General features: G+C 38.4%; 1 protein-coding gene across 2 annotated transcripts; it reads right to left on the bottom strand.

Annotated features, from left to right (window-relative positions):
* Positions 1–210: 210 nt before the first annotated feature.
* Plscr4 (phospholipid scramblase 4) lies at positions 211–32,263 on the bottom strand. 2 transcript variants are annotated; one of them, XM_057767946.1, is made up of 9 exons: positions 32,150–32,263; positions 22,157–22,184; positions 20,816–20,926; positions 12,003–12,233; positions 9,918–9,960; positions 8,491–8,717; positions 3,394–3,555; positions 1,846–2,004; positions 211–1,214 (listed from the first exon to the last, which is right to left on the bottom strand). In XM_057767946.1, the coding sequence occupies exons 3-9, from the start codon at positions 20,849–20,851 to the stop codon at positions 1,167–1,169; spliced, it is 906 nt and encodes a 301-aa protein (XP_057623929.1). In that variant the 5' UTR covers positions 20,852–20,926; positions 22,157–22,184; positions 32,150–32,263; the 3' UTR covers positions 211–1,166. The 2 variants fall into 2 exon arrangements, with proteins under 2 accessions (XP_057623929.1, XP_057623928.1); XM_057767945.1 differs by having other exon boundaries at positions 12,003–12,226.
* Positions 32,264–60,948: the final 28,685 nt, after the last annotated feature.

The raw sequence follows: 60,948 nt of genomic DNA, 5'->3' as shown, positions 1-60,948 counted from the left end.
ATCACAAACACTAAAATAAGAAACACAGAGATAGCCGGGCGGTGGTGGCGCACGCCTTTAATCCCAGCACTTGGGAGGCAGAGGCAGGCGGATCTCTGTGAGTTCGAGACCAGCCTGGTCTACAGAGCTAGTTCCAGGACAGGCTCCAAAACCACAGAGAAACCCTGTCTTGAAAAACCAAAAAAAAAAAAAAAAAAAAAGAAACAGAGATATAAAGTATCCTGACTTGCACTATCAACGTAAGGTAAGTGTGGGAATACAGGGCTGTGGGTGGGTAAAATGACAAGTTCATACACAAGCTCTAAACAGTATGTGCAAAATCTGGTGTATGTGCAAAATATAAGATAGCACTACAAAAATGCATACGTCTAGTCAAAATTAGAGTTGAATTTAAAATATAAAGTATTGAGTTTTTAGAAAACAATCCATATATCATATTTTTATAAAAAATGGATAGCAGCAAGTAACAATCTGTTACAAATAACCGAATAAACCAAACTTTATCATAAAAAGATTACTGTAATTGAAAGTGAAGCACCTGTTTCAAAAAGAGTGGTGGGCTAAGCCTCTTCTCTTAATCTTCATTTAATAACCTCTAAAAGGAAACATCCATGAAAGAACACAGTCCACATGTAGACAGGAAGCCAGAGTGAGAGACTCACTAGTCGGTGTATACATACATACACCGACTGTACTTAGTACGACCTGCCGGTCCTCCATAGTCTTCACTGATAATCGACAGAATGTGGAGGCAACATATTTAATGTGTTTTCTGGTTGTTTGTGTGTAAAAAATTGTTTAACGTAGAAATCAGGTCAAGTACTGTTGAACAATGATATGACTTATACATTCAGTGTTTATAAACTGTTTGTCATTAGGACACCCTGGTCATTAGACTGATTTTGAAAACATGTCAAATGAGATACAATATGCAATCCTCGACTTCAGGATAAACATTCAGATATAAGGTGTGTGTGAATGTTAAATGTGCATGTAAGAAAATGTACAAGGTACTGGGACACATATCCTGACTTTATTCTTGAACTTATACCAGTGAAAACAATGTTCAAGCCAGAGAAATATACTTGTGAATAACTGAAGGTTGGCTTTGAGTCCAATGTACATTTCTCTAATTTTGTTTTCAACTGATGCTTGGCTTGATCCCTCTATACTGATGAACGCCGTGAAGGAGTCCTTTCAAAGTACATGAAGTCCTGAAATGGGAAAAGGATTATAATATTTAGATTGAGAAATGAATGGCAGATAGATAGAAATAATTATACCAAGGCATTTTGTAATTTATCACAGGAACATCCTATTCCAGTAAAAGTAAACAATCTAATGAAATATTTATGAGTATGGCTAACTTGTGAGAATGCAGATGGATAATAAAGCTTTTCATATTCAGCACCGAATAATTTTTAGCATTAACTGAAGGAAAACCTAGGAGTAAAACAGAGCGATATAACACTGACCAGCATGATTACAGTTGACACACAAGAGGAAAAGGGCAGCTGCTTCGTAGTTACTTTATTATACTAATTATCACCGGACAGCTGTTTGGAAGTAGTGAGAAAGATAATAGGAAACAATGACTACCCTATCCTCTGTCTGACGCCCTCCAGGTATACCCCAGCAGCCTTTACTTAGCTCAGATCGATCACTCTGTAAAGACAGTATTTTTCTCCCTGCTACAAACCTGTAAACCCCATCACCCAGTGCCAAACCTGCGCCTAGAAGTGGCACAGACAGAAGCTGGCCTAGCTTCAAAATGAATTTTCTCCTATAGAACACTGCTTCTCATCAGACGAAATGATGCTCTCAAGCCCACAGCAAAAGGCTTACAATGAGGAAGCAAGCGCCAAAAATCATCGCTTTCATCTTCACGTCCAGATCCAAAGGGAAGCGAATCTCGAAGTGGTCAGCGTTTCCCATTGTTGATAAAAAGCCATTCCACTTCCGGATGATACTGCCGATGTTAGAGGCTCCATCTAGAGAGCTGACCTGCAATGCCAAGAGTGGGACTTTATGATGGCTGAAAAGTATCGAGGGACATGCCTCTGTCCTCTTCGTAGAAGCAGTTTGTGGTAGGATAATATAAAAGAAACTCACTAATGACATCATTTCAAGTGCGGAATCCTAGGATGAAGTGTCCTGAAACTGTTAATTACTGACCTGGGAATTATTGTAAACCCCCAATCGAGTGACTTTTCCTCCTCCTTAAATATATCTTTCGGGGATTTTTTTTCAGAAGGCATGATTTTAATAGATGATTAAATTGTTTTCTGTAGTAGAGGGTGAGAATTTGGGAATTGGAAGTCAAAAATCAAGGGAGCCTCTAAACAAAGCTAGGGGGCGTGTAATACACACTGCACAACACTCAATCTCCTGTGAACTAAGCCCAACCAGTTTCAGCAGTTTTAGGTATAAGAATGGGCTTCAGCCTCTAAAAAAGGGACCCCAACATTTAACAGTAAAAATACCTCTTACCCAGCTGTTAAAAATGTCACCTAGTAACAGAATGACCTCACACAACCTGCGCCGGAAACCTCGTTGTTGTCATTTTCTACAGTGTTCTTAATAAGTGAATGATGTTTACATGGTGATATAAAATAAAAACTAGAAGCTGGGCGGTGGTGGTGCACGCCTTTAATCCCTGCACTCGGGAGGCAGAGGCAGGCGGATCTCTGTGAGTTCGAGGCCAGCCTGGTCTACAAGAGCTAGTTCCAGGACAGGAACCAAAAGCTATGGAGAAACCCTGTCTCAAAAAAAAAAAAAAAAAAAAAAAAAAAAGAAAAAAGAAAAAAGAAAAACTAGAAAGCTTTTTTGTATCATATGAAGTAAAAGAAGGAATAAATAATAATAATAGTAATTTAGTGTGTTTCAAGCCTTATCTTCTTAAAAGGCTTTGAGAAAGTCTCCCAAACCTCAGGGCTTTTTTTTCCTAGCAATTTCTTTGCCAGTCCCTGGGAAAATGCAAACCAAAAAATTGCTCTTTTTTGAGAAAATGTTGCACTATAGCTCTGCCATTCATTATATCCATGCCCTTATGAATTCTCTAAGTGTTGTGATTTGCTAGATTTTGCAATTAAAACCTTCACTCCCATTCTAAAAATAACTAGGGAAAAAAGATGATACATATCAAGAACAGTTATTGATCTAATTATGATGTTTACTACCAAAACTTTTAATGTTCTAAGTGGGGAAAAAACTCATCTTTTAAAAAGGCAGTGCCATTCACATTTAGAAAATGTCAAGCAACCACGAGAAACCATACGAAAAGGATTTGTTGTCAACTTGTGATTAACTTTTTTTCATACCATTCACATAAATCTGAAGGCAAGAACATTATGAGGTTATAATGGACAAGGTAGAAGCAACATATATATTGACCTCGAAGACAGAATCTGAACCACAGCCGTAGGTTGCACACGGCCCACGCACTCTCATCACACTCTCTTTCTCCTGATTTTGGATGCTGTAAGAGGCTCTGCATAAGTTCCAGTGTTCTGCAACAAACCCAATGGTGGCACAGGGAGGACACTGCACTTCCAGCTGCAGAGGAAATAGGAACAGACATTATGATGTTGTATGTGCACAATGCACACCTGTACCATTCATGTGCACACACCTGGACATTTTCATGGTTGTTCTAGGGCAAGGGGAATTAATGCTGGGAGGGACTCATGTTCCCCCATGGCCATTTGCAGGGTTGTATTTCCAAAAGCACTCTAAAGGCATGAGCTCATGTTTTACTGTGGGGCAAAGGACAGGATTATTTACGACTGAGCTGCTTGATATAAGATTCCAGTTATCTAAGTCCAGCGTTCCTAACAGGACATACAGCATTGTCTGGCTAGATTTGCATCCTCTCCCAGTCAATTCTAAATGGTCTGAGGCAAAGAGGACCTGACATGAATCATTCATATTGCTGTGCCATAATAAAGACCATTGAGCAAGTGGTGGCCCACGTCTTTAATCCCAGCCATTGGGAGGCGAAGGCAGGTGAGTCTCATGAGTTTGAGGTCAACTTGGCCTACAGAGTGAGTTCCAGGACAGTCAGGATATACATAGAAACCCTATCTTAAAAAAAGAAAAAGAGAAACAACAATGTAGTAATGACTTTTGTTTCATCTAGGACGTTCATGTCTTTTCAACAAATACATTTAACATGACTAATTCACTTAAAAAATCATAAGCAGCAAAACTAAATCTCCTACATGACAACTACAGTGGGAAACAAAAGAGAAAGAAGCACCGGGGAAATTGTGTGAAAGTGCCCCCGTTTGATGGGAATGTGTTCCAAGACGTTAGTAGAGGTCTCACATAGCTCTGACCCCAATACATACCACCCTTTCCAATAAACACATGCTTATGGCCATACAACACATGTCTGTAGCAATGTTTAATTTATCAATTAGCCATAGTACAGCACTAACAATCAATACTCTGTCCTATAATAGAAATTATGTGAATGTAGTCTTTCAACTGCTACCGTGTTTATGGCAGGTGCACCTTGGATGTGCTGAACAAAAGAATAATTCATGATCCAGAATTTGCCATACTATTCAGCTTATGGATTTTTTATTTCTGGAAGTTAGTATTAATATTTCAGACTACATTTGTCTATAGTAACAAGAACCACAAAAAATAAACCTGCTGGCGGAAGTGGAGCAGCTGCTGTGCTGTAACAGTAAGAGCCTGTGTATAGGGACTGACCATAGCATTTTATTAAGGGCTTCAAAAATATTGTACACAATGCTGTTTTATTTAGTTACCTGTATGTTAAAGTTTTATAAAAAGCTGTCAGGATTTGAATTGCCAGAACCATTATTCTTATATACAAATTTGTGCCTATACAAAACATTAAATTTGATAGAACCAAAACGTTATGCCTATGAAATGAAAAAAACCTCAGAACTGTGTAAAATCAAATTATTTTAAAATCCTTTAAAAGTTAAGTTAATTCTATTTTAAATAATGCATAAAGGCATAAAAGGGTACATATTAGTGAAGAACTATGTCTTGATTAAATGACTAATGTATGCCTTGCTTATTATATAACATCTTTGAATAACAAACTGCAGAGATGCAGAACAAATTAGTGATTTCCAATAATTAATGATGGACATGAGAGAGAAAGAGCAGTGAAGTCATGAAGACTGTTTTTATAGTTATGGAATTGTTGGGACTTTGTTATGTGGTGATAGGTAAAGGAGTCTACATAGGTGATAAGGCTGTGTAAGGAACATACACAAAATGAGTATAAAACATTCTTAATTATGACAGACAAAAAGTAAGCTTACAAATTTGCAGTTCTGGTTTGCCTTAGTCTATATCTGATCTCCTTTATAGGAATATAAAGGCTTTGATTTGAAAATCAAATGCCATGTATGATTATAAATGCCTGCTGTATTGAGAAAAAAAACAAGGACTGGAGAAAGTCACCTCAGAAATAAAGCTCCTATTATGAAGATAATAACTGCAAAGGGGTATTAAGAATAACAGAAACACTGATGGGCTGCAACAGTACTATCTATAACCAGAAATTGAATTTAGAGACTGGTGTGTACTGAAAAATTTTCAGTCTTCAAAACAACCATTTTGCCAGAGAAGAACTGTTAATTATAATCTCAATTTTGCAAATAAATTGATAAATAGAGACTGTGATAAATAGATTAATGTTTAGGAACATAGCATATCATTTAAAATTCCTAGGTAGTCTAATTCCAGGAATAGACAAGAAAGTTTGCAAAGTGGTGAAATTGAGGAGAAATTACAAGACACATGGAGGAGAAAAAAATTCAGCAAGGAATTTGAGACTCTGAAAAACAATAAGAGAGAAATGATGAAAATGAAATTAGTCATCAGTTAAGTAAATAAAATACACAGTGGAAAGCATAATGACAAGCAAGACCAAGCAAGAGCATGAGTTTGAGGACTCAGGGCAATGGCAAGGCAACAACACATATCTGTCTGTCTATCTGTATGTATGTGTGTATGTATATATGTATGTATGTATATAAAGAGAGATATGTATGTATATGTACATTTATATATAATACTATTAAACAAAATATGTATATATAAATTAACACATATGAACAAAGCTTCCAAGATTTCTGGGGTATATACAAGATACCAGATCTAAGAATCTCTGGAGTAGAAGAAAGGTATGTGATAAAGTCTAAATTCCAAAAATTATGGCAAACCTAGAGAAGTTCATAGCAACAAATCAGAGGCATTTAGGACCACAACAGGAATGAGCAGAAGAGAACCTCTCTATGGCATACCATAATGAAGATGCAAAAAATACAAAAGTAAGAAACAATACTAAAGCTATAAGAGAAAAATGCCAAGTCACATACAAAGGAAAAGACATAAGAAAGAACAGCATCGGCCTCTTGCCATCAACTCCTAAACCAGGATATCATGAAATGAAAATAAATATCTGCCAAACAAGATGGAAACACCTAGCCAAGCTATATTTTAAATATGATAGAGAAACAAGACATTTAAAGAAAAGCACAGACTAAGACTATGAATGATAACCAAGGCAGCCCTGCAAAAAAAAAAAAAAAAAAAAAACTTAAATTTTAAGAGCTGCCCAACATGGGTGCTGGGAACCAAATGTGGCTTCTCTGGAATAGAAGAAGGTACTCTTTTCTCAACCGAAATTCCTTTTCCTCAAATGATTCTAGCTTGCGTGAAGTCAACAAAACCCTAGCCAGCACAACTATAAAATAATTGCAAACATTCTGGCATGAAATATTTAGTCTCTCAGTTTCATAAAACAAACAAAAGGGCAGAAGACGGTCAGACAGTGGAAGTGGAATAATGGTACAGGAGATCTCAGTACCCCATTACCATCTTCAGGATTTCTTCTGAACTGAAAACCACCTAAAATCCTAAGGAACTTTACAGCTAAACTATGCCATCATTCTTTTAGTGGCACATGGAACCTTTTATAAAAATTTTTTATTTATTCATTTTTTATTTTACATACCAACAGCAGTTCCCCCTCCCTCCCTTCCTCTCATTTGCCCTCTCTCTAGGCCTTCCTCCTACCCATTGCCCCATCTACTCCTCAGAAAGGGTAAAACCTCCATGGGGACTCAAAAAAGTCTGGCATATCAAGTTGAGGAAGTACAAAGCATCCTTCCACCTCTTATTAAGACTGAGCAATAACAGTGAGATTAAAGCAGTCATTACTGTATCTCCTTACTAAAAAAAAATCTAGGACATCCAGAGCTAAATTCAACTAAACTTTCAAGAATGAGTTAATATCTTAAACTATTTTTCAAATTGGAAGGTAAGAGAAACAAGCAAATTAATTGAGTAAAGGTAGTATTATCCTGGTACCAAAACGAAATAAAGGCAGAACAATAGCAACAACAACAAAAACCCACCACCATGAACACCACCACCAAAACCTACAGAGCAACTCTCCTGCTCAACAGCCAAAAACCTATCAGTAAAATATTGGAAACTGAATTCAAAAACACAGTAAGAAGATCATACTTTGTAATATGATGATATTTCTTGGTCCATTCCAGGGATCCAAATGGCCAAGAACATGAGATTAGATAGGCCATGGGCATGGAGGAAAATTTACCATTATTGTGCTAAAGGAATATATTGCTATAGCCACAGAGCACAGCCTCGATCCTCATCAGAGAAGCTTCTTGCAGTAGGTGAGAATTAACATAGAGACACACAACTGGCCAACATGCAGAGAGTGAGAGACTTTGGAGCACTCATTCATAAATGGAATGTCTTCATCAACACCCAGACCTCAAACCTTAGGATCTATTCTGAAGAGAGGGTGGAAAAAACCTGAGAACCAGAGGTGATGAATGACCAAGGAAATGGCATCTCCCAGGCACAAGGACTAACACACATGAACTCACAGAGACTGTGACACAGGCGTAGGTTATTTTTCAGGAATGCTTTCTTTCTCTGAACCTGTGTATATAAAAGGGGTCGGACCAACCATAATAAAGAGCATTTGCACTGTAGGCTAGCTCTGCCATCAGCAGGACACTCCAGTCTGGCATTTCATCTATTTTAGGACTGTTTTTTTTTTTTTTTTTTTTTTTTTTTTTTTTTTTTTTTTTTTTTTGCACAACGGTGTAGGTTATGATGGGTAGAGCAATCAAAAGCTCTTTCCAATTTGACACCTGGGAAATATGTGGGTACCAGTACATATCATATGACTACTGGAAGTCCCTGTAAGTACTTAATTGATCAGAAAGCAGTTATTCACAAAACAGCCTCAAGTTGTACTTGATCCCCATCTGTCACTTTAGAAGAAAAGGGAAAAGTGTGTGTTTCTGTCCTGTGAAATAACTCAGCTTCCTTCCTCCCCACTACTCAGCTTCAGTTTTATTCTTAATGGTAGGGTCAGAAATCTCCATCCCATGTAAAAGGCAGACACATTGTAAAGGGTAGGTCAGGAAGCAAGTGTCAATTCCGCTCCTGTTCTCTGACCTCTTGTCTCGCACAGGAGCAGCAGAAGCAACAGCAGGTGCATCGGAAAGGCCTCTGCATGGTCATGATCTCTCGGCCCAGGCAGTCAGTGACCCGGAGCACAAAGGGTCGTAGGTTCCGATAGGCATTCCTCGTGTAGTCATCTGTGTCTTCAGTTACAATGTAAACCATCTGTTCTATGTTGTTCTTGATGTCATACCTATTATTAGTTTCAAAACCTGTCATCACTAAAAGTTAGAATGGAGAAAGAATCTTAAATTAGAACCAGTCAAGACAGGTCTCAAGTTGCCTTTGCTATTAAAAGAAGAGAAAGGAAGGAAGGAAGACACGAAGAAAGGAAGGAAGGAAAGAAGAAAAGAAGCAAGAAAGGAAGAAGGAAGGAAGAAAGGAAGAAGTATGGTTAGGAGTTACGAAAGCCAAATCGCTTTTTAAAATTTCAGGTGGAATCCAACTATGTGAGCCATAAGGGTTAAACATTTTAAGACTTTTAAACAATTGTTAAGCTTAATAAGAAATTAAGTTTTCCCACATAAAGTAATGGCTAATTCAGTTTTCTTGGAATAAAGGAATTCAGAAAATTTTAGTAATAAAACCATTTTGAAGAATCAGACATCAGATCATGAATTGATCAGCATGTGGAACTGATGAAATGACTTGGGACATGCTCCCCGAAGATAAGAAAATAAATCCAGAAAAATCAGAGCCTTGTGTGGTGCCCAAAGGGGTGTGCCTGGCTCCTACCAGAGAGTGAGTAAGCAAACAGGTAACTGAGAAGAGCACAGCATCACCTGATTGGGATAGTTTATTCAGACTTCCATAGCAACAGCCACAGACTGGAACTCAGCGGTCTTAGACTCATATTTCTCTTTGCCACTGACCCTAGCAGAGTGTGAGGCTCTGGCTAGCTCAGATCACCTCTCACCTTCTTCTTGTTGTACTCTTTGAAATAAAGTGAATGCAGAGAAAGAAAAATGGACACCTGGTCCAAGGGACTAGCCAGATTAGATGCAAGTCATTTCTGAGTCTAAGAGATTATCAGTATATGGAATATTGATCGATAAAACTACATAGAAAATTCACTCTATTGCTTTTGTGAAAATATGTTAACAGGAAATAGTGTTCTCTCCTTGAATCACTAAAAGCTCATCGACAGAAAATAAGGCTCTAAGTATGAAGTAATACAAATTTCCACTGCTAATCAAGGGGTTGGAGAGACGGCTCAGAGGTTAAGAGCACTGGCTTCTGGCTGTTCTTCCAAAGGTCCTGAGTTCAATTCCCAGCAGCCAAATGGTGGGTCACAACCATCTGAAATGAGAACTGGTGCATACATGTAGATAGAACACTGTATATATAATAAATATACATATCTTTTTAAAAAAATACTGCTATTCAAAACACAATGCTAGTCAAAACACAATTATACATACCTTCTAGAGGCTCAAAATGCTGAAGCACGTGTATGCTGTCCAGCTGTGGGAACAGAGCAAAAGCAATCAGAAGACAGAAAAGCAGAATTAATTTTAATCAGCCAGAGGAAAGAATGTGATGACACGGTATTAAAATCTGTCAACCAGGGGCTGGAGAGCTGGCTCAGCCTTAAGAGCATCCGTCGTGTTTTCAGAGGATGTTTGTTTGGTTCCCAGAACCCACATGGTTGCTCACAACCATCTCTAACTCACATTCTAGGGATTCATATGCACACTTTTAGGTAGTTCCACGTTAAAAATCAGAGAGCTGACTGACAACTGGAAAACATCTGTTTGCTACAGTGACCGCACATTGAGGAGCCAAGTACATGTAAAGGATCTCTGACTGTTTCTCAGTCAACTTCTCTGAGATGGTCACGTGGGAGCCAGTCAGGATGACTTAACATAGACTAGACACATGTTATGCTCTTGTCGTATAGGGAAGGTGAACAAGCCAGAGTAAGCCTGAATAAGACCTCTGCTCCACATTACTTCCTGAGTACCTTTCAAAGAGATTAAGTGCATGGATTTGCATTCACCTGCATTCACCTAATGCCAGGTACTTGCCCAAGTGCATACTTTAGTAAGGATGCATGAGGGTAGCACCGTGTGGGTAGGATCTGGAAAAAGGGGTCTGGAGGGAAACATTCTAAAGTAGCAGCCCATGGAAAGGAGAGTTAGGAGCACCATTAGAGAAACTTCTACTTTAACGGTACTGGAATTACTTTGACGATGGACAGTTTAGTGGTTTTATCTTATGTTACAATTCAAAACACCCCAGCAGAAGATAGACAATCTCCTCTAGGACAGACAGATCTTAACCAACACAATTACAAGTCATTTATGTCATTAGACTATTCATAATCACTGAACCCAGAATGCTGCCTAAAATGTTACATTTCATCAAAATTCATTAAATAATGAAAGGTATGTGAGTGTAATAACAAGGAAAAAACCAACTGGTTCTGGATGAAATTGTATGATTAGCTACAAAAGGATATAAGAGGACACAGTCCATGTTTAATGTAAAACTTACCAATTAATAAGGGATCATTTCATATAAGATATCAAAATGGCTCCTACAATTGCTTGCACTTTCCTTTGTAAATACCAAGAAATTAAAATATAGAAATAAGAATAAAAGCATTGACTACGTGGTAAAAGTGTCTACTGCAGGGTGAAATGTTCTGATCACTGCTGATGCTGAAGTTTCCTAGTGAGGTGCTGTGCCAGCAGACGATAGACAAGCAAGTGGGGTCACTGGCAAATACAAGGCTCTGGGAAGATTCTAAAGCTGCCGTGGATGGAGAAGGCCTCATGGTAATCTTAACAAAGTAGCACATGGTCTGTATGTGTCACCTCAAGTCACCTAACAGAGAAGCGACACGAGTGTGTAACTAATAGTGTCCACAGCCAGCATCTGTAGGGCATGCCTCTGTGTGTTAACAACATGACAACCATTACACGTTTATCCACCAAAACGTCTCACAACAGCGCTATAGCTTTTATTCTGGCTCTTTGATTTACATGTACAAGAAGTTTGGCAGTCACTGTGCTGTATGAAGAAGACATGAATTTTGACTTGAAGCAGTATCTTATACTTACTTAGATTTATGTGTTTTGAGGCTCAGGAATGTTGAAGAGTCTGAGATGTTGAGAAGAAGTTGTGGGTTGTACACTTTGGGGCCCACCGCCTCGCCTTGTCTAGTTTTCTTTTCTTACTCTCTTTTTTCTCGATGTGAACACTTTACTTTTAAGTAAATGGTATAGCATCAGGTTAGTGACTCTCATTCTTATTTTTCTTATTTCCTTGAGAAAGTCACATTGAATAACTTGAAAGTCACTTTTATTCCATCAAAAAGAACTCATGTGTCCTTATGAATGTGTCTTTGTACCCACTGTCTACCTGTAAATCCCCCATCATGGCTCTCAGCGAGCCAGCCTCTGTCATCAGTGACCCTATTCACCCTAGCCAATATCTTGTTTCCTCTGTTCACACCCCAGGGGCATACTTCAAAGGAAAATGTTTTTGATGTATTACAGTACCTGAGCTAAGTATTCCAGACCAGGAGGGCAGTTGGGCATAGGAGTTGGTCCTGGCATCCACATTACTGGAGCAGGCTGATTGGTCATAGGATATCTGCCAGGCTGGTACTGAATAGGTTGGGTACTACCAATAGGATAATACAAAGAGATGGCACCAGGATGCTGTGGAATGTTGTATCCTGTAGGCAAGCCTGTAGGTGGAGGGGCAGCTGGTCCAGCAGGGCCTGTGTTCTCAAAAAGATGAAAATATTATGTATTATCACTTTAGTGTATTGGAAGTTATATAAATTTTACGTTAAAAAGTAACCATGCAACATGTTCTTAAAGAAAACAAGTCCTCTGTTTTCTGAGTGTGTACCTAATATATTAGCAACATACTAAAGGAATTATTCACATATTAGTTAATCTGATTCTCTTAAAACTTGTAACATAATTATTCCCATTTAACAGATATGGAAATAAAGATTGACACACTGAGAAACAAAGTAGCCTCTCACTGTATGAGGTTTCTCCTTTACTGATCATAAACGCACTTCATTGGTTTTAATGGGGTCAGAACAAGGTTTAGCACGCAATTATCATCGTCATTTTTACTAGTTATTGCAAAGGGGTCCTTACCATCTATACTGGGTTGCCTTTGCTCAATCACTTCTCTTTGTCCTTTCATCTAGACATCAGACTGCTTACCAACACTGATATCTCTCAGACCCAACTTCTTAAGTTCATTTCTTTATCAGGCTACCAAAAGTGGATTATTTTCAATGAGAAGCTTTACCTTCCCTGGCTCTAAACTTGGAACTTCAAGATGAACTGTAAATCCAGCCTGTGTTCACCCTCTTCCTGGCCTGAGGAGCGCACTCTTCAAGAATACTCAAGTCATCACTGTCTTGCCATCTGTCGTAAGAGCCCCAATTCCGCCATAAATGGCTTCATCTTGGGACCTCTAGAAACTCCTTGAAAGAGTCCACCCCCCAATCCTTATTATTGGGCCCAGCAGGTAAATTTGGAGTAGGGGTAAACAATGTTCAATTCATAATACTTATCCAAAGTTATGGTCAATTCTCCATACTCAAAAATAATCCAAAATCTAATAAACAATATCTAGGCCATCATAAATCATTCAAGGGCCCAGGAACAACATTCCCCAATGTTTTTGGAGGGGTATTCAGAATAATAAAATACCATACAATAACTAATGCATAACCTCCTTTTCCATCAGGCCTGCTGAAGTCATGTTTGCTACAGAGGGAGAATGTATGGAAAAACAAAACCAGATGTAGATTTTTAAAAAGCAGTTGTTTAAATTTACTACTCTCAAACATATAAGAAAATTATTTCAGGATTGTTTGTTTAATTGTCGCTCAATATACCACAATTATAGTATTTCAAAAAAATAGCCTGGTGTTCTCAGTAACAGATGCCTGGCCCAGTTTTTTTTTTTAATTATTTTTATTTTTTTAATTTTTATTTATTTATTTATTAAAGATTTCTGCCTTCTCCCCGCCACCACCTCCCATTTCCCTCCCCCTCCCCCATCAAGGCCCCCTCCCTCATCATCCCTAAGAGTAATCCGGGTTCCCTGCCCTGTGGGAAGTCCAAGGACCACCCAGCTCCATCCAGGTCTAGTAAGGTGAGCATCCAAACTGCCTAGGCTCCCACAAAGCCAGTACGTGCAGTAGGATCAAAAACCCATTGCCATTGTTCTTGAGTTCTCAGTAGTCAGAATGGCTAAAATAAAAAACACCAATGATAGCCTTTGCTGGAGAGGTTGTGGAGAAAGGGGTACACTCATCCATTGCTGGTGGGAATGCAAACTTGTGCAACCACTTTGGAAAACAGTATGCCGGTTTCTCAGGAATTTCGGGATCCATCTACCCCTGGACCCAGCAATACCACTCTAGGGAATATACCCAAGAAATGCCCTATCATACAACAAAAGTATATGCTCAACTATGTTCATAGCAGCATTGTTTGTAACAGCCAGAACCTGGAAACAACCTAGATGCCCTTCAATGGAAGAATGGATGAAGAAAGTATGGAATATATACATATTAGAGTATTACTCAGCAGTAAAAAACAATGACTTCCTGAATTTTTCAGGTAAATGGACGGAAATAGAAAACACTATCCTGGCCCAGTTTTCAACTATTTCCAATTCAACGTAATGAAGAAAGTCATCTTGATTTCTTTCCTTCTCTAAATGTAGAATTCAGTGGGCTTTGCTGTTGCTTTAGTGCTAGCAAATTTGAGAAACTATCCACACTGCCTAAATCCAGAAGAGTTATCATTCATTATCAGCCACTTATGTTTTCCTCTCTCATCTCTTGAAACCATTATCTGCGGTTTTCCTAGGCAAGTCATGCTGCATAGATGAATGTGTACAGCATATAACCTGTATGCTAGGTTTCTCTCAATCTGTACATTTTTGTCTTCCATCCATGTTAAAGCACATGTATAGACAAGTATCTCTGTGGCATTCTGACTGAAAATTCTTCAGGTGCATAACCAGGAATGATAAGGAAGTTCTGTTCACCTTTCTGAGAAATTCCATGATGATTTCTATCGTGGCTGCCTGAATTTACATATTCAGGCCACCAACAGTAAATTAAGACTCCTTTTCTACATCCTCTTTAGTAGAACTTGAGTTCAGTTCACAGACCCCAGAATGAAAGGAGAGAAACAACTTCCAAAGTTAGCCTTTACTTCCACACTCACTCAGACCCTTGTATGCTTGGACTCACTGTCCTCCCCAATAATGAAACTTTAAAAGTGTTTTGGGGTGTTTGTATTCCTCTTTTGAACTGTCCACTCATGCCATTAGTCTGTTTGTTGATTAGATTTTTGTTTAATTTTTTATTATTCTAGATATTAATACTGCATCTGATGTGCAGCCGGCAATATTTTCTACACTTTGTAGGCTGGCATCTTCTGCTGCTTGTGACCTTTGCTATGCAGAAGTTTTTAATTGCATGCAATCCCATCTGTCCATTCTTGCAAGTGTCTCCTGTGCTACTAAAGCCCTTCTCATAGATGTGTTGCCTGTGCCTTTATCTTAAGTGTTTTTCTACAACACTTTCACCAAAGCCCTGATCATTTAATTTCTTTCCCTAGCATCATTTGTTAAAAGATACTGTCTCCACCCACCGACCCCCCCCACAGTGTATGTTTGTACAACTTTGTAATTTGGTGGCTATATCTCTGGATTTATCTCTAAATCCTCTATTCTACTGACTTATGTGATGGTTGTCAACTTGACAGACTTCTAAGAGAAAATTTTCATTGAGGAAACGCTTCCATAAGACTGGTCTGTGGGCATCCCTGTGGTCTATTTTCTTGGTTGGTAATTGATGTTGATGTGGGATGGCCCAGGCCAATGTGATCAGTGCCATCTTTGGGATAATAGACCTGGGTTGTCCTGGGCTTTGTACAAGGAAGATAGCTTTGCAAGCCAGAGGAAACAAGCAGTTTTCCTCCAATGTCTCTATTTCAGTTCCTGCCTTGATCTGTAAACTGAAATAAACGCTTTACATGTCAGCAATAGACAGCAAATTAGAACTACCTGTGTCTTTCTTTTTTTGTGTGTGTGCCAGTATCATTCAATTTTTTGTGACTACTTGTCTTTAATACAATTTAAGATTATGCATTTTGATATTTTCAGCATTGGTTTTTCTGCTTGGGAAACTTTAGGCTGTTCTGACAGTTTTGCTTTTGTATGAATTTTAGGATTATATGTTCTAGCTTTGTGAAGAATACATTGAGGATTTGTTGGGGATTGTGCTTAACCTGAAAATCAATTTTAATAATACACCCATATTTATAACATCAGCTCCTAATTCATGGTCATGAGAAGTCTTGTGTTTTCTTTCACTTCTTTCCTTCATGGTTCACTTTTTGCAACTTTTATGGTTAGGGGTTTTATTCTTATGTATTTTATTATATTGAAAGCATTGTGAATGGAATTTTTCCTGAAAAGCTGTAATTGGTCTAAAGTAAGACAACTAGTTTTTAAATGCTGTTTTTACATCCTGATATTTTTTTCTGCAAATCTTTTTAGGGATAAGTGCTTCATTCTGAAGCTCTTTGGGTCTTTTAAGTATAGAATCATGTCATCTGCAAATGGGAGTGTTAAGATTTTGTCCCTTTCTCTTTGTAGTCCTTGGATTTCTTTTTCTTGTTTTACTGCTCTAGCTTAGAGTTCAAGCATTATGCTGAATAAGATGGAGAGAGTGGGTGTATTTGTTTCAGATAAGAAAATACTCATTTTTTTCTTTTGAGTATAATGCACATTATATATGGGGCCTATGTAGCCATTATTATATTGAAAGGTTTCTTCTATTTGTATTTTCTTCGAGTTTTTTTAATCAAGAAAGAATGTTGACCTTTCAAAGACCTTTTGTGCATCTATATTTCTTTATTATATAACATTTACTGTATGCTTAGCTACATTACATCAATACCCCACTGTATCATAAGCAAATATACTATCTTAAGTAAAAATAGGAACACTCTCTAAAGGATTTTGTGGAGGGCCTTGGGTTTAGCAACTCTAGTGCCAACAGCTATCTCAATCCTTAAATTACATACACACATCCCAGTCATGGAATCAAAGTGGTCTTGGATTTACCAATACTGAGAAAAATAAGTACAAGGAAGACACAATCTCAGAGCTTGAAGAAGTTTCTTTAAGTGAAAAATAGCAAAAGATATCTTCTGCAAAACGAGTTGTATAAAAGCTCAAATCCTTGTGATGTAGACATTGAAGAGTAGTTTTGAAGTAGACACCAAGGAAGAGTAGTTTTGAAGCTAAGGGAATCTGTGACATTCCAATCTCTAATAAAAAGCAGACTAATAAATAGTCATGAATGACAAAATCAACTCTCTAATACAATCTCAAAATGAAGCTATGAGATATACATTATTTTGTCTAGGAAGCATTTATCATACCAGCTTTGAGGACCAACAGCTATGACTGAGGCTAGAAACAGACCTAAACACATATTGGTATTTTGGAGCATATTCATGCTTGTAAGAAAAGCAAATGGTCATTATAAATCAAGTAGCTGATGAAATCACAGAAAGATGCTTAGTGTACTAAGGGATGAGAAGAGTGGCTGTTAACCCATGCAGGCAAGATGGATTATGATAAATTCTAATTCATTTAACCTGACTTCCGTTGAAGAAACAGTTTTATGAGAACACAGACCAGTAGAAGAACTTTACAAAATAGGCTTAACCCTGCAGAAGTAAGGGCTGTTTGTGGAGTTCTGACGGACAAGGTTAGAAATAAGGTAGGTAGGAACATGGGCAAACCTGCTAGGTAGTCATGGCACACGCCGTTAATCCCAGCACTCAGGAGACAGAGGCAGGAAGGTATCTGTGAATTCAAGGCCAGCCTGGTCTACAAAACCCTGTCTCCAAAAGCAAAGAGAAAGGTGGCGGGAGAGAGAGGAGAGAGAGAGAGAGAGAGAGAGAGAGAGAGAGAGAGAGAGAGAGAGAGAGAGGGAGAGGGAGAGGGACAGAGAAAGAGGGACAGAGAGGGAGGAGGGGAGAGGGAGAAGGAGAAAAAGGGAAAGGAGGAGAGAGATGGGGGAGAGGGAGGAGAGAGATATAGGAAGGGATGGAGGGAGGGAGGAAAAGAGAGAGAGAGGGGGGGGGAGGAAAGAATAAGGGCACATTATATGTGTATCTAGAGCTTGAACTTTGTGCCAGCAGGCTGCAGAGTGGATGCTTCACTTTGTAACCCTCACCATACAAGGTTACATTAAGCAGGAGGTGCTTGCCAGAGTCCAGATGTAAGGCAAGGAAATTCAGCTGTGACAAAGGCAGAGTAAAAAGAAGAAATCGTTAAAACTAACATTTAAAAAAATGTGTTAACTTGGTAGTGGACTGGTTATTAAGGAAAGATTCGAAAGTTTCTGCTTCACGTTCCTACACGTCTCCAACATGTGGAAAACAGTACAAATCTGGGAGGAAGATGTCAAAGTTGGTTTGATGATTATGTTGGAGAGCCTGTAGCTATGCAGGGAACATGGTCTACAGGAAGTTGCAACTGTAAACCTAAAGTGTAGCATGCTGATGTGGGTCGGGATGGATTTACAACTACGTTAAAGTGCACAAAACTAGCAGGATTGTCAAGATGACTTGATGAGAGAGAGTGAAAGAAAGTGAGGTTGGAGGGGGAGCCAGGTGAGAGTGGGGAACACTAGCTTTTAAGGATAGTTCAGAGCTCTTGATAAAGTATAATGATGGAGAGTAGTATTTTAAAATGCTTTAAACTTAGAACTAACTGAGAGCAAAGGTGAGTAGCTATGGAAGAAGAATGAGGAACAGTTTGAGTTTATCATGAAGAATGTACTTTCATCCCCAAAAGGACTATTGTAAGAGTACCCTTCCAATAATCAGTGATCCTCCTCAGAGCCTCAAAGCCCTCGGTTAAAGAATACTGATCACTATATTATGTGAAGGAGTTAATTACCATATCTTGTGCTTTTAATATAAAAGTACTTGAAACAATAAAATTTATGATCGATAGCCAGAAGAAAGGTAGAATTTATGTTAAGGACTCATTCAATATGATTAAATTTCTGTAGTTATATACAAATTTATACAAATGAGTGAGTTTTGTTGTAAAGATGTATTAATCCACACTAAATATGAAGAAGAAAAAACGTGGTAAAATTATGTGTAAGAAATTAGCAACCTATGCTTTTCTGAGTTGGAAATTGCCCTTAAGGGTTTTGACTGTTTCTGCAGGAAAACAAACTGAAACAAAGCAATCCATGTTTAAATTTATGGAACCACAAGAGCTCACATTAATTTACAGAAAACTCTAGCATAAAGCCACCTACCAATGTCACTGTGAGAAAATGCCTATGGGATTTCCTTCTTAATAATTTTTAGTGTTACCATTGTTTTTTATTTCAAAAAACCATGACATTTTTTCTTCTCAAATAGATTACATATAACAATGGTTTATTTATTAACTACTCTTTTAAAGAATAATTCTGAACAGCATTACTTTTGGTTGGAGAATACATTTAGGACTAGAATGGAAATTTAAATTAAATTTGAATCTAAATAATTTCATTAAATCAAATTTTACAAGCATGTTATTTCTGGTTTCTGTGAATTAGAAGAACACAATTCATGTCATAAGAATTGACACTTCCCTGAGTTGTTGGTCCTGGAGGTGCCAGAGGCTCTCAAAACAAATAGGTTTTTGTCATTGCTCTTGGTCCCACAGCTGAACTTGATGGTGCAATCTTACTGTCAAAACATAAACCACACCCTTTGGATATAGATAGAGACACAGAAATCAAGCTGGAAGTGAAGTAAAAGCTTCTTCCCTGATGGCTGTTTTTCACACTGCCAGAAGGTGTTATACAAGCTGCTGGGACAGCCATTGACAACCATCAGTCGTCTTACCCAGCGAGGCACCCTGTGAGCTACAACACTGACTTTCCAGGAAAATGTGCTCACTGGCAAAACAGAAGCATGATTGTCATAAGGAACAAGGAGGCATGATACAAAAAGCCATCTTGTGTACACAGTATAGGTGTTGCCTTCACGAACTAACTGCACCTGTGGCTACCTGCTCATGAGACCTCACATCACCTTGAGGAACTACTAGCTGTTAATGGTTGTTGGGAAAAAAGGTATCATGTTTTTATAGTTTATACTCTTGTAACTAAGTAGCCTCCTCCTATCTTCATGCAAACAATGCTAACCATACTCTGGGACATACACATACACACACACACACACACACACACACGCATGCACACACAAACATGTGAACACAGACACCAGATAGAGACAGAGAGGTCAGAAGGAGAAACACACAGAGACAGAAAAGATGAGACAGAGACGCACACATATGGAGAAGGGTGAGAGAGATATCCAAGTAGCAGGGGACTTCCAGAGAAACAAAAAGAAGATGGAGGGGTGACAAAGTATCACAGATGAAAGCTACTGAGATTCGCCATAATTCACCGGATCCACATTACGTGGAACTGTTAACCACTTTTGAAGGATATGGCCTAGCCACTAGATGGCGATCACGGTGACTTTTCCCTGTAGCGACAGTTCATTAGCAGTGTTTTTGGCAAAGGATACATTTTCAACCTACCTATTTAATTTGAAGGCTGCCTCCTGGGACTGAACAGGGCCTTTATTTGCTAGACAAGACTCTACCAATGAGCTAAATCCCCAGTCTCACCTATTTTGGGTATAGAGGAAAGCAAGTATTTCCCATAGTGACCAATTCTAACCAATGTTTACTTCTTGGAAATGGTGTAGTTACTTCCTAATGTGACTATACTATCTAAAATTTACTCTAGTACTGTGAGAACCCCTCCTCCTGAGTCTCCCCAATAGTCTTAAGACACAAAAATCTATGCCAGTGCCTTAATCACTGCTCATAGCTATGTTTTTCTATGTCTCTGCCCCCTGTAGTCATTTACCAGAACTTCATAAACACTTGTGTAACTTTATCAAATTCGTATACAGCAAAGCCTGCTTTATTCAGTCGCAGCTCCCCTCCAATCCCTGGTAGGGTCCGACAGCAGCATCCTCTGTGTTCCCACCATGCCCTCTTCATCTGTCCACTAGGAACATAGAGAATGTTATCCTTGCTTTGACAACTTCCTTCCTCGGTGCCTCCACAGCACAGCCTGTGATCACAGGAATATATGAAAAGCAGCACTCTCTCAACATTCGGTACATATTTGCTGAATCAGATGTTTACTGAGAAAGTAACCTTAACTGTCGCTATGGTGTTCAGGAGGAGGGTTATTCTTAAATTTTTACCTTACCGGGCACAAAATGAGAATTGTAGTCAGGAGGGGCATCGGGCACTGCAGTTGGTGATATTATCTGCTTTTCCATCTCTCCTGCGGGCTGCTCAGGGTCTGTGGGGACCACACCTTGAGGAAGAGAGAAACAACCCACACGGTAAGTGATAGCACGATTGTAAAATGTACTCTTTCCTCTTACAAGTACCAGCAAATACAGTCATATTTCTTAGGAAAAATATCTATTTATAAGTTTCATAAATTTTACATTGACTGTAGTTTAGAAAATGAGACCAAGCATCGTACAGTGCTTGTGGTTGCAGCCTGACCCTTCCTGCTTCTGCTTCAGCTGACCTTCTGCTGACTCCTGCATGCACAGTTAGTCCATCATAGACAATCATGATTCACTCTCTTATTATGTGGGAAACACTGGAAATAGAAAGCTGATTCTTCATAGTCTTTTGGCTCTAAGTTCAAAACATTAAATAAATAAATTCTCACTTGCTAAGAATCTAATATAGTCATAAATACATCAGTCAGAGTTGGTACAGCCCACACCTGTAATGGCGCACATTCTTATTGTATTTTTCTAAGAGTCACTTGGTCACAGTGTCCCGGTGGTTGCTGCGAGGGTAATAAAGAAGGCAGTTCATGGTATTATACTTTGCTCTCTTGATATTAAAGGAAATCCTTACTTGACTCACTATAAGAAGGGGGAGTCTCAATTTCATAAACAAATGATTGAATTTTACATCAAAGGAAACAAAAGACTGTAGCTGTGATGTTTCTCTTCTTATACCCAAAAAGGAGAGCCAACATTTCGCTCTCCCACATCCAGATCAAAGGCCACAACTCTTTCTGTCTGCATTTGCTCTCCCATTTTTCTTTTGCTTCATTTGAGTTATTCTCAACATTTAAAGACCTTTCAGGTCTGTGTGCAAACACGAGCTGCTTTTACTCCTCTTCCAGAGGGTTATATGTACAAAGAACGTTCACACAAATATACCCAAATGCTAACTAGTCAAATATTTCAGAATAAAATAGACCACTTCAAAGAAAACAATCACATAATTCACATGTGAAACAAAACATTAAAAACTAGTAAAAGTAAAAGGGCTGGAGTGAGGGCTCAGCAGTTGAGTCCTTATTGCTTTTGCAGCCCTCATTTTGCTTTTTTCAGATTCAGATCCCAGCAACCACACTAGGCTGCTCACAACTGTAGAACCAGCTTAATGGGGATCAGACACATATGGCCTCCATGAGCATCAGAACTCACATATGTAAACCCAAACACACGCACACACACACATACACACACCTTAAAATAATAAAATAAGTCCTAAGAAATTAATAAAATTGTACCTGACATTTTTATGAATTCCAATTAAACCTGAAAAATAAAATATGTTAATGAATTTATATATACAAATACAATATATGTGTACAACAACAGAGATAGCAGAAAGTTTACAAATTCATAGAAACCAAACAACTCACTACTGAGTGAAAAATTGGTCAAGATAGAAATAAAGAAGAAAATTTAAAACTTTTTATAATTGAATGAAAATGAAAACACAACATATCCAAACCAATGGGACACAATGAAGGCAGTTCTAAAAAAGCAAGGTTCTAGCACTAAGTGGTTACATTAAAAAAAAAAGAAGAAGAAAGAAGAACAGGAAGGGAGGGAGGGAGGGAGGGAGGGAGGGAGGGAGGGAGGGAGGGAGGAAAGAAAGAAGAATTGGTAAAGCAAACAAACAAACCAACCCTGGAAAACTGCATAATAATAACTTAGTGACACACCTACATACTCTAGAAAAAAGCAAGGAAGAAATAGTACCACCAAAAAGAGTAGAACATAAGAAATAAGTCCAAGGCTGAAATCGATGACTTGAAATAAACAGAAAAAAGATTTGAACTTTTGGGAAAATTAACAAGATTCACAAATCAGTAGCCATATTAATTAAAAGAAAGAGAGAGAAGATCCAAACTAACTAAACTGGAAATGAAAAGGGGGATTGCAGCTGAAACTGAAGCAATTCAGAGCATTTGTACAGATACATTTTAAAAATCTGTATCCTTTCAAACTAGAATACCTCAATAAAAAGAATGAGTTTCTTGATGTATATAACCTACCAAAGTTAAGTCAAGATGAAATTATTAATTTAAACAGATCCATAACCCCTAGTGAAATAAAACCAGTAATTAAAAATCCCCCAGTCAAATCAAAAATGAAAAATACCCCCCCACACAAAATCAAGGCCAGACTGATTCAGTGCAGAATAAAATTGTACCAGACCCTCAAAGAACACATTATTCCAAAAAAATATAAACTGAAGAAACACTTCCTAAATATTTTTATGAAGCTATTGCTATCTTGATATTTAAACACACAAAGACCTGGAAAAATAAAGAAATAAAAATATAGACCAATATTCCCTATACATACAAATAGAAAAATTCTCATAAAATACTTGCATATAGAATTCAAGAAGATATCATCAAGATTGCCCACAATGACCAAGATGGCTTTAGCTCAGAGATTCAGGGTGGCTTAGCATACATTCTTGCAAGGCAGCTTCTACTTCAAATGACACCTGGCAACAGCAGAATGCCTATTCAATACCACACATTCTAACCTAACTATGTTGTCTTTCTTTTTTAATATAATTTACTTGTTTTTATTTTATGTGCACTGATGTTTTGCCTGCATATATGTCTGTGTAAATGTGTCAGAACTAGAGAAAATCCTTAGCAAATTTGTATTATTATCAATTCACTAGTAAATTAGGCATGGGTAGAATTACTATTTGAAATTCTCTGTCACTCCATCACTCAGCATGTACTCCTAAACAACTGTCAGACTATGCTGGGTTTAGGGAAAGGACTTAACCTCTCCCAGAGGCTTACGTTCTAGCAGAATTGTAGGCTTAGGAACATGCACCCTAACTGTAGGCATACAATTAACAAATGTTGACTAACAGAATTTGTTTATCAAGCAGTATATTTTACAAAGGAAAAAAGGCTAGCTACAAATCAAAAGGACTCTGAGATTTCATTTTATACATGTCATAATGACTAAGATCGAAAACACAAGAGACAGCTTATTCTAGAGAGGATGTAGAGTAAGGGAAACACTCCTCCACTGCTGGTGGGCAGACAAACCTGTGCAGTATGGAAATCAGTATGGTGGTTTCTCAGAAAATTGCAAATCAATCTATCTCAAGACCCATGAATTGGGGGTGGAACAGAAGGGGTTGGGGGAATATGAGAGGGGAAAAGGGAGGGGAAACTGTGGCTGGGATGTAAAATAAATAAATAAGTAAATTTATTTATTTTTTTTATAAAAAGTTAGCTACATTAAAGCCCCACCCCTTTTAGAGATAAGGTCTCACTAGGCAGCCTCGGGTACTCTAGATTTCACAGTGTATCCAGGTTGTCCTTGAACTCACAGAGAACCTCTTGCCTTTGTTTCCCAAATTCTGGGATTATTGCACTGAATCACCTTACTAAGCTCATTGCATTTTCAACATCATTGTTCTTGAACTAGAGAATCAACTACATGCCTTAGCATAGTACTCACAGTTGAAACCCAAGTGTTGTAGGCATCTAAGTGATACTATACTTGTGTGGGAGTCATATTACATTTAGTGAATATGAAAAGCTTAAAAAGAATATTGCGGTTCTCTTCATATGCTCATATTTAGCTTCATATATCACAAGGATCCAAGACACTTGAATATGTTATTGTTTTAACAGTTCTCAGGAAGTGCCTAGGCCTTATTTAATGAAGTAAGCTCTGTCAGGCCTTAAGTAAAGTGCATTTACTAGGTCTTTAAAAAGACATTCCTACTAGGTCTTAAAAAGGGAAGTTTGCTAGGGCTTGCTGCCATCTGAATCATTATTTTCTTTCACTTCCATTGAAAACGATAGTTATTAAACTTTTGTTGTTATATATGCAGTTTAGTGCTAGATAGCAACAAGCCAATGTGGTTGGTCTTGTTCTGGGTTCTAAACCCTGTCTCTGTGACAGGTTGATTCTTGTTATACATGGTAACCCCTCAGATCACACCGGAGATCTACGTGGAGGAATGACTCAAGATGTAGGTTTATCATGCCAGAAAGACACATCATATGTTTAGAGGGTTAGAATGTTCCTATTTGACTGACTGCTAGGGAGGTGGGGGACTAGAGACTTAGTCCACTTAGCCAAGGATTTTAGCTCTCATACCTAAGTACTGAAACCCCAATATAAGCTGAGCACTGAGGCTCGTCAGCTTCCCAGCTAGTAAACCCCGAAGTGTCAGGAAAGCAATCACTGCAAGTCCACTGGGTGAAGGGGTGAAAGTTTTGCTTACGGCAACAATCCAACCCTTACACACACCCTATATGTGTAAGTGAAGACCATAAAAGAGGCATGGCGGTTGTGCGGAAGTCAGAGAAAAACTTTCAAAAGTCAGTGCCTTCTTTTACAGTGTGTGTTCCGGGGATTGAACTCAGGTCCTCAGGTTCAGCACAAAGCACTCAAACTCATTGAACCATTTGCCAGCCCCTTAGTCATGTGTGTTTTTATTTATCTAATTTTGATTCGTGTTCTCAGAATAAATCTTTACTCACCTGTAGAGTGCTGTCCTGAGTCCTGTGAGTTGTTACAGAAAACGACACTCCTGACGGGGTGAGGGGACTCATGAGACTGTCAGAGTGTTGTGAGTGATCTGGAAACCTCGAACTCATGTCAAATGCCTGATGGGAGGGAAGTCTTGTGGGGTGTGAAAAGGCAGAGTCGTATTGACTCTGGGTAGTCAATGTCAGAACTAAATTGAAATAAGTACCCAGATAACTGAAAAGGTTACTATCCCACTTTGACTATAGGGATATAAAGGCAAGAAACTTCTTGTTTGTTTCTGGTACTCCTGGTTTCATATTATTTCAGAGTAGCCTGAAATATGGGGGCAAGCACTTGGTTGCCATCAGGGCTTGCATGCCTTGTGGTTCTGGTTTGGGCAGGCAAGGGTTACTCTAGAGAACTCCCAATAATGTTTCCCAGAACCTAACAAAGGCCTGGAGAACTAAACAAGATAGAACAGTGCCCAGTGTGAGACTCTGTGCTGGGTTACGTCCACTCAAGAGCTAGCTGAAAGTCACAGAAAATAAAGCTGGCATTGAAGCCACACACTCAGAAGCTGGCCAGGGAGACAGACTTCAAACCAAGTGCATGAACTGCCCGGCAAAAGAGGGACTACTGACTTTCTCCATGGAGTTTAGTAAGACTCTGATTCTCCTAAATCATACTCAAAATGCCCAGGGAACAACACAAAATTATAGCACAAAAAGATCCAGACAAGGTCAACTTCTAGAAAATAATATCAAAATATGTTAATGCTGGTGTGATATCAATGTTGACTTTCCTGACAAATAATATACGTATTTTTAAAATGCTCCAGAGCCTAGAGATGGCTCACAGGTGAAGGAGCTTGCCACACAAGCATGATGACCTGAGTTTGAGTTCCAGAACCCACACAAAGGTGGCAGAAGAAACTGACTCCACAGGTTACATTTTGGTCTCCACATGTGTGCCCTGGGCACAGGACTCTCCCCGCCACCACAAACACATACACACATACATCGTGTACACAGATGCTAAACCATTTAAAAATGGTCCAGAAAGTCTGTAAAGACTGAAAGTCTCAGCAAAGAAATGAAAGATAGGGAAGGGTAGACATAAGTTTTAGCACCAAGATAATACAAAAAAACCAAGAAATCTAAACATAATAGGATGAAATCAATAGTCAAATGGAGACTGTGAAAAAGCTACTAACTTAATAGCAGATCAGTGAGTGAAAATTATCCTGCCAAACAGAGAAACTATAAGAAAAAGCAAACAAACATACTCGTTATAGAAAAACAAAAGATTATGACCAAGGGTGGAACTCAACGGTAGAATGAATTCTCAAGGTGGGTGAGGTCCTGAGTTTGAGCCTTGCCCTGCACCATGTCAGTTTTGCCTATTTGTTTTCTAAATGTCATATTATAATATACTTACTATAGAAAACACACACACACACAGAGTTTAGCTCAACTGAATGACACAGGCCTTCCTAGAAAGACACACCACTAATGGTGGCTTGGTAAAAAAACAGAAAACCTAAACAGAATCACAGTCACACAATGAGTCAGCATTGAAGAATCTTCCCACATTGAAGAATCTTGGGAAACCAAGAACACAGGATAAACCACAAAGTTCCTTAAAAAAAAAAAAAGAATGAATGAATGCCAAGCTTTTACAAATCTCCCAGAAGAATGATTGCACCCCAATTAACTTAGTCAACTCAGAGTGACCCTGATACAACCAAATTCAGAAACTATGAAAAGAGAGCTATATTAACACTTTTTAAGCACTTAGACCCTCAAAGTCAACAAAACACTACAGAACAAACTCTAGCCATATCACTATATATACACTACAACCAAGTGGGATTTATCTCAACAACTATACTGATTTTATTTAATTGAATATACTTCCATATTACACTTTCTTAAAAATTCTTATTCATATATATTCTTTTTATAACCAGAAATATAATTTTAATATAAAAATCAGCAACTGTACCATCTTATTAAAATGAAAAGCAAAACTTCATTCAATCTCAATAGAGCCCTGAAAAACTTCTAAAGAATCCAATTTCTTTTTGGTTAAAAAAGTATAAAGCCAACCATTCAAAACCTAGAAAGAGAACAGCATCCTTATTTTCTGAAAAATAATCCAGACTGGAAGCAAGCTGTAACCTGCATGACAGCTGATACCGTCGCATGCTGGCTGGGAGGGCACCCCACAACAAGACATAAACTAAGAATCCGTGGAAGCATAGACACAAACGGCTTTGCAAGAACCCTAAAATGTTTACAATCTGTAATATTACAATCTAGTTTGTCAAAATACATAAAGGAGAAAATACGTCAAAAATAAACCCCATTTCTTCTTTACACTATCTATAATTGGTATATTATAGTCTAAACTTAAAAGAAAACAAATAAAAAAGCTGTCAATGCATTCCTTCACAGTGAATTCCTAAAAAGTAATCCTTAGAGTTTACCAGACAGGAAAGTCGAATGCATACCCCTCATATAACTTTCTCCATCGATCTCACGCCAGTTTCGTGGCTTCTGGCATGTGAAGTGTGGTTGTTTGGTGGGTTTCTCTGGGATGAGAGAACTAGCAGTGAGGGACTGATGCTGAGTCAATTAAGAGTCACTACAGAGCGCAGGCAGCACATCCCACATTTCTGTAGTGGAAGAGGTGCTCGCGTGGGGGCTGGAGCTGAGAAATTAGCCAATGCAGGCAGTGTAGGTAGGGGATGTTTTTTAAATTGTCAAGCTAAAGGTGGCAGTTATGTAGATAAACTCACCAGAATTATATGCATAACGGATATTCATAAAACTTTATCACATAAATGAAACCTGACGAGAAACTGGAGAAGCCGCTTGTCAATGAACAAATGAAAAGCCTTGAAAAAAAATCAAATATTGGTGTCGCACTTATAACCTAAAATTTGCCTTATCTTACTCACATCATGTACCCTCTCAAAGAAAAGTGTCGAGTTGACTATTTCCCTCCCTTTACTGAATGTGAAGAGTCTTGTGTATGGGGGATACATTTCAAAATAAGGGTGTGGTGATATGGAAGGAGAGTGAGTGCCAAATCCACAGACAATCATTAAAATTAAACCTATACAAATTGTTTGACAAGATGATTCGTTCTTTTCACAAACATGGTATGTACTCATTCACACGTGGATATTAGATATAAAGCAAAGCCTAGCCAGACCACAATCCACAGATTCAGAGAACCTAGGTAACAAAGAAGACACTATGAGAGATGTATGGATCACCCAGGGAAGGGGAAATATATAAGATCTCCTGGCTAAACTTGGGGGGTGGGTGGGTGGGTGATAGAGCAGAAGAGATGGGGAATGAGAACATGAGCGAACAGGAGAGTCGAGTTTGGGGAGGGACAGAGTAGGAGAGCAATGAAACAGATATCTTAATAGAGGGAGTCATTATTGAGTTACAGAGAAACCAAGTGCTAGAGAAACTTCCAGGAACCCACAAGGATGACCTCAACTAAGACCCTAAGCAATAGTTGAGACGGTGTCTAAACTGGTCTTTCCCTATAATGGGAAAGAATGGTGACTACCCTAACTGTCAGTATACAGCCTTCATCCAGTAACTGGGGGAAGCAAACGCAGAGATCCACAACCAAGCACCAGGCCAAGCTCCTGGAGTCTAGTTGAAGAGAAGAAGGAAGGATTATACGAGGAAGGGGAGTCAAGATCATGATGAGAAAATTTACAGAGACAGCTGAACCAAGCTAGTGGGAACACATAGGTCTAAACTGACAGCTGTGGTGCCTGCATGGGACTGAAGGCCCTCTGCATGTGGGCAAGAGTTGTGTTGCTTAGTCTCTTTGAGGGACCCCTGGCAGTGGGTCCCTGGTGCATGAGTTTTTTGGAGCTCATTCCCTATGGTGGAATGCCTTGCTCTGCCTTGATGCAAGGGAGAGGGGCTTGATCCTGCCTTAACTTAATGTGCCAGGCTTTGTTGACTCCCCAAGGGAGGCCTTATCCTTTTGGAGGAGTATGGAATGGGGGGTGGGCTGGGGGGGGGGGAGGAGAGGGCTAGAGAAGGTGTGGTTGGTATGTAAAGTGAATAAAAATAAAGGCAAAAAAGATTATTTGTTCTTTTCATTTTTTGCTTTCAAATGAGAAGTGTTTTTATTACACACAGTGTACAAAAATATTCTCACTACGTTTATATAGAACATTATATTAGGCCCTTTTATATAAGGATCAAAACCTAGCCTAGTGCACTCTCAGGAATGTTGCCAAGTCGTGACTGCATTGTCTTCTGGCTAGGTAAACAGAAAGGCACGTGGCTTACTTTAGAAAACCTTGAAAAGCTACGTGTATTAAAGAGACATTTTAAAGCATACACGATCTGAAAGCACTTACACAGCAGTTAAGCAGTTTGTGCTTCACCTATATGTATTTCTGTTTAGTTTTGTGTATATAATACATATTGTTTATGTGAGTGTGGGTGTGTGGTTTATCTTTTAGTAGAGAGGAGCATCTTCCATATTTTGTCTTAGTAAAATGTCTATTCTCATTTTATAGAACTGTTCTCATTTAACGACTGAATGTATTTGACTGACCGGTGGCTTAACAGTGAAATTTTAAGTTATTTCAAAATTTATTCTATAACAAACAATTGTGAAACAAACTTATGTAGACAACTCTGTATATCAATGTCTTAAATTCCAGAAGTAAAATATTTGTGCACTTTAAACACTGTTAAATTGATATCCAAAGACTTTAAACTAATTCATACGCTGGACGAAAAATGGACAATCTTCCACAGTTTTTGTTGTTGTCGACCTTGAGGAAAAGAAAATTTGGCTTCATTTCCCAGATATCTTGTAATGGAGGAGGGTGCGTAGCTTTAATTGCATCTGGAAATCATTTCCACCTCCACTGCAGGAAATGTCTCATTTGTCATTTGCTCATTTTCTGTTTATTAATTTTCATTTCTTTGTCATTTATAGGAAGGGTACTAAAATTTTATTTCACATTAAGACTTCTTCCAAAAGTTTTTATTTTTCTCATTCATTGGTTTGATTTTTGTTTCTTAGGATAGATGTTTTCCTTTTTAAGTAACAATATATCTATGTATTTAGTCCAGAAGAATATGTACCTATTAAGGTGGGGTTTAGCCCAATGTTGGTGAAATATATAAGAAATATGAACTCGCCTTTATTTTCTGCCTTTGGTAACACTAATGAGTATGATACTCGATATACAAAAATTTTATGCTTTTTTTACCCTTTATAATAAACATCATAACCATCAGTATTCTTGAAGAAGAAATCAGAGTTTCCCAAGGGAGTATCCCAAAGAATCTTTAAAAAGAGAAAATAAAAAGAAGAAGATGAAAATCCTCATGAGAGAAAACACATTTTTTCCATAGTAAATAATAGCTACTCTATCCAAAAGAAAAACAGATACATGAATTACAAACCACAGATGCTCTCTACAACGTTATTAATTTTCTTATTATAACGTCAGATTTTCTTTATAAACATGCATACATAAATGCATAAAAGGATACGAACACCTTAATAACAATAATTCCTTCTGTATTCCAAATATTCTCGAAGGCTGCAGCGTCCATACAAGCTATAACTGCGTGTCCACGTGATGCGTGTTCTTTTGCTCACCTTTGTATGTGGACTAGTACTTTGCCATACTTCCACGTTAGAGCACTGGGCTTCCCGAGGTCTTGTGCTCTAGACTATCTTCTATCTCCTGATGCAACATAAAATAAAATCTACAAAACTTAAGAGTTTTTTTCAATTTTGTGCTATATTATACTATATTAAAGTCTGTTATTTTTCTGTACATTCCAGATTACCTGTAGCTGAGTCTCAAATGACATAAAAAAGTGTGATGTTACTAGAAAGTTTACTGAACTTTCTTGTTGTCCCTAAATCAGGTGCTCCTTGTGGACATTTAAAGAATGTACATATATTATCAATAAAGTGGCAGCTTTCTGTCCTCTGCTCTGGTGATGCCATTAGTCCATATAATGTCACAGTGTAACTAACTTAATGGTAGTAGCATTGCTTCCTTATCTCCCTGGGACCAGGTGCAGGAAGGTGGAAGTTTTGTGTTTACTTCTGTAGCAATATCTGGATCCCTGCAGTACTCTTACTGTATAATGTCTTCATTTGTACCTCTCTTACCGGCTCCACATAAAATACTCTACACAAAATAAAACCACAAGCAAACCGCGGATCTAAAGTGTATACACATTCAGACAATAAATACAAAATTCTAAGTCCCAAAAGGCAAATACTGTACTCTGTAAAATAACAGGAGAAACAGGCTGTATCTTGTAACCTCTGCCCATCAAACTTTGCGGTAATCTGAAGACATCTTAACCGGGCAGAGGCCTGGCGACCTTTGAAGCTGGCTGCCACTGGTGTAAGAGGGAAATAACTGGAGGGGGTTGCCCATATAGGGCCCGCACTCTCAGGAGTTCATCTCACCAGGGTTACCAGGGTCGAATGACTCTCCCGTGGAGCCTTAACCTGGCACCCCATTGCCCTATCAGAGCAGGGGTGTACACACAATCCCAAGGCAGGAAATCCCGCCCCACACCACCACGCCAAAGTTGCGCAACCACCTGCTGCTAAAGTCCTGCCTGGGGCACTGCCCCGCCTCCACCACTGCCAGGGACCCGGCGCCCTCCCGCATCCCGCAAACTTCCCGGGACCCCCGTTCCTTGACGGCCCCCGCTCACCGCCCGCATCTGCAGGCGCCTCCAGCCGCGATCCACTATTCCGCCGCGGGAAGGCGGGAGGTGCAGAGGAGGTGGGGCGATCCACGGCGGGCAGCGGGCGAGGCTCCCGAGAAGAGCTTCTTGAAGGGTGGGGCACCGGCCTCCTGAACCCCAGCCAAGCGTGGGGAAAACATGTTGCGGTCGCCAACGGAGCCGGCAGGGCAGCCCCAAAGCAGAGGAGCGGACAGGCAGGAATGGGGTTCTGGTGGGGGCAAAAGCAGGCTTGCTTATGGTTTCTGACTCTTGAAAGAGGACATTGGTTAACTGGTTAATTAACGCTCTCGGGCACAAATACTGTATCAGACTAATGTGGGTCATTCCAGTATAGGAAGATGAAGGAAGAGGGTGAACCCAAATGTCCGTTGACCTCACACAAAACCACAGCTGGACACAAACAGATCTGAGAGCTTGGCCTTGCTGTGCTCTGGGAGGAGTTTACAAGGGGCAGGCCCTTGGGAGTGAAGTACTGGAATTTTCCATTTTGCTTCGCATGTGATTTGTCAAAATTGATTTAACAATTAATAATGTTTTGTCAGTAGTAGCTGCCAGGAACACGTCTCAAATGAAAAAATGGTATTGGATTGAAAGCATAAAACGGAGAATTTGACATCAAAGTCTTAGCAAAAATTAATGCTTAGCTTTGTTTTAAACTTGTTGAAGGGATCAAGAAATGGAGCTAATGAGTGCTAATATCAGCAGTGGCCACATGAGAGACAACAAAAGTTCCAGATCAAAACATGTCTGTGAAGCATTGTGGGGATACAAAATAAACATGAGAGCAACCACACGGCCCTTGCACAGGCCTTGAGCCGCGGGCAGAATGACCAGCAATCAAGGGGTTCTGCTTTCCAGATTGGGTGAGCCTCAATATGAACCCCTCTGTGGGGGAGTGGGTGATTGACTCCCTGCTCCTTTCCGCCAGTGTCTCTTTGAAATTCGGGTTTTGGGTTGTTTTTGTGTCAGATTTGCAAGTCTTAATGAATGGGGTAGTTTGAATGTATTGACTCCCATAAGCTCATAGGGAGGGGCACTTTTTGGAGGTGTGGCTTTGTTGGAGTAGGTGTGTCACTGTGGAGGTGGGCATGGAGGTTTCCTTTGCTTAAGTTTTGCTCAGTGTGACTTACAGAAGACTTTCTGCTGCCTGCAGATCAAGGTGTAGAACTCTTAAGCTATCTCTCCAGCAACATGTCTGCCTGCATGCTGCCATTTCCCACTATGGTGACAATGGACTAAACCTCCGAGCTATAGGCCAGTCCCAATTAAATGTTTTCCTTTATGAGAGTTGCCATGGTCCTGGTGTCTCTTCACAGAAATAAAAACCCTAGCTGGGACAATTCATTCTATTGGAGTAGTCCAGTAAAATTATTTTTTTAATCCTTTAAAACACAGGATTGTGCATTTTTCACAATCCTGTGTTTCTGTCCTGATGTTGACATACACATGTTATAAATGGTACAAAATATGAGGTTTATGTCAGCAGTCAATCATTTGACTTTTGCCAAAACTTAGAAAAAAAAAAAGATAGGATGTATAAATTTCCATGAATGTGATTTCTTGTAATTTAATGTTTTTGTTTGCTTGCTTGCTTATATCTGTATTTTCAGTTCTCTTAAGCCTGGAAAGGAATTTTTTTTGTAGGGCACAACCGTTACAGGTGATTGCACAGCTTTTATAAAATCTGAAAATATTCTGTATATCTTGTACACTTTTAAAACTTATACATAAGCACACAAAGTAACGGATTGCATTGCGCTATTTTCTTACATATATGCCAATATACTCTGTTGTTATCCATGCTGCTCTCCACTACCCTGTCCCATTCTCCTTCTTCCTTCTTGTAAGGTCTCCCTTTTAGTTAGGAGCCACCCCACCCTACCTCAATCCCCTTTCTGGTTTCATGTTCATCCATTCCATTAGCTTCTGTCCTCATTAGTTTCTTCCCTGTTGTGATAAAGATCTCCAGCAAAAGCTACTCAAGGGAGCAAGAGTTTATTCTGGCTCACAGTTCAAGGCTGCAAGCCCATCATGAATCGGAGTCAAGACAGCAAGAGTTGGAAGTAGGGAGTCATATCACACACATGATCAGAAAGCAGAGAATAAAGAGTTCATGCTGATACTCAGATAGCTTTCCCATTTCCATGTAACCCAACCTAGGGAAAGGACCATCCAAGCCCAATTAAGCTGATTAAGATGATTTCCCACAGGCATGCCCAGAGGTTAACTTAACACACACACACACACACACACACACACACACACACACACACACACTCCTTCACAGATATTCCCAGAGGATGTTCTCCTATGTAATTCTAAATTCTAATAAATTGATGGCATTAGCTATAACATGAACCCCCTTTTTTTTTCTCCCATGATCCACTGCTGAGATAGAGAGGAAGAGGTATAGAAAGGGGGAGGGAGAGACAGAGCTATTTATAAAGCTAAAATTTCATAAATAGTATGAGCTATGATTACTTATTTGTGAATAGAAGGAAGAATCTTAAGAATGTAGATAGGAATTCTCCTATTTTAGTAAAGTAGTCACTGTAGGTTCACTTCCAAGATTCCTGACTTCAAGCAGTTGGCTAGGTTACCAGTACCAGGCATGGTTTCCCAGATGTTGGGTGGGCCTCACATACAACTAGAAAGCTGCTGGTTATCACCAAAGTTTGTGTATCATTTCTGTACCCTTAGTGTTATCTCCCAATACCGGTCATTGCTGTGGTTCATAGGAATCACAGCTGACTAGGATTATTGGTTTCTTCCTTCCCTTAGGAGTTTCCATGGCATCTTCTGCTACTATGTAGGCTAATTCTCAAGGAAGATGCTTTTGGCTTAGAACCAGCTCAGCTCTTCCTGGTTCTGTGTCCAAAGTACATGGTGTCTTCAACAATAGGGACTCCATATGATATTTGTCTTTTGTAAAATGTTTTTTTTTTCACTAAATGTAATGATCTCCAGTTTCATACTTTTTTTTCCTACAAATGTCCTAATTTATTTTTATGGCTGAATAAAATAAAATGGTATATTTTCACTTTTTCTTTATCCACTCACCTTGAGTATGATGATCTAAACTGCTTCTATTTCCTAGTAGAAAGTAAATCCACAAGTATCTCTGTACTTAACAGTTAGAATCCTGTGGGTATAAAACCAGGAGTGGTAAGGTTGGCTCATATGGTAGTTTAGTGTTTTAGGGAGTCACGCTAATTTTTCATAGTGGTCACACTTGTTTACAGAACTACCAAACCAGGATAGAGGTTTCACTTTCCCACATCTTTACCACTTTGCTTTCTTGTTGTTAGGCATCCTGATTGGGGCACGTAGGAATTTTAAAGAAATTTTAGTTTTCATTTCCCTAATGGCTAAAGATATCAAACATGTTTAATATTCATTGGCCATTTACATTTCTTTAATTCATTAGATCATTTATTGATTAGATTTTTTTGTTTGGCAGTTATCATTTATACATTGTAAACACTAATCTCTGATCTAATATATAGTTGGAAAATATTTTTTCTCATTTTGTAGGCTGTCTCAGGATTGTTTTCTTGGCTGTACAGAAACTTTTGTCATCTTATAGTCCCATTTGTCAATCCTGAGAATTGTTTCATGCATTTTCTTTTCTGAAACTCCTTGTCTGAATCTTGATGTTACAACTTACCTATATGCTAGTCTATCTACATTAATGTCTTACGTTAAAGTATTTTATTCATTTTTAGTTGATATTTGTGTTGGTGAACTACATGGATCTAGTTTTCTGAAAAACATTTACTGAAGAGCTCAGCCTCTCTCCCAGTGTACGTTTTTGGCAATTACGAAAAAAAAATTAAATGACAGTGACTATAGCCCTTTGATCTTAATTTCTGAGTTGTCTCTCCTACTCTGTCTTTTAGGGACAGTGCCATGCTATTTCTTTAACTGTAGTTCTTATATAATTTGAGATCAGACATTGTGTGAGATAGTCCAGCCATAACCTTTCTAATCAGTATTGCTTTGGCCATTTGAGTCTTTTGTGCTTCCAATATGAATTTTAAATTTTTGTTGTTGTTCTGTGAAAAAAATGACATTGAAATTTTAGTGGGGAATACGTTGAATCTGTGTTTTTGCTTCTGTTACACAGCCATTTTCACAGTATTTATTTTGCCAATCTATGCCATTGGGATATCACTCTACTCAGAATATACATTCTAGTATATTCTTCAACTTCTTTCTCTTGGATTTTAAACTTTTATTACCAAGTTTTTTTTAAATCTCCTTCTTTCTTGCATGTAAAAGCATTTTTAGATTATTGTGAATGAGATATCCCTCCTTATGTTTACATCCAAAAGAACTGACTTTTGTATCTTGATTCTGTAATTTACTTCTCTGCTGAGTTTATCATGTCTAAAACTGTCCTAGTTTAATTTTGGTTGAGGTGATAAAATAGCCTAGTGAAGGCAACTGAAGGAAGGTAGAGTTTGATTTGCAATTCTGGGTTATACAGTCAATTGATGTAAGGAAATCAAGGCAGAAACATAAAGCCTCACACTCACAGTCAAGAGCAGAGAAAGATTAAAGGCGTGGGTATTTGTTTGTTCTTGGTTCGACTTCTCTTCCTTCTCTAATACTATTCAGGATCCCTTACTAGGGAATGGTACTGTCCACAAGTGGCAGGTCTTCATAGACTGATTAAAAAACAACAGATATAGATATGCCCATGGGCCTCCTTGATCTAGAAAATTCCCTATTAAGTTTTTCTCTCCAAGTGATTCTAGGTTGTTTTGACAGTTTTCACTAACTAACCACATGAAGTGTTCTGAAATGTTCATGTCTTTTAAGTATAAGTCCACTTCATCCACAACAGGGATACTTTGACTTCTTTTTTTCCCCCATTTTCTCCTGTCTATTTCTTCCTCTGGTTTTATTGCTGAATAAAAATTAGAACCCTGAACTGAATAGGAATGGTAAGAAGGATTTTTTTTTGCTTTTTCCTATTTTAGTATAACATTGGCCCTAATTTGTCATATTTGCCTTTATTATGATGAGACATAGTTCTCTAGTTTTTCTGGGGCTTTTATAATGAATAGATACTGAAATTTGTCAAAGAACTTATCTGAATCGATTGAGATGAGCACCTCATTTCTGTCCTCAAGTTTTTTTCTGTGTTAAATACAGGAGTTGAGTTGGGTGTGTTTTACCAACCCTGCCATGGGATGAAGACATTTTAGTCATGGTACATGATGTTCTTTTATTTTTTTAATTTTTAAAATTTTTTTATTATTTATTTATCTTTATTTTATGTACATTGGTGTGAAAGTGTCAGATCCCCTGGAACTGGATTTTCAGACAGTTGTGAGCTGCCTTGTGAGTGCTGGGAATTGAACCCGGGTCCTCTGGAAGAGCAGTCAGTGCTCTTAACCACTGACCCATTTCTCCAGCCCCATGATGTTCTTAATATGCTCTAGGACTTGATTTACATGTATGTGTTTGAAAATACTTGTGTCCCTGCTCATAAGTGATGTGGGAGTGATTTCTTTTTAATCGATGCCCCAACTGAACAAAAGAACTTTGGGTGACTGTCCAGGCAGCGAGATGTCTCTGTCATTTCTAGAGTTTTGGATTTCTTGTTTGCTTAGGTAATATTATATCCTTCTGGAGTCTTTGATGGAGTTAAAGAATGGATACATAGTTGTAATTTTCCTTAGTTATGATAAAAGATAAAATAGATATATATTATAACTATAATCCTTGCTTGGTAACTGTTTTGCTATATGTAATTTTACTATGTTAAAATAAAAGCCTTCTTTTTTGTTTAAACAGAAAAAGGGGAAATGATGTGGGAGTGATTTCTTTCTAATCTGTTGCTTTCATTGGTTAATTAATAAAGAAACTACCTAGGCCCATTTGATAGGCCAACCCTTAGGTGGGTGGAGTAAACAGAACAGAATGCTGGGAGAAAGAAGCCGAGTCAATGAGTCTCCATGATTCTCCCACTCCAGACAAATGCAGGTTAAGATCTTTCCTGGTAAGCCAGGTCATGGTGCTACACAGAATATTAAAAATGGGTTAGATCAATATGTAAGAGCTAGCCAATAAGAGGCTAAAACTAATGGGACAGGCAGTGTTTAAAAGAATACAGGTTCCGTGTATTTATTTTGGGTAAAGCTAACCGGGTGGTGGGAAGCAGCCCTCCAGCCGCTCCTCACAACACATAAGGGCAATTGATCATAATTTCTTTTGTTGGTTTTTATTCTCTTTCTTGTTTTCTAAGCCAGTTTTGTTGCAAAGGTAATGCTTTCTTCTTAAAATTAATTTAGTAGTGTTCTTTCCATTTCTATTGCATGGAACAAACAGAAAAATATTAACATTGTCTTTTCCTTAAAGGTTTGGTAAAATTGGGCAGTAAATTTTCCTAATCATTGACTCTTCTTTTTAGGGGATTTTTATTACTGTTTCAAAGTCATTACTTGTTATGAATCTTTTTTGTTGCTTATGTCTTATTGATTTAATTGTGGAAAATCATGTGTATCTTGAAATTTTTCCATTTCTTCTAGGTTTTCCAATTTCTTAAAATATAAATATTCAAATACTCTTTAATTATTCTCTACATTTCCTTGAAATCTGTTGTAACACATCTCTTTCATCTTTAATTTTATTAATTCATCTCTTCTCTCTATTTTTGCTAGTTTGGATACAGATTTGATAATCACACTCATTTTTTCCAAAGAACCAACATTTAATTGATTTATCCTATGTGTTGGTCTTTTCATATCCATCTTATTAGTTTCTGCCCTGTTCTTTATTATTTCTTGTCATCTACGATTTGGGGGTTTGGTTTATTTTTGTTTATCTAGGACCTTGAAGTACACTGTTAGTTCATTTATTTGCCATCCTTCTCATGCTTTTTAGGTTTTTTTTTTTTTTTTTTTTTTTTTTTTTTTTTTTTTTTTTTGGTGTATGTAGGAGGAAGGCAGGCCTTGGCTTGTGTGTAGAAGTCAGAGGATGATGTTTGGCGCTGGGTAAGTTATCTTCATTTGGACTTCTGTTTTCCAGTCTATTTTAGTGGAAACCTTCTGAAGTAATGAAAACCACAATCTGATGTTGGATTCCCCTCTGTATGCTGTGAATACCATTAGTTAATAAAGAAACTGTCTTGGGCCTTGCAGGGCAGAATAGAGGTAGGCAGGAAAAACTAAATTGAAGGTTGGGAGAAAGAAGACAGAGTCAAGAAGATGCCATGGAACCACCAGAGGGGAAAGACATGAGCTGACAGATGGGAGCTTGCTGATAAGCCACAGCCAAGTGGCAATACACAGATTAACAGAAAAGGGATAAATTAAGATGTAAGAGCTAGCCAATAAGAAGCTAGAGCTAATAGATCAAGCTGTGATTTAATTAATACAGTTTCTGTGTGTTTATTTCGGGGCTAAACAGCCAGAAAGAATTAAGTGGCCTCCTACTACAACAATCCTGTTATTTGCTTAGAGTGAAAGGCTCTTGTGAATTTCACATATATTTCTGATAATGTTCAGAAGCAATGCCACCTATGTTTTTTGCAGGGGAAGAGGGGTAAATATAGTGTCATCAACATCTTATCCAGTTGTAAGGTCTAGGAATGAGACTAACCTGAACGCAATTCACAGCAGTATATTTGGATCTAAAGCCCATTCCAATATGAGGGAATTCATGGCCAATACTGTATACCTCACTAAATACCCATAGCTGATGGTGTCATGTCCCCAGAGGATAACGTACAACTGCCATTTTCCTAAATGACTGTAATTTCTGACTGCATTCTAAATATTGCTTTTTATCCACAGAGATAAGTGTAGCTCTCACCTTTCAAAAGCTTCTTCTTTCAGTAGATGGAGACCACCACAGAGAGATGCAGCTGATCGAAAAGTAGAGAACAATTAAGTGATTGTGAGGTGACTATCCCCAGTTAGTATATCTACAATAAAAACTCTGTACACCTAAGGCGATCAGGAAATAGAAGCAACACACATGTAAGAGCCAGAATATCCTCTGTGAGGCATGATAAGGAAATTACAGCGATGAAATCTCAACATTGTAGTCACAAACAAGATCTTCACAGTGACAACATTGTGAATTGGCATGTCAACATGGATAGAGGAAATCTCACAAGACCCCACCCCTAGATGAAGAGCTACAGGCAATTAATGGCTCCTGAGAGGGGAATCAATCTTTCTCAGGGGTTAGTTCTCAATACTTTATCTAACCCTATGTGGTCAACCTTAAATAGATACACATATAAACAACACTGAAAAGACTTTTCAGGCTATATTTATATACACATATGTATGTGTGAGTATGTATATTTTTCTAGCACACATCACAATAAGGAAAGAATAAGTTATGAGATCACGAGCTTGAGGGAAAATGTTGAGTGATGGACACAGCAGGAGGTGAGGGGAGGAGAAGGTTTGGAAATAATATAAATATAGTATTCCTATATGAAATTCTCAAAACATTGCTAAATAAAAAGCATTTAGTGTACAATCTTTTAAATCTAAACTTCTTAATAAATAAGGCCTAAAAAGGGAATGGGAACAAATGAAAAGAGGAAAAATGAAAATGGAAAATCTATAGGCTAGTAATATGAGAAATAATAGATTTAAAAATTGCAGAATGAATACAGAAAAAGAACAGTCATAAAAGCCTACCCAAGGAAGAAACAAGCTAAAAGCAAATAAAAGATTTAGATACAAAAGTGTACATTCAAAATGGTAAGTTAAATTAAATAAAACAATACTGTCACATACCTGGAAGGAATGTGGTTCTTCCCAACTTCTTTGAATTTTCAGCAGGTGGCAAGAGGACCTTCTAGTATTGGTAATTCAAAATTGATGGACAGTCCTACTTACTGGATGAAATTTCTGCATGGAGTTCAACATTCTGTAAGAGTGTCCCAGTCAAAGACTCTGCTTGACAGCCATATTCTCTCTCTGAAGAGCTGGGCATCTTACTTTCCACAGAGCTTTTCTGTGTTTCAGACTCTGGAACATTTGCTTTTACCTTTGCCCCTGGGTGTTCCCTTCCTGCCAGCATCCTGGCCATTTTATTAGGCAATACCCCACAAGTTTTCCCTGAGATACTTGTATTGGCACAGTTTTCAGGATCCTGTGTTAACTACCTAGGCAGTGATGCATGGTAGTGCCTTCTATATATTCTATATATTCTTGTGAAAAATACAATCTTCAGGCTGCTGTGCCACACTTCTCCCACACTTTCCAGAGTCAGTCGGGCCCAGGTAGCTCTCTGACCATGTTGTAGTCAATTTCTATGCCCTGGTCAGGTCTCTGCAGTAATCCTTAGTCTCTTTCCAGCTTGCCATTTCTTTGATGCCCAAACTCAGGAGGGACAAGATCCTCTCTTTCCTTTATTGCCAACCAGTCCAGTGTGTACACCGTGGTTCTTTAAGGGCACTAGTTGGTGGCTGTTCCTTTCTACTTCTCTCATAGAGGAATCTGTAGCTCTCTCCTCTGCTTATTTCCTCTTTCTGCAGTACTCACCAAACTCCATTTCAACTGTTGTGCTTCTCTTGGCTAGTTTCCTGCTTTGTTTCTATTGTTCTTACATTCTTTCTCTTTTAAGGATGGAGTCTACTCATTTCTCTCCTGACATTGTCCTTCAGTAGATCACAGAAGAAACAACTTGTCAACACCAGTTTGTGTAGAATGCCATGCGTTTTTAAGAGTATTTTCACTGAGAATGGAATTCTGTGTGCACAGATTTTTTTTAATTCCTCAATAGTTTTTTTTTTTTTTTTTTACTTCCTTTTATCTGCTGGGACTTACAGTCATGGAGTCATGGTTCTTTTTTTTTTATTTTTATTTATTTTTTTTTTCTTTTATTTATTTTTTATTCTTTTTTAATTAAAATTTCCACCTGCTCCCCGTTTCCCATTTCCCTCCCCTCCTCCCAAATATTGCCCCCTCCCCCCACTCCCCTCCCCCTATCCCCACTCCTCTTCTCCTCCCCCCACACCATTCCCCCTCCCTCTCGATACTGAAGAGCAGTCCAAATTCTCTGCCCTGCGGGAAGACGAAGGTCTTCTATCTACGTCCAGGAAGGTGAGCTTCTAAACAGGCTAAGCTCCCACAAAGCCAGTTCATGTATTAGGATCGAAACCTAGTGCCATTGTCCTTGGCTTCTCATCAGTCTTCATTGACCGCCATGCTCAGAGAGTCCGGAATCAACCCATGCTTATTCAGTCCCAGACCAGCTGGCCTTGGTGGGCTCCTAATAAATCAGTTCCACTGTCACAGTGGGTGGGTGCATCCCTCGTGGTCCTGATTTTTTGCTCTTGTTCTCCCTCCTTCTGCTCCTCATTTGGACCTCAAGAGCTCAGACCGTTGCTCCAAATTGAGAATCTGTCTCTACCTCGATCCATCGCCAGATGAAGGTTCTAAGGTGATATGCAAGATATTCATCAGTATAGGATAGGGTCATTTCAGGTTCCCTCTCCTTAGTTGCCCAAGGTACCAGCTGGGGACATATTCCTGGACACCTGCGAACCCCTCTAGAGTCAAGTCTCTTGCCAACCCTAAGATGGCTCCCTTAGATAGGATATATACTTCGCTGCTCCCGTATCCATCCTTCCTATATCCCAACCATCCCAATCCCCCGAGCTCCTCCTATCCTCCCCTTCTCATATTTCTCATCCCATTTCCCCTTTGCCCCATGCCACCTCACCCGCAAGTTCCCAGTTTTTGCCCTGCAATCTTGTCTACTTCCCCCTCTCCATGCGGATGACTATATGATTTTCTTTGGGTTCACTTTCTTATTTAACTTCTATAGGATCACACATTATATGCTTAATGTCTTTTATTTATGGCTAGAAACCGATTATGAGTGAGTACATCCCATGTTCCTCTTTTTGGGTCTGGGATACCTCACTCAGGATAGTGTTTTCTATTTCCATCCATTTGCACGCAAAATTCGAGAAGTCATTGTTTTTTACTGCTGAGTAGTACTCTGATATGTATATATTCCACACTTTCTTCATCCATTCCTCCATTGAGGGGCATCTAGGTTGTTTCCAGGTTTTGGCTATTACAAACAATGCTGCTATGAACATAGTTGAACAGATACTTTTGTCATTTGATGTGGCATCTCTTGGGTATATTCCCAATAGTGGTATTACTGGATCTTGGGGTAGGTTGATCCCAAATTTCCTGAGAAATCGCCACACTGATTTCCAAAGTGGTTGCACAAGTTTGCATTCCCACCAGCAATGAATGAGTGTGCCTCTTTCTCCACAACCTCTCCAGCAAAGGCTATCATTGGTGTTTTTGATTTTAGCCATTCTGACAGGTGTAAGATGGTATCTCAAAGTTGTTTTAATTTGCATTTCCCTTATCGCTAAGGAGGTTGAGCATGACCTTAGGTGTCTTTTGGCCATTTGAATTTCTTCTGTTGAGAATTCTCTGTTCAGATCAGTGCCCCATTTTTTTATTGGGTTCATTAGCATTTTAAAGTTTAGTTTCTTGAGTTCTTTATATATTTTGGTGATCAGACCTTTGTCTGTTGCAGGGTTGGTGAAGATCTTCTCCCAGTCAGTGGGTTGCCCTTTTGTCTTAGTGACAGTGTCCTTTGCTTTACAGAAGCTACTCAGTTTCAGGAGGTCCCATTTATTCAATGTTGCCCTTAATGTCTGTGCTGCTGGGGATAAACGTAGGAAGTGATCTCCTGTACCCATATGTTGTAGAGTACTTCCAACTTTTTCTTCTATCAGGTTCAGTGTGTTCAGACTAATATTGAGGTCTTTAATCCATTTGGACTTGAGTTTTGTGCATGGTGATAGATATGGATCTATTTTCATTCTTCTACACGTTGACAACCAGTTCTGCCAGCACCATTTGTTGAAGATGCTCTCTTTTTTCCATTGAATACTTTTAGCTCCTTTATCAAAAATTAGGTATTCATAAGTTTGTGGGTTAAAATCAGGGTCTTCTACTCGGTTCCATTGATCGACTTCTCTGTTTTTATGCCAATACCAAGCTGTTTTCAATACTGAGGCTCTGTAATAGAGTTTGAGGTCAGGGATGGTAATGCCTCCAGACGATCCTTTATTATATAAGATTGTTTTGGCTATCCTGGGTTTTTTGTTTCTCCATATAAAGTTGATTATTGTCCTCTCAAGATCTGTGAAGAATTTTGATGGGATTTTAATGGGGATTGCATTGAATCTATAAATTGCCCTTGGTAGAATTGCCATTTTTACTATGTTGATCCTCCCTATCCAAGAGCAAGGGAGATCCTTCCATTTTCTGGTATCCTCCTCAATTTCTTTCTTCATTGACTTAAAGTTCTTGTCAAATAGATCCTTTACTTCCTTGGTTAGGGTTACCCCAAGATATTTTATGCTATTTGTGGCTATCGTGAAGGGTGATGCTTCTCTGATTTCCATCTCTGCTTCCTTATCCTTTGTGTATAGGAGGGCAACTGATTTTTTGGAATTGATCTTGTATCCTGCAATGCTACTAAAGGTGTTTATCAGCTGAAGGAGATCTTTGCTGGAGTTTTTGGGGTCGCTTATGTACACTATCATATCGTCTGCAAATAATGAAAGTTTAACTTCTTCCTTTCCGATTTGAATCCCTTTGATCCCCTTATGTTGTCTTATTGCTATTGCTAGAATTTCAAGCACTATATTAAAGAGGTATGGAGAGAGTGGACAACCTTGTCGTGTTCCTGATTTTAGTGGAATAGCTTTGAGTTTCTCTCCATTTAATTTGATGTTAGCTGACGGCTTGCTATAAATAGCTTTTATTATATTTAGGAACGACCCTTGTATTCCTAATCTCTCTAAGACCTTTATCATAAAGGGATGTTGAATTTTGTCAAATGCTTTTTCTGCATCTAATGAAATGATCATATGTTTTTTTTCTTTCAGATTATTTATATGATGGATTACATTGATAGATTTTCGTATGTTGAACCAGCCCTGCATCTCTGGGATGAAGCCTACTTGATCATAATGGATAATTTTTCTAATGTGTTCTTGGACTCGGTTTGCCAGTATTTTATTGAGTATTTTTGCGTCGATGTTCATGAGTGAGATTGGCCTGTAGTTCTCTTTCTTGGTTGTGTCTTTGTGTGGTTTTGGTATCAGAGTAACTTCAGCTTCATAAAAGGAATTTGGCAATGACTTCTCTGTTTCAATATTGTGAAATACATTAAGGAGTATAGGTATTAGGTCTTCTTGGAAGTTCTGGTAGAATTCTGCATTAAAGCCGACTGGACCTGGGCTTTTTTTGGTGGGAAGGTTTTTTATAACAACTTCTAATTCTTCGCGACTAACAGGTCTATTTAGATTGTTCACCTGGTCCTGGTTTAACTTTGGTATATGGTACTTATCTAAAAAAGTGTCCATTTCTTTTACATTTTCCAATTTTGTGGCATACAGGTTTTTGTAGTAAGATCTAATGATTCTCTGAATTTCGTCTGTGTCTGTGGTTATGTCTCCCTTTTCGTTTCTGATTTTGTTAATTTGCGTATTCTCTCTCCGCCGTTTGATTAGTTTGGATAGGGGTTTATCAATCTTATTGATTTTCTCCAAGAACCAGCTTTTTGTTTCATTGATTCTTTGGATTGTTTTCTGTGTTTCTATTTTGTTGATTTCAGCCCTCAATTTGATTATTTCCAGTCTTCTACTTCTCCTAGGTGAGTCTGCTTCTTTTCTTTCTAAAGCTTTAAGGTGGGCTATTAGGTCTCCAATGTGTGCTTTCTCCGTTTTCTTTATGTGGGCACTTAATGCTATGAACTTTCCTCTTAGCACTGCTTTCATAGTGTCCCATAGGTTTGAGTATGTTGAGTCTTCGTTTTCATTGAATTCAAGAAAGACTTTAATTTCTTTCTTTATTTCTTCCTTGATCCAGGTGTGGTTCAGTAGTTGACTGTCCAATTTCCATGAGTTCATAGGCTTTCTGGGGATAGCATTGTTGTTGAATTCTAACTTTAATCCATGGTGATCTGATAAGACACAGGTGGTTACCGATATTTTTTTGCAACTGTGTAAGTTTGCTTTGTTACCGAGTATGTGGTCTATTTTCGAGAAGGTTCCATGAGCTGCAGAGAAGAAGGTATATTCTTTCTTATTTGAGTGGAATGTTCTATAGATGTCTGTTAAGTCCATTTGATTCATTACCTCCCTTAATCCTCTTATTTCTCTGTTAGGTTTCTGTCTGATTGACCTGTCCATTGGTGAGAGAGGAGTGTTGAAATCTCCTACTATTAGTGTGTGTGTGGTTTGATGACTGCCTTGAGTTTTAGTAACGTTTCTTTTACATAAGTGGGTGCTTTTATATTAGGGGCATAGATATTCAGGATTGAGACTTCATCCTGGTGAATTGTTCCTGTTATGAGTAAAAAATGTCCATCTCCATCTCTTTTGATTGATTTTAGTTTGAAGTCAACTTTCTTAGAAATTAGTATGGCCACACCTGCTTGTTTCTTAGGTCCGTTTGCTTGATAAACCTTTTCCCAGCCCTTTACTTTGAGTAGATGTCTGTCTTTGTGGTTGAGGTGTGTTTCTTGTAAGCAACAGAATGTTGGATCCTGTTTTCGTATCCAATCTCTTAGCCTGTGCCTCTTTATAGGTGAGTTGAGTCCATTGATATTAAGTGATATTAATGACCAGTGGTTGTTAACTCCGGTCATTTTTCCTTTCTTTCTTTCTTTCTTTTGGTAGTAGAGTTTGTGTGTTTCCCTTCTTCAAGTTGTGCTGGTGAAGGGTCATTAGATGTCTGAGTTATTGTGGGCATTGTTGGACTCCTTGGTTTGTGATTTTCCTTCAATTACTTTCTGAAGGGCTGGATTTGTGGCTACGTATTGTTTAAATTTGTTTTTATCCTGGAAAATTTTGTTTTCTCCATTTATAGTGAACGAAAGCTTGGCTGTGTATAGTAGTCTGGGCTTGCATCCATGGTCTCGTAGTTTCTGCAGTATATCTATCCAGGACCTTCTGGCTTTCATGGTTTCCATAGAGAAATCAGGTGTAAGTCTGATAGGTTTACCTTTATAGGTAACTTGACCTTTTTCCTTTTCAGCTCTTAATATTCTTTCTTTATTCTGTATGTTTTGTGTTTTGATTATTATATGACGAGGAGATGTTTTTTTTTGATCCAGTCGATTTGGTGTTCTGTATGCTTCTTGGACCTTCAAAGGAATATCTTTCTTAAGGTTGGGAAAATTTTCTTCTATAATTTTATTAAATATATTTTCTGGACCATTGAGTTGTAGATCTTCTCCTTCTTCTATCCCTATTATTCTTAGGTTTGGTCTTTTTATTGTGTCCCAGATTTCCTGAATGTTTTGTGATGAGAATTTGTTGGTTATGCTGTTTTCTTTGATGAGAGTGTTTATTTTCTCTATGGTATCTTCAGTGTCTGAGATTCTTTCTTCTATCTCTTGTAATCTGTTGGTGGTACTTGTCTCTGTAGTTCCTGTTCGTTTATTCAAATTTTCCATCTCCATCCTTCCCTCAGTTTGTGTTTTCTTTATTACTTCCACTTCATTCTTCAAGTCTTGAACCGTTTCCCTTACCTGTTTGATTACTTTTTCTTGTTTCTCTTGGTTTTCTTGGGTATCTTTGAGAGATTTATTCATTTCCTCTACCTTTTTGTTTGTAATCTCTAATTGGTTGTGGCAGTTTTTCACCTCCTGTTTAAGGTCCTCTATTTTCATAAAATTCACTTTTGAGTCGAATTCTTCTAATTCTTCTGGATTAGGGTGTACACTTCTCATTTCGGGATTCCTGGATCCTGGTGATGTCACGTTGCCTTTCAAGTTGTTGGGGGAATTCTTGCATTGGCGCCTGCCCATCTTTTCCTTCAAATGGAGCCAGGAGAGGCCTGATGTCTTGGACCAGTCTTTGCTGTGACTAACTTTCTAGGTGTATCTCCTCAGTGTAGGGGCAGGAACCGTTCCCTTCCAGATGAACTCCTCAACACCAAAACATGGATGCGTGGTATTCCAATGACCCGCGTAAAGAAGGCCGAATGCAAGGGGTCGGGCGGGGTCGAGTAGAACACAGGCGACACTGCAGTACAAGCTGGAGGTGCCTGCACTCCCTTTCGGGGGTTGCTGAGGCCTGCCCGCTAGGCAGGCACTCACTGCTCTGGTTGGGTAGCCTTAGTGTAGGGGCGTTTGTGCTCTCTACCGGGACCGTCCGCCCCAGGATAGTACACACTTACCCGTCCCGATGAAACTTCTCGGCACCTACACAGGAACTCCTGGATGCCCCAATGAGCCAGGGACTAAGGGAAGTAGGGCGCAGGCAGAGCAGGTCCAGGAGATCACAGCAGAGACTGCAGCCCCAGCAGCGGGGGCCCGCTTTCCCTGGCGGGGACCTTGAGGCCTGCCCTCTAGTCAGGCACTCACTGCTCTGGGCTGGTAGCCTTAGTGAAAGGGCAGGAAACTGTTCCACAGCTAAGGACCTTGCAGACAAGGCAGGCTTGGGGGTGGGGGTGGGGGCGGGTGTGTAGGAGAGAAAGCCCTGCAGCAGGAGCTGGGGGAGGGGCGTTTGTGCTCTCTACCGGGACCGTCTGCCCCAGGATAGCACACACTCACCCGTCCCGATGAAACTTCTCGGCACCTACACAGGAACTCCTGGATGCCCCAATGAGCCAGGGACAAAGGGAAGTAGGGCGCAGGCAGAGCAGGTCCAGGAGATCACAGCAGAGACTGCAGCCCCAGCAGCGGGGGCCCGCTTTCCCTGGCGGGGACCTTGAGGCCTGCCCTCTAGTCAGGCCCTCACTGCTCTTGGTTGGTAGCCTTCTACAGTCATGGTTCTAATATTTACTATTGTGCAGCTATTCTACAATGTTTGATTTCTTTGTATTAATGCTATTTGGGGTTCTTTAAGCTTCATAAATGGCTTGGTTTCTTTCTTCAAATTTGGAAAACTATTAACCAGTTTCTTTTTTTTATTCATATTCCCTTCAAACATTTTCCTTCTTTTCCTGCTGGCAATTCAGTTAAATATGTGTCAGGCTAAGTGATTGTCTAACAAGTCTTTGTTTACACTTTTGTCTTTTAAATTATATAAACTTTAATATGCTAGAGAGCCTGTGGCAAATATTGGATTTGTACTCTCTATTTGATTTCTTCTTGAAACATTCATATCTCTTGATGAAAGTTCATAACCAGTAATTAATGAGAAATGAGAACCATCATTTTCTTTGAATTCTTGAACATCTTTTTAATATTTCTTTTCTACTGTATTCCAATATTGTTTCCTCTGTTTCTGTGGGCTGACACTGAGCTTTGGCAATGAGTCATGCGCACCTGTTTCTTAGAATGCATTGAAAAGTTACGTTGCGTGTGTGCGCGCGTGTGCGTGTACAGGATATTGTGGGTAATAAAGATTTTGACTTCTATCTTACTCCTCTGAAAAGTTAGTCATTTGGGTGGTCATAGGCTAATTATTAACTTCTAGAGTCCTTTGTGTATACTTTGGTAAAGCTGGTCTACTGAATGCCTGAGGTTAAAACTTATCTAATCTTTGCCATTTTTCAAATCCCAAATTCTATCTCCTTTGCTGTGGACAAGACTTGAAATCTTTGTCTAATCCTTCCATCTGCTGCTTTCAATCTCCTACTGATATCATAGGAGTCTCTGCTAACCTTGGTGCTTCCAAACCCCACCATGCAAGAGCATGTTAATAAATTCTCAGTCCCTAGCCATGGAAACCACTGAAAGGTAGCAGAACTTGTAGCCAGTGAGGCCTTATGGAGGAAAAGTGGTTACAGCTATGGCCTTGATTGAGATATTGAGATGTAGCTCTTCCTCTTCTCTCTTTTGTTCATGGAACATCTCAGAGTAGGGGGAAAGAATGTAAGAGGTGGTGAAGGAAGATGAGAGCTGTGAAATGCTGACTTCTGAAGAAGACATGGTCGCTGCCTATATAACTAATAGCAGCTATGGTTACCTGCATCAGACCCATGCAGTCTCAAGTTAATCAATATTCCAACATGAATGATAGATATCAAGAGGTTCTACCCTTGGTAGAGTAGCTACTTAAAGTGGGTGATTGTTGAGAGAGTAAGACTCTCTCTCTTTGGGGAAATGGCTTATGGTAGGTTGAACATTTCATTGTGAATAGCAGTCTGCCCACGAACGCATGGCAGTATTAATTGGACTTAGGGGTTTTAAGAACAAAACTGGAGGACATGAAGTTGGGAGGAAGATAGGGTAGGGGTCACTAGCAGGAGTTGGAAGGAGGTAATGGTGATAGAATCATCATCTGGAACCATGGTCTTGTATATCCTTGTCTCTAGAGATGGGAGTTATAATTTGTTGCTGTTTTTAGTATATTTAGTATAAAATCATTTTTTCAAGTAGCAGAAGTGTACAGTAGATATAAGGGGTGGTGAAATGGCTCAGTAGTGAAAAAGGTTTTCAGTGCAAATCTGATGACCGGTTCAGTCCTGCTCAAATCATGAGTTTAGGGTGAAAAGAGAGAATTGACTCCTGAAAGTACATGCCACACATTCATCTGTACTTATTCACTCACATGCTAATAACAAATAGAACAATAAAACAGATGTATTCAATATGTACATATACATACATAACACAATGATAGTACTTATATAAACCTAAAAATGTTAAGCATAATCGTTGTTTTAAAGATAGCCTATGTTGTAGAACACAGTCTTTGAGCAAAACAGCCACCATCTTCAGTGGATCAGCTGTGCCTGACTGTGGAAGATCATCATCATGGGGATTGTTGACTGTTGACATCCTTTGACTAGAAGGAGGCGTTGGAGCGATCACTGAACTCTCTCCTGAGACTTCAGCCATTTGTATGAAACTCTGTTTTAGTTTCAAGCTGTTGGCTCATCTCAGGAGATGTTAGAGAAAGTAGCTGGGGAAGGCTAACTGAAAGGGCTCCACCTACGCTGTTATGGAGAAACCACCATACTGAGTAAGGCATTTTTCCTCACCCATGGCCTGTAAGTAAGACCATGATTCCTCTGGTGGACTCATATTTGTGCCTGTGATCTTGTGAGAAAAGAATAGACAGGAATTCATGGAAGAGGCCATCAGAAATTCATCAGTGGTAAAACATGACAAGGAATAAGGATAGTGTGGCTTGAGAGAATCGATTAGTGGGGCTATACTGTAATGGGTCAAAGGTCCGAAGCAGAGTATTTATTAAATCTACACTAATTACTTAAGCTTTTATTGAGTTGTAATTATGATAACAGATTCAATACAGATTTAATTATATTATATATCCTTATTTATGGCCTTATTAGAGTAATAAATACTGTTTACTTATTACACACAGTGGGGAGATAGGGTGTGGTTTTCCTTTGCTTATTACATGTTGAATAATTTGTCTGGCCTATCTATCTAAATATCTTTAGTTATTTATGTATAATTAATTCAGGAATGACTGATTTATGTGTTCAACACTTTTATTAATTTTGTAATAATGCTTAATGTAATAATGTTTCAAAAATGTTTAATGCAATTTGACAAAAATTTCTGGAACTACAAAATGGATCAGCATTTCCCCAAAAAAAAATGGTGAAAAAGAGGTATTTCTTCAAGTCTGGAAGTCCATTCATATGTGGATTATAAAATAATTTCAAACTCAGTTTACCCATGTCAGGTTCCCAGTCTATGAAATTACTCTAATATGGGGAGATTTATCTCTTGTCATTAAATACAGGCTAATAATTAACTTAACAGAGCTCTGTTTTATACAGGGACTTCATCAGAGTAGTCTGACACCTAAAACTATATTAAGCAATATGAACTTTTATAATAAATTAGAGTTTTAAAATAAGGAACTTTAAAAGAATTATTGATGTTTTATGAGTAGGTCACATTAGTAAACAAAATCTAGTTTCAAACACATATGCATATTTTCTCCCAAGTTTTCTTTAATAAATTCATTTTTAAAGAAACTTTTTAAAAAAATTGTTTTCAAAATGAATTTAGCATTTATCCCAAAATGGAGAGTCCTGACTTTTTAAAGGCATCTACTTATCTGGCCTACTACCTACCATTTCCCCACACATGCTCTGTGTTGTGTTCATTCTCTGTCTGTTGCTTATGCCATATAGCATTGCCTTACCATGCTCAAGACTTTGAATATTTTATTATTGATGAAAAAACAGAGAGATGTTATATATTCCTGGAAAATTCTTTCAATACAGAAGACTTGCATGACTCCTACAAAAATGTGGAAGATGTTAGAGACATTGCTTGAATGATAGTCTGTGGAAGTTAATCTGAAAAGAAATATGTGATAGCCAGCTCTTATAGAAGGAGCCCAAGAATTGCTGATACTTCTCATGACACACATATGAGCTCACAGTCACACATATGGCAGAAGCAGCAAGCACGCGGCCTGCAGGGGTCTAGCCAGATGGGATCCTAGAGCAGAAAGGAACAGTAAACGCAAGCCCCAATCCCTAACCAAGAAGCTCTCTTTCATCAATAGCCATTTGCAAATGAAAATTGAATTTTCTCCAAGAAAGTCTCAAGGAGAAACAAACTACTCTTAAGAGTAGGCCTCATGACGGACAGTAGACAGCCAACAGAAGACAAAGTCAATGGCATCTTTGGAGGTCCTTTTCTTTCTTTCTTTTTTTTAATATTTATTTATTCATTATGTATACAATATTCTGTCTGTGTGTATGCCTGCAGTCCAGAAGAGGGCACCAGACCTCATTATAGATGGTTGTGAGCCATCATGTGGTTGCTGGGAATTGAACTCAGGACCTTTGGAAGAGCAGGCAATGCTCTTAACCACTGAGCAATCTCTCCAACCCCCTGGAGGTCCTTTTCTTATGTTATGTCGGTGCTTTTCTTTTTGTTATTTTTATATTTTTAATATTTGTTTTTATTTTACTCTACAGGTTCTTTGTGTGTGTACACTAAACCAAAGGTAGGCAAGCTTAATTTTTGTCAAGAAGAAATTTGTAAGCTTAAGTGTTACAACTGTCATAAACTTGAGTTCACTGACACTTGTATTAATTCAAGAAGGCTGTTGTAACAGTGAGCTAATGACTTGATTTTCAGTGGGCCACCCCTTTTAGTGCATCATATGATGTCCACTAAAACATCAAAAACATAACTGAAGAGGAAATAGACAACACTGATGAAAATAAACCCTATATAAGCAAAACCTATAGTTATTCATCTCTTATTCCAAATGGCACTGTGATTGCATGTGAGTGCCCAAGAGGTTGATGCACACTTAGACTATATTAGTAGAGACCGACTGTCCCTGCACAAAAAGTAAAATTGGTTATGCACTCTGCAATGATGAGAGTGTTTTTGGAGCATCATTTAGTTCCTGTGGCCTCACTGCAAACAAGACTGTGAAAGGTGAAATTGTCCTAAAGAAGGGTACTGAAAGAAGAGGGTACTTACAAATGCTTTAATTTTAACAATGCCATACTACAGACAATTAGCTCAGAGAAGTAAAAATTTAGGAAAGAAGGATGTGTCACTTATCATGAGATAGAAGAAATATTTAGAAGCAACTTCGAAATCTTGGTGAATTACAGACAGAAGCAAGTAATCAGATTCTCGGGGGGAAAGCAAACAATTTCTTTTCAGTATATAACTTTGTACTATTCAGAAGTTTTAGTGGGCTGCCTCCCACACAACTCTACAGGGTTGCTTTGAAAGTCACTGTACATAAACATTATTTCTATTCTGCTTCCAACAGTTTAACATGATCACGAGTCAGGGCATTTCCTCTGTAGCTCAATGATATCTAATTCTTTAATCATAGAAAGAGCTTCTCTAGAAATGATAACACTACAGCTGCGACAAAATGGTGATAGTAAAAATGTCACAATCATTTTCCCTCAGAGTTGAGAAGTTAGAGACAGTACATTTGTTCTCTTAATCTTTCTCCATTTTTTTTTTTTTTTTGATGAGTAATTCAAACTAGTATACTACATTCTACTGTGGCACAATACCCTTTGGTGTTCAGAAGACAGAATCAAAGACAGAGACTCAGTTAATACCCTCCTATGAAAGCTGTCTCTTTAAGGGAGAGAGAACCCTGGAGCTAATGTTTATCATTCTTGTCCTGTGTCATCCTGGCAGAGATGAGAACAGAAAGCTGTTTCTGCCCAGCTCTGTGTTGTGAGCTGAATGGGGCTCATTAGGGCAAGTCTTGAATTTCCCAAAAGATCAAACAGAAGGGAGGATTTTGTAACACAGATTCACATATTTAAAAAATGCTCTGTATTCTTTCCAACATTTGTGGACAGGGAGCAGACACGGTTTTGTTCAGTCAGACAAGACCAGGCATTACCAACATCCACTTGACCTTCTGTATATGCCCCTTTTGCCAGAAAATTGTCAATCAGTAGTACTGATGGATAGTTTTGACACTGGATCTATAATACAAAGTGCTGGAAATAATTTTTTTATAGCATCAGTGATGCTTGTTTCAAACAAAAGTAATTCTAATTAATGAGAGCTCTCTGAAGGGCTCACATATAGGATTGTTATAACATCAAGACATAGGCTTTTTGGTTTTTACAATCATCTAAACAAAACTATGGTTTATTAAACAATATGGTCTTATTTTTTTTAAAAAAAATCACTGTTAAAAGTCAGGTAAGAATCCTTCCAGTCTCATCCCCAGCTCTGTATCAGGAAATCTGCTGGAGTCTCCTTTACCTCTCAGACCCTATCCTCAATAGATCACAAGGATCTTCTCCTCCAACATTCCTTTCCCAAACTCATCCCATTATCCCAGTCTCCGACACCAGCAGGCTTTCACTGGGAACACACCAGCTGAGCAGGGAACCAGGTAAATCAACTGAAGACCTTCGCTCCTCCCATCCAAATTCAAACCCCAGTCTTAGCCTTAGCTCTACAACAGAACACCAGCTGCAGCTTTCCTTTCCCCCTGCCCACATCTCCTGTGGAGCCCACAGACCATCCCCTCCAAACCTCTCTCTATCTACTAGTAACTTTATCTCAGTCCTCAACCCCAGCAGGCAACGCCTCTAACCCACAGGCCACACCTGCCAGAAAGCTAGATAGACTGCCTGCAGATCCTTCTCCCATTGTTCCCCCAGAGTCAATCCCCCAGCCTCATCTGTAGCTCTGCAACAGAACACCCGTGTCAACCTTCCCTATCTCCCCCATTCCCATCTACTGTGAATTTCAAGATCTTCCCAGTCTACCCTTCTCTCCCCACTATCTGATTTTTCTCCAACCCCAACTCCAGCAGGTACCCCCTGCTAACCCACAGGCCACATCTGCCAGAAATCTAAGTAGGCTCTTTGCAGTTTTTCTCTTCTCCCTCTATTTGCCCAGATCCAATCCCCTAATCTCCTCCCTGGTGCAATAGCAGACCTTTTGGAGTGACCTCTCTGCACAGTTTCTCCCCATTCAAAGGAGATGAGATAAGCAGGTCCTGGTAGAACATTGCTCTCCTCCCTCTAGTGAAGCCCTTTAGATTCCTAGCCTATCCTCATTTCTGAGTGTCAGCTCTCAATAATTGAAGCACGATTAATAAAAACTCAGTTATAGAAATTGGGGTTCATCCTGAAGATCCAAAAAGCAAAGCAGCCAGCCACTGGCTCTTACCTTGACCTCAGTCTGAAATGGTAATCCTGTCTCCAGGAATCTAAGAATGAGATTGAGATTGAGAGCTGTCTTCTCCCATTTTATAATTCTCTCTAAGACTGGAGTTGAAGGTGTGCATCATTGGGCTTAAAGGCACACACCACCCAGTTTCTATGACAATTAGTGTGGCTACTGGGAGTAAAGGTGTATGTGACCACTGCCTGGTCTGTAAGGCTGACTAATGAGGCTATTTTACTCTCTGATCTTCAGGCAAACTTTGTTTATAACAATACAAATGAAATGCCCCTACAAATAACCAGAGACATATTTTATGTCAACCCACCAATGGCCACAACTATCAAGTTCAAAGAAAATTTTCTATTAGGCAACAACACAACCATCACACTCTCTGAAAATCCAGAGAGGAAACCGAAACCAAAGGGGAAAAACACCTATCCAACAAAGACAGGTCCAGAAACCAACACCTAGACATAGAATCATCCCAATCCCAGACGCCTAAACACCAGTGTAAAAGCACAATCATAACAACCAGGGCCATATGACTCCATTGGAGCCCAAATATCTCATCACAGCAGGCCCTGAATATTCCAACATAGCTAAAGCACAAGGCAAATGTCTTAAAACCATCTCTATGAAGATGATGGAGGTCCTTTAAAAAGAAATTAATAAATCTCTTGAAGAAATGCAGAAAATATAAATAAGCAGTGGAAGGAAACAAATAAGAGTGTTCAAGACCTGAAAATAGACACTATAAATAAAACATAAACTGAGAGAATTCTGGAAATGAAAAATTAGGAATCTGAACAAAAACTTTAGAGTTACACTTCACCAACTGAATACAGGAGATGGAAGAGAGAATCTAAGGCATTAAAGATACAATAGAAAAAATGGATCTATCAGTTAAAGAAAAATTTAAAACAAATCATGATAGAAAACATTCAGGAAACCTAAGATACTATGAAAAGTCCAAATATAAGGATAATGGGAATAGAGGAAGGAGAAGAAACCCAGCTCTAAAGCCCAGAAAATGTCTTCAAAATAAAATTATAGAAGAAAAATGTTTTAACTTGAAGAAGGATATGCCTATAAAGGTACAAAAAGCATACAGAAAACCAAATAGATTGCATCAGGAAAGAAAGTCCGCTTGACACATAACACTCAAAGCACTAAACATACAAAACAAAGAAAGAACAGTAAAAGCTGGAAGGAAAAAGATCAAGTAAGTTATTAAGGCAGAGGGATAAGAATTGCACTTCACTTCTCAGTGGACACTCTAAAATCCAGAGGGATCTGGATATGCTGCAGACTCTAAGACATCACAGACGCAAGCCCAGATCACTACAAGTAAAATGTTCAATCACCATAGAGAGAGAAAATAGGCCAAATTTGAATGTTTAGTTACCAATCCAGTCCTACAGAAGACACTAGAAGGAAAAATCCAAACCAAGATTAACTATGCACATGAAAATAGAGGAATTAAATAATTTCACATCAGCAAAACCAACAAAGGAGACACACACACACACACATACAAACACACACAGAGACACTCTACCACCAACACCAACAGCAACATCTACACCAACACCAATAAAACAGTATAATAACAGGAAATAAAAGTCATTATTCATTGATAACTGTCAGCATCAGTGGCCTCAATTCCCCAATAAAATAACACAGATTAACAGAACAGATACAAAAACAGGGCCAATCCTTCTATTGCATACAAGAAACACACCTCAGCAAAAAGGAAAGATATTACCTCAAGGTAAATGGTTAGAAAAAGATATTCCAAGCAAAAAGACCTAAGAAGCACGATGGTGTAGAGATCTAAAAAACAAAGTGGTGTAGCCATTTTAATATCTAACAAAGTAAACTTCAAACCAAAATTAATCCAAAGAGATGACAAAGGACTCTGCATATTGATACATCAAAGGAAAAATTCATTAAGAAGGTATTGCAATTCTTAACATCTATGCCCCAAACATAAGGGCTCCCAAATCTGTAAAAGAAAGATTATTACAGCTTAAATCACATATTGACCTTTACACACGGATAGTGCTGAAGACACAAGACCCTCATCACTGGACAGGTAATCCAGACAAAACCTAAAAACTCAAACACTGGAACTAAGAGATGTTATAAACCAAGTGGACAGATTGTTTTTGCAGATATTTGCAGAACACTTCACTAAACAAACACACAAAAAATACCTTCTTCTCTGCACCTCCAGGAATTTTCTCCAAAATTGACCACATATTCTAACACAAAGCAAGTCTCAACAGATAAAAGAATTGAAATAACTCCCTGTATCCTGGCAGACCACCACAAATTAAAGCTGGATATCAATAACAGCAGAAAGAGCAGAAAGCTTACAAACTCAGGGAAACAACTCTCTAATGAATGAAAAATGGGTCAAGATAGAAATAAGAAAAAACTTCCTAGAACTCAATGCAAATGTATGCACAACATAGTCACACTTGTGGAATACAATAAGAGTAGTGCTAGAAGGCAAGTTCATAGCACTAAGTACCTAAATTTAAAAAAAAATGGTGTGATCTGATACTAGAAACTTAACCACACACCTGAAAGCTCTAGAATGAAAAGAAGTGATCACACCCATGAGTAGACAGAAAGAAATAATCAGACTCAGGGTTAAAATAAATAAAGTAGAAACAAAAAGGAAAATACAAAGAATCAATGAAACAAAGAGTTGGTTCTTTGAGAAGATCAACCAGATAGAAAAACTAGTACTCAAAACAACTAAAAGACAGAGAAAGAATACCCAACTTATCAAAATTAGAAAAGAAAAGGGAGACATAATAATAGACACCGAGGAAACCCCAATAATCATAAGGACATAGTTTGAAAACCTGTACTCCACCAAGTTGGAAAATCTAAAAGAAATGGATAATTTTCTCAATAGATGCCACTTACCAAGGATAAATAAAGATCAAGATAAGATAAGAAAATTTAAATAGACCTATAACCTCTAGTGAAATAGAAGCAGTCATTAAAAGTCTCCCAACCAAAACAAAAGGAAAAAAGCTCTGGGCCATATGGTTTTAGTATTGAATTCTACCAGACTTTCAAATAAGAGTTAACACCAACTCTCAAATTATTCCTCAAATTGAGGAATTATTGAGTTACTCCTCAAATTATTCAACAAAATTGGAACAGAATAAACCTTGCTCAATTTTTTTTTATGTCCACAGTTATCCTGATATCAAACCCACATAAATTCCCAAAGGAGAAAGAGAATTCCAGACTAATTTTCCTGATAAACATAGACACAAAAATATGCAACAAAATATTTGCAAACTGAATCTAAGAACCCATGAGAAAGATCACTTACCTTTATTAAGTAGATTTCAATCCCACAGATGCAGAGGTAAAAATCAATAAATGTAACCCACAATATAAATAAACTGAAAAAACAAGAATAAAACGCATGATCATCTCATTAGATGTAGTAAAGGTCTTTGACAAAATATAATACCCCTTCATGATAAAAGTCCTGGAGATAATAGTAATACAAAAGATATACCTAAACTTAATAATGGCAGTTTACAGTAAGCCTGTAGCCAACATCAAATTAAATGGAGAGAAACTCAAAGTAATACTAATAAATTAGAAATATGACAAGATTGTACACTCCCTACATATGTCTTTACTATAGTGCTTGATGTCTTGGCTAGCTGAAACAATAAGTCAACTGAAGGAGATCAAGGGGCTACAAATTGGAAAGGAAGAAGTCAAAGCATTTTTATTTGCCAATGATGTGATAGTATACATATGTGATTCTAAAAATTCCACTGGGGAACTCTTACAGCTGATAAACACTTCCACCAAAGTATCTGGATACAAAATTAACTCACAAAAATCAGTAGCCCTTTTTATATACAAATGACATTCAGACTAAGAAAAAATTAGGGAAACAACACCTTTCATAATAACCTCAACAATATAAATTCCTTTAGGCATAACTCTAACCAAGCAAGTGAAAGTGATAAAATCTTCAAGTCTTTAAAGAAAGAAATTGAAAAAGTTATCAGAAGATGGAAATAACTCTCATGCACATGGATCAGTAGGATTAACATAATAAAATCCTATCAAAAGTGATCTAGAGATACAATGCAATCCCCATCAAAATTCGAACACAATTCTTCACAGAACTTAAAAGAACAATTCTCAACTTTATATTGAAAAACAATATATATACATATATAAATTTTTCTTCAAAGAAATATTATTTCTACCAGTTCTAGAAAAAGGAAAGAAAACCATATGCACATGCAATAGAGTAAATTTTAGAATTTCATGGAAAATGTAACAAGAAATGGACAAGGACTTCCCCAAAAGGACTTAAATTTTAAATAGTATTTTAGAATACAGGAAATGTAAACAATGCGTTTAGATAGAGAATCAATATTTAAAAATGAATGATGTGGGCTGGAGAGATGGCTCAGTGGTTAAGAGCATTGCCTGCTCTTCCAAAGGTCCTGAGTTCATTCCCAGCAACCACATGGTGGCTCACAACCATCTGTAAGGAGGTGTGGTGCCCTCTTCTGGCCTGCAGACATGCACACAGACAGAATATTGTATACATAATAAATAAAGAAATATTTAAAAATAAAATAAATAAATATATATTAAAAAAATAAAAATGAATGATGTTAATTTAATGTGCAAAATTCACAGTAACTGAGTCACTGAATATTGTCTCACAATAACACAATTAAAAACTACTTGCTGGTTATGTCTACAAATGTATAGCAATTATAAATTATTTTCTTTATCTACTTCCAAATCTTCTTGCTAAATCTACATAATATGCTTTCTTTTCGATCATGATTTTCTTGTAATGAAGTTTTAATTTTTCTTTCTTTTTGAATCATTGAATTCCTATGTATTTATTACAGGCCTGGATTCACTACAGAGTCTAGTCTGACTTTGAATTCCTGTATGTATCCAGTACTGGCCTGGATTCACTACATAGTCTAATCTGATTTGAATTCCTATGTAACTATTACTGGCCTGGAGAAGAAACTGCTTCACCCAAGGTTAGTTTGGAGAAGTAATGGATTTCCTTGATTTAGTGGGTGGGACACAAAGAACTTACAGATGGCTAAAATTCCAAAGAAAAATGTCTGCCCACAAGACCCAGCTATTGT

This window comes from Chionomys nivalis, chromosome 4, assembly GCF_950005125.1.
Source record: "Chionomys nivalis chromosome 4, mChiNiv1.1, whole genome shotgun sequence".
In the NCBI taxonomy this organism is placed as follows: Eukaryota; Metazoa; Chordata; class Mammalia; order Rodentia; family Cricetidae; genus Chionomys; species Chionomys nivalis.
This window is presented reverse-complemented; position numbering and strand designations above follow the sequence as displayed.

What these genes read in the sequence shown, in the direction of transcription:
- Plscr4 (XM_057767945.1), bottom strand. An exon ending in CAATTCTCATTTTGTGCCCG is followed by an intron (nt 12,227 to 20,815) that starts GTAAGGTAAAAA and finishes TTGAGAACACAG; the next exon opens with GCCCTGCTGGACCAGCTGCC. An exon ending in GTTCAGATTCTGTCTTCGAG is followed by an intron (nt 2,005 to 3,393) that starts GTCAATATATAT and finishes TTGGCATTGCAG; the next exon opens with GTCAGCTCTCTAGATGGAGC.